This window comes from Podarcis muralis, chromosome Z, assembly GCF_964188315.1.
Source record: "Podarcis muralis chromosome Z, rPodMur119.hap1.1, whole genome shotgun sequence".
Taxonomy (NCBI): Eukaryota; Metazoa; Chordata; class Lepidosauria; order Squamata; family Lacertidae; genus Podarcis; species Podarcis muralis.
The window spans coordinates 22,069,863-22,130,810 of NC_135673.1; the positions used below are offsets into that span (position 1 = coordinate 22,069,863).

The 60,948-nt window shown below is 45.0% G+C and overlaps 1 protein-coding gene across 2 annotated transcripts; it reads left to right on the forward strand.

Annotated features, from left to right (window-relative positions):
* Nucleotides 1-21,288: 21,288 nt before the first annotated feature.
* ZDHHC15 (zDHHC palmitoyltransferase 15) lies at nt 21,289-57,071 on the forward strand. 2 transcript variants are annotated; one of them, XM_028716080.2, is made up of 12 exons: nt 21,289-21,471; nt 37,522-37,548; nt 37,879-37,973; nt 39,402-39,522; nt 40,809-40,878; nt 41,604-41,636; nt 42,725-42,845; nt 43,535-43,667; nt 44,793-44,919; nt 45,192-45,301; nt 48,969-49,052; nt 51,377-57,071. In XM_028716080.2, the coding sequence occupies exons 1-11, from the start codon at nt 21,354-21,356 to the stop codon at nt 49,010-49,012; spliced, it is 999 nt and encodes a 332-aa protein (XP_028571913.1). In that variant the 5' UTR covers nt 21,289-21,353; the 3' UTR covers nt 49,013-49,052; nt 51,377-57,071. The 2 variants fall into 2 exon arrangements, with proteins under 2 accessions (XP_028571913.1, XP_028571914.1); XM_028716081.2 differs by lacking the exon at nt 48,969-49,052.
* The last annotated feature ends 3,877 nt before the right edge of the window (nt 57,072-60,948 follow it).

Genomic DNA, 60,948 nt, shown 5'->3' on the forward strand with positions numbered 1-60,948 from the left:
TAACTTGGCTTCTCGCAGTGAGGGAACAGCCAGAAGGCCCTCAGCACTGGACCTCAGTGTACGGGCAGAGCCCAGGGGTCTGAACACTCATTCCCCCTCCCCACTTTCTGAACACAGCCCAGCAGGAAGGAGCGGAACCATTGTATAACAGTGGCCCCAGCTCCCAGCCCCTCTAGATGGTACAGAAGGATGTTATGGTCGATGGTGTGAAAAGCCGCTGAGAGATCGAGCAAAACTAGGAAACAGCTCTCACCTTTGTCCCTAGCCCGCAGGAGATCATCAACCAGTGCGACCAAGGCAGTTTCAGTCCCATGATGAGGCCTGAATCCCAACTGGAAGGGATCCAAATGATCCGCTTCTTCCAGGCGTGCCTGGAATTGTTCAGCAACCACTCTCTCAATCACCTTGCCCAAGAATGGAAGATTTGAGACTGGGTGATAGTTGGCCATATTGTCCGGGTCTAAAGATGTTTTTTTAAGAAGTGGTTTGATAACCGCCTCTTTCAGCAGGTCTCACAGAGAGAAGCATTCACCACCACGCAAAGCCCATCGCCCAGGCCTTCCCGGCTAGCTTTTATAAGCCAGGATGGGCAAGGATCAAGGAGACAGGTGGTTGGTTTCACTCGTCCAAGCAGCCTGTCCACATCCTCGGAGGTAACAGATAGGAATTGATCCCACACAACTTGACTAGACAGGACTCTAGCACTCTCCCACCCCAGCCCTGCTCCCACTGTGGAGTCTACCTCTTCCCAAATCTGAGCGACTTTATCTGCAAAAAACGCCTGGTGCAAACTAATGACTTCCTAAAAATCACTGCAACCCCCACTCCCTCCCCAGAAGGCCTGGGTTGCTGTGCATAAGAGAAACCTGGTGGACAAGCAGCGGCAAGAACAGGCCCATCTGCTTCATCCAACGAAGTCTCTGTTACACATGCCAGGTCAAGTCCTCCATCCATGATCAAGTCATGGATGGCAGTGGTCTTATGAATCATCAAGCTGGCATTGCACAGCAGCACCTTCAGGTCATGTGGGTATCCCTTGCTGATTCCAGTATCCATCGAGTCAGGACCAGACCCTCAAACAACGACTAAACCTGCCTCCTCCGTAATGACATGGTCTGCTCTTAGCGTAACTCCTCCTCCTACCCGTGATCACTGAGATTGGTTGTCCCAGTGCTTCCCCCACTGTGGAACTTGCCCCACCCATTCTGTTGGCTGGAACCCACTCCCAGGCAGCCCTGACTCCTCCCCTTAAGAACAAAATAAAACCTTTAAAAAAACAACACAAAACACAATAAAACAATACAATCCAAAAACAGTGAAAATTACAAACACACTGAAATTAAACAAATTCCTGAACCCAACTAAACATCCATCCCACCCACCCCCCACAAAAAAGAATTAAAAGGGAAAAATAAATTTTAAAAACATTTTAAAAAGAACTCTGCACTGTTCTGAGTCCTCCTGGGCAGCAACAGCAGCTGCGGCAACCGTCCTTTGAGGCCTGTCAGGCCCTGCCCTGGGCCAGGGGGTGAGTGGCAGGAACGGGGTCCTTAGGCACTCACGCAGAATAAAATATTCCTCCCATGCTCCACTCTGCAAGAGTATGGGGAGGCCACTGTAGATCACTGCTCTGATCTACAGTTAAGCGGTATAGAATTTTTCTGAAATAAATAACTACATGTATTTGACAGCAGCACATGAGAACATAAGAAGAGCCTGCTGGATCACGACATGTCCCGTCCCCCCCCGCCTAGCATCCTGGTCTCACAGTGGCCGATCAGATGCCCCCATGGGAAGCCACCAAGCAGGATGGGAGTACAAGAGCCCTTTTCCCTTCTGCGGCTTCCAGCCACTGGGATTCAGAAGCGCCCTTGCCTCCAGCTGTGAAGGCAGGACATAACCATCATGGCTAAGAGTCATCAACAGCTCCATGAATTTGTGTAATGCCCTTTTGAAAGTATCTAGGTTAGTGGCCATCGCTGCCTCCTGTGGGAGTGAGTTCCATAGTTTAACTGTGTGTTTCATCATGTCTCCCCACATTCAGCTTCACTGGATGTGCACAAGCACAGGCGTGGTAGAGAGAAACCTTTCTCTCTTCACTTTCTCCAGACATGCACAATAGTATAAACTTATATCATGTCACCTGTTACTCTCCTTTTCTCTAAACTAAAAGGTCCCAAATGCTGGAGCCATGCAATGCCTTAAGAGAGAATATTATGAAGATGATATACACGTGGTACATGACCCCAGTCAAGCTTGCAAAAATCTATCATTTGCCCGATAATAAATGTTGGAAATGTAAAGAAACTGAAGGTACATTCTTTCACCTCTGGTGGACATGCCCAAGGATTAAGGCTTTCTGGGAAATGATCTATAATGAAATGAAAAAGGTATTTAAATATAGCTTCCTGAAGAAACCAGAGGCCTTCCTTCTGGGCATTGTCGGCCAATTGGTGCCAAAGAAGGATAGAACTTTTTTATGTACGCTACAACAGCAGCAAGAATACTCATTGCAAAGTATTGGAAGACACAAGATCTACCCACTTTGGAAGAATGGCAGACGAAGGTGATGGACTATATGGGATTGGCAGAAATGTCTGGCAGAATCCGAGACCAGGGAGAAGTGTCGGTGGAAGAAGATTGGAAGAAATTTAAAGACTATCTACAGAAATATTGTAAAATTAATGAATGTTAGAATGATGTTGGATAGAAATTAAGTGGTTTCCAGCTGTAATGCTTTAAGAGAATATGAAAAAAGGGTTATAAATAGGTAAAAATCTAATGGTAAGGATTTGCTGAACCAACAACTTGAAGTGGAATACAAAAAAGGGAGGTATGAGGAGGTCCGGGAAACAAGCTAAAGGAAAATAAGTAATGGAAATTCTGTGTGTTTTTAACTATTTTTATTTTGTATTTTTGTTATTTTTTTCATTTTTATTGTAATACTTTTAAAAATCTTAATAAATATCTTATAAAAAAACAAATGCTGGAGCCTTTCTTCCCAGGGGAGGCAATCCATCTCCTTGCTAATTTTGGTTGAGGCAGAATCACTGAGTGGATTATCTGTTGCAGAACTGAAGGACAAACAAAGACCTCCTTGCCCCCTAGTTACGTTTGTTTAGGTTTTGTTATCAGGGCTAGTTCTTCAGAGTGTCAGAGGCTCTTGGGAAACACAAGGTTGTTGGGTTTTTCTCTTTTAAGGGGTATAGCTTTTTTATATTGTACAGCTTTTGTTATCAGGGCTAGTGCCTCAGAGCGTCAGAGGCTCTTGGGAAACACAAGTTTGGGGTTTTTTCCTCTGTTTTAAGGGGTATAGCTTTTTTATATTGTACATGCTGTGCACCAGGAGATAATTTCTTGAAATACTAAGCAGTTGAGGAATACTATTAAGCAAGCAAGCTAGGCTGTCTTAACTTTGCTCATCACTCCTGTTAACCAGTGGTTGAAACACAATTTCAAAAAAAAATCGTAAATAGATGCCACCTCAAACTGCTATACTGAAATGGCCTTTGCAACCTGGTGCCTTTCAGATGTTTTCGACTACGATTCCCATCATTTAGCCTCAACCACCTGGAAGGCACTATATTGGCGAAGCTGCCTTTGAAAGTTTAAGAGTGCTTCCAAGAAGAACAAATGTCATCCTTGCTTACTAATGGTCTTCTTTCAAAAAGAAGTTGTGCTAGTGACTGTGGGTTCTCCAGATTGTTGATGAATTTGTTTCAGACACCAGACTTTGTCTTTTTACAGGAGCCTCCTTCAGACAACCCTGTATATCACTTCAGTGGTGAAGCAGAGAATTCTCCTTTCTCTCCCCCCCCCCAACCACCCTTCCTGCTGCTTCTGCATCACTGACCTGCTGGAGCAAAATGGGAAGCAGGGGACCAAAAACCTGCCAATCCCAAAAGAAAAACAGTCTTAGCACACACAGCTTTGCGTATTAAAAACCCTCTTAAACCGCAGTACCATTATGACCACAGAAATAGCATGGAGTTTGCTTCCTCTGCCTGGTGCTTAACATATATACTTGGGATTCAACACCTCTTTGTTGTAGGAGAACAGGGCCCCTTTGCGGCAGTGTGGGGAGGGTGTTGGTGGGGCTGCAGGGATTGTGGAAGGTCACGCCTCTCCCCACACGCCTCTCCCACTGGAAGCCTCTGCTGCATCAGGGTCCCTTCCACAAACCACTTCTTGGCCTTTTGGCTAAGTAGTACCTTCCACAAATGAGTCTGGACTCAAGCCTTTAACACGGCACTTCCATGTGGGTTCTGTCAATGCTCAAGCACATGTCCTTCCTGTGGGGACATGCTTAAGAGTGATGGGCCTCCATTTTATAAGGGGGCTGCTCCCCCACGAAGGGGATCGGTTCAGGTGACAGTATATACAGTATTTTTCGCCCTTTAGGACGCACCTTTTCCCCTCCAAAAATTGAGGGGAAATGTGTGTGCGTCCTATGGAGCAAATGCAGGCTCCTTGGCTTCAGCGATAGCAACGCAAAGCCTCCGAAGCGCAGAGGGAGCACTCCCTCTGCGCTCTGGAGGCTTCGCGTTGCTTTCACTGAAGCCTGGAGAGCGAGAGGCGTCGGTGCGCACGACCCCTCTCATTCTCCAGGCTTCAGGGATAGCCGCGCACAGCCCCTCCGGCAGGGAGAGGCTGCACGGGGCTAAAGAGGAAGCCAAAACAACGAGCGGGATCCATCCCGCTCGCCGCCTTGGCTTGTGCCATAGCCGCATGCAACCCCTCCAGCAGGGAGAGGCTGCACGCTGGGAGAGGTTGCGCGGGGCTAAAGAGGAAGCCAAAACAGCCAGCGGGATGGATCCCGCTCGCTGCCTTGGCTTGTGCCATGGCCGCGCGCAACCCCTCTGGCAGGGAGAGGTTGGGCAGCCTGTACGCTGCTCTTTGGGGCTGGGGAAGAAATAATTTTTTTTTCTTGATTTCCCCCCCCCCTAAAAACTAGGTGCGCCCTATTGTCCGGTGCACCCTATGGAGCGAAAAATACGGTAATTCTCATATCCAGACCCTGTCTTCAGAACAGAGTGAGCACTGAAAAGACTAAAGTAACTTATTTCTGATCTGGGGGCTGTGCTCTCTGCCTCCTGCACTACTCTGGCTCTTGTTGGCTTGGAGGTGAGGCGGGTGGCAGAAAGGCCTACCCATTAGCCTGGAGAGCACTGTCACCTAACTCTTACAAGTGGAAGGAATTCAGGGTGTCATCCAGACTGACCCCACAAACCCACAACATCATGCATAGGTGCCGTGGTGACATGTGACCTGTTTAGGTCTGCCTCCATCATCTGCCACTCTCTGGGTGGCCATTTGGGGGCTCCCAGGGCTGTGGTCGAACCTAGCTGCAGCCTTGTCCAAACAGATGTCCATTTTCGCCCCCTTGAAAGGCCAGGTGGAGGGAACTAATGCTCCTGAGAAGCATATGGCAAAACCACTGCAGAAGACTAAGACACCAAGCAGTCCAAGGGGGATTTGGCTATTGAGTTACAAGATCCATCTCTTGCTTTGCCTTCCCCCCTTTTCACTTCTGTCAAAGATCTACCCAGTTCCTGCTTGCTCCCTCTCAACTCATATAAATCATTGCCCTTTACAAAATCCAAGCTGCTTGGGGATGCTTTGGCTAGAATGTCTGCAGTTTGATATACAACTTTCAAGATAGGCTTCCATGAATAGGACATTACAAGAAGCTGACCAGACAAAAACGAGTCATCCTGATATGTTAGTTTGGCCTTGACATTCTTGGTTCAGATCTGAGCGAGCAGCAGCAATGAGGCGAACATGCTGTTCTTCTTCTTCTGGAGCCTCATGTTTCTGGGGCCCAAACTCCTCTGGCTCACGTCCATGAGAAACTATGCAGCCAATTAAAGATTCTCACTAGCCCCCTACACCAAAAGTAAAAATGCCACACTGTGAACATAATTGACATTCTGGTTGGGAACAGAAGCAGCAAGAGCCACAGAGGTGGAGGATCATTTAACAGACATGGTGTCCAAGGAAAAGGGGGTGGGGAGGGAGGAGGAAAAGAGGAAACTCAGGTGCCAGTTTTTAAAATAACACTTATACAAATAAGCAGCTGGAAAGGAAACGTTAAGGGAGCCTGATGGAATTAGTGATATAGGACAGATGAGGGAACACCAAAGGCAACTAGTGGCTCAGCGGAATTGATGGAATAGTCCTGCTTTCCTTTTCTCCAAGTACAGTGGTACCTCGGGTTAAGTACTTAATTTGTTCTGGAGGTTCGTTCTTAACCTGAAACTGTTCTTACCCTGAAGCACCACTTTAGCTAATGGGGCCTCCTGCTGCCACCGCGCCGCCGGAGCACGATTTCTGTTCTCATCCTGAAGCAAAGTTCTTAACCTGAAGAACTATTTCTGGGTTAGCGGAGTCTGTAACCTGAAGCGTATGTAACCTGAAGCGTATGTAACCCAAGGTACCACTGTATTACATTTGAGCAGAACCCAAGAAGTTGCTCTGGGCCACACAGCAAATGGGTGGGCTTTTTCCTCACGTTTCTCACCTGGTTGCTAGGTAGGAGTTGTGGTGGTTTTCGTTACACTCTATCACCTCACCCTAACGTCCCAGGTGGGGTTACAATAATTAAATCAAAACATTAATTTTAAAGCACAGTATTAGATAATATCAAAAACGTTTTAAAACAATATGGTAGGTTGGTTGGCATCTGACTGTTTCAAGAGACAATGGAGTGCCCCTCTGGGGGTGAAGTGAAGCCTCTGTGTTAGCAGCACCAAAGTGACCTCCCCTGTATGCAAGCCATGGCAGTGTGTATGGAGGTCCTGGGTTGCCCAGATGACAAGACCTCCCTCTCAGCCTCACTGATCTGCCCCAAAGGAAAGCAGAGCAACACATTTGGAACCACCTTGGCTGCAGAGGTTGCCAGAAGTAGGCCTGCAAGGTGCCATCCAACCATCTTAGGCACTTCACTCCAGATATGTGGAGGGTTTATTCCTAAGCCATTATTTCTCCCAAAGATATCCTGCAAGGCAGCAGAGGTTTAGGATCAAAGTTTTCCTTCCCCTAGATGGACATCCTTCCCAGATTGTTGAGTCCAATCTACCTCACACTTCCCTCTACAGCATGTGCAGGAACCACCTTCTTGACCATTGGACCCACTATTATTCATGTCCCCTCAATCCACTAGAGCCTGTTTTCCCATGCAGGGGAAGTCCCTAACTCACCAAGGGTTTGAGACCCATCAGTTACCCTTACCTGGTTTAACTGACCACTTGAAGCCATTTCTCAGGGTGTGGCTGCTGTTGAATACTGACAGCTTCTAGGAGCTACAGGTGAGAGCTGAGTGCAGGGTGGGGACCCAAGGTGGACAAACTACCCCAGAAGGAGCACAATGTGTCCCCCACCAGTGGTACTACCCTCCCCTAACATCCCATATACCCAATTTACATTCACAGAAATAAGTGGTTCCTAGAAATACACATCCCAGGTGTCAAAAGCCTAGAGAGCATTCGCCAGAATCTGAATAATGATAGTGACAGGTGCTCTCTGGGAAAGGAGTTCCACAACTCAATGGCTACCACAGAGAAGGCCACTCCCAAGTTTCTGTGGGTGGAGGAACTACCAAGTGGGCTCCCTCTGGCAATCTCAGCGCCCAAGAAGGTCTGTAGGGGAAGAGGCAGTCTTTGAGATATTTGATCTGCCTGATCAGTTGCTTTTTACATGACTTAAATCTTCTGTAGTCCACAAACACAAGTCCTAATTCTGGGGGCTTTCAGATCTTGCCTAGCATGTGATAATTGCATACTCTCACTCACTGGATCATCACTTTGTCGTCGTGAGTGGGCTCCCTTTCCATGAAGGCGCAGGTTACAGCAACAGCCAAGGCAACATTTTTCCACCTTCGCCACATCAAGCAGTTGGTCCCTTACCTTTCCCACCCTGACCTGGCCACAGTGATCCATGCGACGGTCACCTCCAGGCTTGACTACTGTAATTTGCTCTACTCACGGCTGCCCTTGAAGCTGTCCTACAAACTCCAGCGGGTGCAGAATGCTGCAGCGAGGCTCCTTACGAGGTCTCTGTCCTGGGAGCATATTCACCCAGTGCTTTTCCAGCTACACAGCCTCCCGGTGGAGTACAGGGTCAGATTTAAGGTGATGGTTTTGACCTTTAAAGCCCTTCACGGCCCAGGACCCTTGTACCTACGGGACCGCCTCTCTCGATATGCTCCACAGAGGACCTTAAGGTCCATAAATAGCAACACCCTAGAGGTCCTGGGCCCTAAGGAAGTTAGATTAGCCTCAACCAGAGCCAGGGCCTTCTCAGCACTGGCTCCGGCCTGGTGGAACGCTCTGCCTCATGAGACCAGGGCCCTGCAGGATCTGATTTCTTTCCGCAGGGCCTGTAAGACAGAATTGTTCCGCCTGGCCTTGGGCTTGGAGCCAATTTGATTCCCTCTCCCTCTCCCTTTTTTATTTTTCCTTTCTCCTCCTGTGATGAGGCTGCATTTTAATATTTTAACGTTTTAATGTTGTATTTTAATCTTGTTTTTTAGTTGTATTTCAATCAACTTGTTTTTATTATTGGTTGTTAGCCAATAACCCGGTCTTGGCTGGGGAGGGCGGGGTATAAATAAAATTTATTATTATTTATTATTATTATGACCCTTGTGAGTGAAGCTGTCAGGAGTCTTGTACTCCCAGCAGGGTCACCCAAGGTGGTAACGTCAAAGGGAAGGAGCTGGACAAAGAATGATCCAAGAAGTCCTCAACAGCAGAACAGGCAGAAGATAACAAGTGGCATGTTACAATGGCTGTGAAGATGGATGAAGGTTGCAGCAGATAAGAATCTACCATTCGTTGTGATACTCATGCCATCGGAATAGAGCCTTACTGCAAAGACTGTGTCTTGGTCAGCACACACTGATCTACGCAGATAAAACAAATTCACACACATGCCAAACCCAAACCCAAAAAAGTCCTGTGGCGATCTGCAAATGGTAATGGTGGCAGGACCGTGAAATCTGGAAGCCCCTAGTCATGAACCGGCACATGGGCAGTGGATATAGATTCAGTTGCTATGATTCAAGGAATGAGGCAGTTGAGCAGCTCGACAGCTGTATCCATGACTGAGCAGCCCGATTTAGGATCCACTCTGCTCACCCCAAAAAGAGGGAGGGGCAAGAAAAGGTTCCCTAAACATAGTCTGCCTCCCTTTTTCCCTAACTGGATTATCGCGCCCAGTGGGGTCACCACCCAGCAGTCATAAAAGACATTTGAACTTTGGAACATGAAATATACAGACTTTGTTGGATAACACAGATAATGGGTATCCCAAATGCAGAACTGCCATCATTGCAAGTGAGCTGTGACGTTTTAACGTGGATATTGCAGTGTTTCAAGAAACTCAAAGAGCAGGAGGAGGACAACTGAAGCAAGAAAAAGGAGGCCACACATTCTTCTGGAAAGGTCTACCGGGACAAGAACGTTTAATACACACTATCAAAAATGATATTGTGAAGCTCTTGTCCGAAGTCCCTACCAGCATTAATGAGCGACTTTCAACCCTTTGAATAAAACTTACCAAAACCCAACAGGCTACTATTCTCAGCACTTATGCACCAACACTGAATGCCAATGAAGATATTAAAGAATTTTTTTACTCTCAGCTGGATGCCATCCTAACAGAGACGCCTAAGGAGGATAAAATTATCCGCCTGAGTGATTTTAATGCAAGAGTTAGGCGAGATTTCAATCTGTGGCTGGGACTATTGGGAAAGAAGGAGTTGGCAACAGCAACCAGAACGGAATCTTACTTTTGACTCTATGTGTAACACACAACCTTGTTATTACCAACACACTCTTTCGACAAAAATAAATAAATTTTAAACATCATGGAGGCACCCTTGGTCGAACCACTGGCACCTCTTAGACTATGTAATTGTCCCAGCTGAAGACTGCCATGATGTGCTCCTTCCCAGAGCTATGACGTGTTCTGACAACTGCTGGACAGATCACCAATTAATACACTCCACGGTGGCTATCAAGATTATACCTCAACGCAGCCTTCAAGGAAGGAAACCAAGGCGCAAAATGAACACTCAAGCCCTTCAAGATCCCATTAAGTGGGATTACTTCCAAACGGCTTTTAAGGACCACCTGCTTTCGGAGTTCCCTGATAACACTGAGGAACACTGGACCAAGCTAAAAACATCCATTATTGCAGCCTGTGAACAAACTCTTGGATACCAAACCAAGAAACACCAGGACTGGTTTGATGAGTATGAAAGTGAGGTTGAACGCATTATTGACAAGAAAAGGGAGGCCTTTCAGATCTGGCAAAGAGATAGAAACTGCGCAACTAAGAAAAAACCTATACCAATGCTAAGGCTGAGATTCACAGAGGAACCAGAAAACTAAATAACACCTGGTGGATAAAAAAATCTCAAGAGATCCAGCACTTAGCTGACACTCATGATGCACAAAGTTTCTTTAAACCCACAAAGACCATCTATGTGCCAATAAATCATGGCATGTGCCCCCTAACCTCAACGGACAGTACCACACTTCTAAAAGATAAAAAGCTATTGCACTGCTCTGGAAAGAACATTAACAGCATCTCCTTACCTGCAACTCACTCGTAGCTGCTGAGGTCCTCTCACAAATTGTGCAAAAACAAATTAGAGATGAGCTTGCAGAATCTGCAAATCTGGGAGAGTTGTGTGTAGCTACTAACTAATGAAAAACAACGAAGCCAGCGGACCTGATGGGATACCTGCCAAAGTCTTCAAAGTGGGAGGAATTGAACTTACACAACTTCACAAGCTCATCAAAAAACTCCGAGAGAGAGGGGAGATCCTAGCAGACTTTAGGAATGCCAAAATTACCAATCTCTGTTAACAAGGTGATAGAACGGATTGCAGAAGCTATTGAGGCATCTAATTATTAGCTGCAGCTAGCAAAATTCTTGCAAGGATCTTAGCACTGTCTCCTAACAATATCCAAGGCTGCCCTTCCTGAATCCCAAAATGGTTTTCGACCTTCTAGGGGGACAGTGGACATGATTTTCACCTCTCGACAGCTTCAAGAAAAATGCAAAGAGCAAAACCAGCCCCTGTACTGTAGATGGTGTTTACTGACCTAAGGCCTTTGACACTGCAAATTGTAATGCCCTGTGGACTGTCCTTCTGAAAATGGGCTGCCCAGATAAATTTGCGAACATCATTTGACTCCTCCGTGATAATATGACAGCAACAATCGCAGTTAACAATGGCTCTCAAAGTGGGAGAGTAGGATCAGGTGTTAAATAGGGTTGTGTTACTGCCCCAACTCTATTTATTATTCTCATTGCCATGATCCTATACTTTGTCGAAGGGAAACTCCTCACTGGAGTAGAAATCATATATTGAACACATGGAAAGCTCTTTAATCTGAATAGGCTGAAACCACAGTAAGGTTACCATAACTTCTGTCATAGTATGCTGATGAAAACGTAGTGTGTGCACGCTCAGAGGATGACCTCCAAATCATACTAAATATATTTGCAGAAGCTTACAAAAAGCTTGGCTTATTGCTCAACATCCAAAAAACCAAAGTGCTGCACCAAAAAGCAAAAAAAACAGCCCCTTTGCAGCGCCACAAATCCAATTCAATGGTGTAATGTTGGAAAGTGTCAGTTACTTCTCCTACCTAAGCAGTTGTCTTTCCACAAGGGCAGACATTGATGCTGAAATCCAGCATCGCCTGAGCTCTGAGAATGCAGCCTTCTCTCGATTGAAGTGCAGAGTGTTTGAGGACCAGAACTTTCACAGGGAAACCAAAATGCTTGCTTACAAAGCTAATGTATTACCAACCTTACTGTATGCTTGTGAAACATGGACCACTTATAAACGCCATCTCCAACTCCTTAAAAGATTCCATCAACGGTGTCTCTGAAAATTTTTACACATCACTTGGGAAGACAGGCAAACTAATACTAGTGTACTGGAAGAAGCAAAGACCACCAGCGTTGAAGCAATGATTCTTCAACATCAACTTTGTTGGACTGGTCATGTTGTTCAGGTGCCTGATCATCATCTTCCAAAGCAACTACTCTATTCCGAACTTTAAAATAGAAAGCATAATGCTGGTGGTCAACCAAAGAGGTTTAAAGACTTTCTCAAGGCAAATCTTTAAAAATGTAGTGTAAACATTGACAACTGGGAAACACTGGCCTGTGAGCGCTCCAGTTGGAGAACAGCCTTTGCCAAAGGTGTGATGGACTTTGAAGATGCTCGAACTCAGGACAAAAGAGAGAAATGTGCTAGGAGGAAGGCACGCTTGGCAAACCCTTACAGTGATCAACTACCACCCAGAAACTTATGTCCCCACTGTGAAAGGACATGTGGATCCAGAATTGGCCTCCACAGTCACTTGCGGACTCACTGTTAAAACTGTGTTTATGGAAAAGAATCTTACTCGGCTATGAGTGATCACCAAAGAAGAATTACATACGCTAGAGAAGACAATGAGAGCTTAGGTAGCAATCATGTATATACTTACCTGGGAGTAACCTCTACTGAACATAATGGGATTTCTGAATAGACTTGTATAGGGGTGTGGTGCTAATTTTAAATTAAAGATCCTTATTATGCAGGCTCCGTCGCCCTCTTGTGGTGCGCTTGCAATATTGCCTCTGTTTCATTTTCCTAGCAAAAATCACCTCTCCCTCAATAATTGCTGTGTAGACCAACTATCCAGCAGAGGCAGATTTATGCATCCCCGCCCCCCCTTTTTTTTTTTACATAGCAAGCACTTTTATGTGGGAACTAGCCTTTCCTTTGTGTAGATTTCAACATTTATGCAGCTGCATGCAAGTGAGAAAATCCCTTGAACTTCTGTCTGGCCCAGAGACTTAGTCTCAGGAACAAAGGTGACTACTGCAGTAATTTCTAAAACGGAACATTTTTAGAGGTTTGGAAACACTATTGCTACATTTAGCCCAAATGTATTGTTATGAGTTTTTTTTGGGGGGGGGGGGGCCGAATCAATCAGTCTGAATGGTATCCTGGGTCCCTTCCAATTCTTGGGATCCTTTATCTGTCCGCTCATAATGTTTTTCTTACTACCATATTCTTCCATGTATAACATGCCCCCATGTATAAGACAACCCCTATTTTTCAAACCCCAAATTAAGAAATCAATATTTTGGGGGAGGGGAGATCGCCCTGAGTTATGAGGGTTTTCTGGGAGGGGGGAGGTCACCCTTCAGTTGTTGAGGAGGTCACTGCCACCAATCGCTCAAACACCTGCCCGCTCGCTGCCAATTGCCCGTCTGCCTTGCCTCTGCCAATTGCCTGCACACCCACCCGCCTTGCCAAAGCTGCCAATTGTACGCCCACACACCTCGCTGTAGCTGCAAATTGCCTGCCCGCTCACCACAATCACAGCCAATTGCCCGGCGCACTACTCCCCATACATTCACTATCCATGTATAAGACGACCCCCAATTTTTGCCTCTTTTTATAGTAAAAAGCATTGTCTTAACATGGGAAAATACCGTATCTTTTTCTTCTATGTATTGAAAATATTTATGTGTCATCACACTAAATAGGACCCTTGTACCTATGGGACCGCCTCTCCCGGTATGCCCCACGGAGAGCCTCAAGGTCCATAAATAGCAACACCCTAGTGGTCCCGGGCCCTAAGGAAGTTAGATTAGCCTCAACCAGAGCCAGGGCCTTTTCAACTCTGGCTCCGGCCTGGTGGAACGCTCTGCCTCATGAGACCAGGGTCCTGCGGGATCTGATTTCTTTCCGCAGGGCCTGTAAGACAGAGTTGTTCCGCCTGGCCTTTGGCTTGGAGCCAATTTGATTCCCTCCCCCTCTTTCTTTTTTCTTTTCTTTTCTCCTCTTACGATGATGCTGCATTTTATTGTTTTAATGTTTTATTTAACCTTGTTTTTTAAGTTGTATTTCCATCAACTTGTTTTTATTATTGGTTGTTAGCTGCCCTGAGCCCGGCCTTGGCTGGGGAGGGCGGGGCATAAATAAAAATTATTATTATTATTATTATTATTATTAAATCTCTCTTGGGCATAGACAGGTGGCACTGCAAACTGCATCATGACCGCAGCTTTCAGAGAAATGCCAGGTAACTGCAGCAAGTTCTGAGGTGAGTGGCAGTGGCAGCAGGCAAGCCACAGAGGAAGAATTATGGCAGGCCAAGGAAGCTTCTCAGAACCTGAGGTCATGGCAGGCCTACCCATGAGGCAAGGTGAGGCAACCAGCTCAGGCAGCAGGATTCACAAGGGCAGGACATTTGGCCTCCAGGGAATCCATCACCCACTGCTGTTGCCACAGTAGCACTGAAGGCTGCTCCTTGAAAACCATTTCCTCTTTGACAGCCCTCCTACCCCATGTCACCTCTCTGGTGGCCCCTTGGCGAGTAGGAGATGCTGATGGTCTCCTCCCACCCCTAGGGAGGAAATGGCAGGAGCTGCCCTCTGGGGTCTCCTGGGCTTGGCACCCACCCAGAGTGGGCTATTTTTCTGGCTTCCGTCACAGTGTCCCGTTGTGCCAGAAGCAGTTTTGTCATGCTGGCCATATGACCCGGAAGCTGTCTGTGGACAAATGCCGGCTCCCTCAGCCTGAAGCGAGATGAGCGCCACAACCCCAGAGTCACCTTTGACTGGACTTAACTATCCAAGGGTCCTTTACCTTTTACCTTACTTCCCTTCCCACAATGGCCTTCAATTCCCACTTCAACTATCCTGAATCTTGATTTTATTTCCCCCCTTGTTCACAATGTAGATCTGCCCACTGGTGGAGGAAGAGGAGTGCGGGGGGAGCGCACTGCCCCTGGCAGTGCGATCCCAGTGGGGTGCCATCGTGGCTGCACCCCTGCCCACGCTGGGTGCCACGCCCCCAAGGTGTCACACCATGCCCCGAGGATGCACGCCATGCCCCCAGGATGCATGCCTGCTCTCCACACCCTGGTGCCAGAGCATGAAGCTCCGCCACTGGATCGGCCTTCCCCTTTTTTTCTGGGTGGCGGGCATCACTTCGTGGTTTGCCCCAGGTGCCAAAATACCTTGGGCAAGCCCTGCCTGAGCTGTTGCATAATTGCTATTGCTATCTATTGGATTTAACACATTTTATGTTACAAGGCGCGTTCTAACCAATCGTATAAGCGTTGGTAGACGAACATTCTAATGGCAAGTAAGCGCATGCACTTTCAACTGTCAACAACGGTCAGTTAATACTCGGCTTTATTATTGCGTTGTCCAGTCAGTTTGGTTCTTGTTTTCCTATGAGTGAGCTGTTGTCACTCCCAATTGTTGAATAAACATAGTTGAGGAACTTATATTGCCTTGGGCTTCTGACTTTTTCCGAACATTTAACATTGGCAACGAAGGTGGGATTGATGAGCTCCCGCCGGCTGCCAGAGGCCCAAGACCGCACCACAGCACTGCCACCTGCCGCCTCGCACTAAGCGCGACCTCACCACCACGCTGGACTCAGCAAATAGTCCCAGAAACGAGACCGCGCCTGCTGCGTCTTCGCAACCACCCACAATTGCACAAGCGACTGCCCCAGGTCCGAGGATGGCCACCAGTCATAGTCGGCCGCCACCGGACTTCAATTATTATTAATAATAATAATAATAATAATAATAATAATAATAATAATAATATTTATACCCCGCCCATCTGGCTGAGTTTCCCCAGCCACGCTGGGCAGCTCCCAATCTAGTGTTAAAAACAATACAGCATTAAATATTAAAAACTTCCCTAAACAGGGCTGCCTTCAGATGTCTTTTAACGATAGGATAGCTGCTTATTTCCTTCACATCTGAAGGGAGGCTGTTCCACAGGGTGGGTGCCGCTACCGAGAAGGCCCTCTGTCTGTTTCCCTGTATCCTCACTTCTCACAATGAGGGAACCACCAGAAAGCCCTCAGCACTGGATTTCAGTGTCTGGGCTGAACGATGGGGGTGGAGACGCTCTTTCAGGTATACTGGACCGAGGCCATTTAGGGCTTTAAAGGTCAGCACCAACACTTTGAATTGTGCTCGGAAACGTACTGGGAGCCAATGCAGATCTCTCAGGACCAGTGTTATGTGGCCCCAGCAGCCACTCCTAGTCACCAGTCTAGCTGCCACATTCTGGATTAATTGCAGTTTCCGAGTCACCTTCAAAGGTAGCCCCACGTAGAGCGTATTGCAGTAGTCCAAGCGGGAGATAACTAGAGCATGCACCACTCTGGCAAGACAGTCTGCGGGCAGGTAGAGTCTTAGCCTACGTACCAGGTGGAGCTGGTAGACAGCCTCCCTGGACAGCTTTTAACCTGCGCCTCCATGGACAGCTGTGAGTCCAAAATGACTCCCAGGCTGCGCACCTGGTCCTTCAGGGGCACAGTTACCCCATTCAGGACCAGGGAATCCCCCACACCCGCCCGCCCCTGTCCCCAAAAAACAATACTTCTGTCTTCTCAGGATTCAACCTCAATCTGTTAGCCACTATCCATCCTCCAACCGCCTCCAGCCACTCACACAGGACCTTCACCGCCTTCACTGGTTCTGATTTAAAAGAGAGGTAGAGCTGGGTGTCATCTGCATACTGATGAAGACCCAGCCCAAACCCCCTGATGATCTCTCCCAGCGGCTTCATATAGATATTAAAAAGCATGGGGGAGAGGACAGAACCCTGAGGCACCCCACAAGTGAGAGCCCTGGGGTCTGAACACTCATCCCCCAACATCACTTTCTGGACACAGCCCAGGAGAAAGGAGCAGAACCACTGTATAACAGTGCCCCAGCTCCCAGCCCCTCTAGGCGGTCCAGAAGGATGTTATGGTTGATGGTGTCAAAGGCCGCTGAGAGATCCAGCAGAACTAGGAAACAGCTCTCACCTTTGTCCCTAGCCCTCCGAAGATCATCAACCAGCACGACCAAGGCAGTTTTAGTCCCATGAAGAGGCCTGAACCCCGACTGGAATGGATCCAAATGGTCCGCATTCTCCAGGCGTGCTTGGAGTTGTTCAGCAACCACCTTGCCCAAGAATGGTAGATTTGAGACTGGGTGATAGTTGCCCATATTGGCCAGATCTAAAGATGTTTTTTTAAGCAGTGGTTTAATGATCACCTCTTTCAGGGGGTCTGGGAAGGCTCCTCCACAGAGGGAAGCATTCACCACCCCGCAGAGCCCATCACCCAGCCCTTCCCGGCTCGATTTTATCAGCCAGGATGGGCAAGAATAAAGGAGACAAGTGGTCGGTTTCACTTGTCCAAGCAGCCTGTCCACATCCTCGGAGGTAACAGATTGGAATTGATCCCATGTAACAAAACTAGACAGGACTCTAGCACTCTCCCGCCCCGGCCCTGCTCCCACGGTGGAGTCTACCTCCTTCTGAATCTGAGCAACTTTATCTGCAAAAAACTTTGCAAAAGCATTGCAGGAGATCTTGGGGTCCCAACCAGACCCTGGTGATACAGGTGGTTCCAATAGATTGCGAACCACCTGAAAGTGTCTCCTGCTGCTATTTTCTGCAGATGCAATAGAGGCGGTGAAGAAGGTCCTCTTCGCCATCGCCATTGCCACTTGGCAGGCTCGACGTTGAGCTCCAGCCTGTGTCCGGTCTGATTCAGAATGAGTTTTCCGCCACCGGCGCTCTAGCCGTCTCAACGATTGTTTCATCGCCCCCAGCTCCAGGGAAAACCACGGGGCTGTCCGGGCTCCATGCAATTGGAGAGGGAGCTTCGGAGCCAGACAGTCAATAGCCCTGGTTAACTCCGCATTCCAGCGGGCCACCAGGGAATCAACTGAAAGGCCATCAACTTGGGATAAGACATCCCCTACCACTCTCTGGTTGCCAATTGGATCCATTAAGTGGTGGGGGCAGACCATCTGAATCGGTCCCACCTCCCTGCAGAGGGGAAGGGTCGCGGAGAAGTCCAGTTGCACCAGGAAGTGATCTGACCATGGCACTTCTTTTGTTTTGCTTTTAGTTAGTGTCAGATCACCAACATCCGTAGAGGTAAACACCAGGTCTAAGGCATGTCCGTGGCTATGAGTTGGGCCAAACTTATTCAGGGACAGGAGGCCCATGGAGGCCATGCTTTCCATGAAGTCCTGAGCCATGCTGCAGAATGGCCGCAGTGGCTCCACCGAATAAGGAGCTACGTCCGACTACAAGGCTTCACTAGGGAGGCAGACAGTGGATGTGCTACCGATAGTGCTGGAAGGTCTACTGGAAGGTCTGATGGCACCCAGGGACATAGAGGCATGCACTTTCCATGAGCTGACACAGGCTATGACAAGACACCTCACGACTCAGCCAACTAAGAACCACCACCCTTGCAACTTTTCACACAGAGAGCAACAAGCACAAGAGTCAGTGATTGAATACATCACAGCGCTCTGGGCGATTGCAATGTATTGCCAATTCACTGACATCAAGGGACTTCTCGAAAGGTTCAACAGACAGCCGTCTCTGCCGCAAGCTACTGGCAAAAGACATTATCACGATGATGGAAGCAATGAATATGGCCACAGCCTTTGAGAAGGATAACGCCCACGAGGCGGCCCACAACCCACATAAGGAGAACTCACCACATCCAGCAAGACCGGTCGCCTTCCGTAGATTCCCACAATGAGGATGTCCACCAAGCTTTGGACCGATCCAACCGACACCACCGCTCCCAAGCTACGAGAGCATCGTCGAACCAGCGATCATCTGACGCACCTTGAGGAACCTGCGCCAGCTTCGGAGAAAACCAAGAGCGTCGGACATGCAGATCCTGCGGCTGAAAGACTTACCAGACCAGCCCTTGCATGTGAAGGACATTGCCTCCGCGACTGTGAAGGATAGGCTGTTGTCCCGCGTCTCAGACTGGGTGGGGAGGGGGTGGCCTGGGAAGCTGGGTCCAGAATTTTCATGCTACACATCCCGCAAGGATGAGCTGTCTACTCGCCAAGGATATGTGTTATGGGGTAGCCATGTCATAGTCCGTCCCTCCCGTTAAGGAAAAAAGTCTTAGAAGGGCTGCATGTGTCTCACCCAGGGATTGCCCGGATGAAGGCATTGGCCCATAGCTATGTGTGGTGGCCAGGCATAGATGCGGAGATAGAGGGCTGGGTGAAACGTTGTGAGCCCTGCCAGGTCTCCCGGCCGGATCCACCCAAGGCACCAGTACAGTCCTGGGAGTCCACACAGTCCCCATGGTCTCGGGTGCATGTGGATTTTGCGGGGCCTTTTCAGGGCCAACACTTCCTAATAGCAGTCGACTCTCAGTCCAAGTGGCTCGAGGTGGTGCCGACCTCAACCATGTCCGCTAGAGCGACTATAAACATGTTCAGGAAGCTATTTGCGACACACGGCTTGCTAGACATACTGGTGAGTAATAATGAGACCACTTTTACTTCGGCGGAATTCAAAGAATTTGTAACCAATAATGGAACCCACATTCGTTCTGCTCCTTTTCACCTGGCCACTAACAGCCAAGCTGAACGCATGGTCCATACTACAAAAGATGCACTTAGGCGCATGGTGCATGGAGACTGGACTCTCTGGTCAGCGGAGTTCTTATTGGCCCAACACATCACCCCAAGTGCAGTGACCGGCTGGAACCTGGCGGAGTTGCTTATGGGGAGGAGGCTCACTATCCTCCTTGATCATATGCACCTCGACCGGGCTCTTCAGCAACGGCCACCCACTGTGGTGCGGGGGGCTCCAAGAGGGTTCTCCCCGGGGACACTGTGTACCTCCGAAACTATGGGCCCGGACAGGGTTGGGTCCCTGGTATCATTGCCCGCTGTACAGGTCCGGTTTCCTACAAGGTAGGGTTGGAGGGGGGACTGGTTTGGAAGAGACACATCAACCATATCAGAGCCAGAGCACCTCCGAACACGGAACTTCAAGCAGAACCAGAGGACAGAGAAATGGGTACTTCAAGAGATTCTGTGCCCAGGCCAGGGTGGGAACCAGACGGGTTGCTGGTGACTGAGTTACCCCAGCAGGGCGATTTCAGGCTGGAATCCTCAGTGGCTCCATTGGCAGTGACCCCTTCGGAGCCGGCCTCGCTGACTGCCCCACTCAGACCGCGGGTACCGGAGGAACCTCCTGGGTCATCCACTCGGGCACAGGAACCACGATGGTCCCAACGGGAGCGGAAAAGGCTGGCATACCTTGATGACTATGTTTGTTCCTTTTGTTAGGAAGTTGGGGGACAGGAGGAGTGTTATGTATTGGGTTTAACACATTTTATGTTAGAAGGTGCGATCTAACCAATCCTATAAGTGTTGGTAGACAAACATTCTAATGGCAAGTAAGCGCATGCTCTTTCAACTGTCAACGGTCAGTTCATGCTTGGCATTATTTTTGCGTTGTCCAGTCAGTTCGGTTGTTGTTTTCCTATGAGTGAGCTGTTGTCACTCCCAATTGTTGAATAAATGTAGTTGAGGAACTTATCCTGCCTTGGGTTTCTTACTTTTTCTGAACATTTAACAGCTATCACGTGCTGTTATCTCCTAACCTCAGGCAAGGCGTGATGCCTCTCTGCCCCCTTTCCCAGTATGTTCAACCAGTATAGCAAGTAGTTTTCACTAGATGAAGTCTGGAGAGGCTTGCCTGTCTTCCCAGGCCTGGTGCTGTAAGGTAAAGGTAATCTCGCTTTCAGGCTGAGGGAGACGGCATTTGTCCACAGACAGCTTTTCGGGTCATGTAAGCAGAGTTCGTCCAATGGGTCACTGGCGCTTCTGCCAAGCGGTTTGCAGTTCCTGAAAAAGTCCTCACTAGATGGCGCTGCAGAACAGCTGAATGAAAAGTGCTGCAAGCCCAGCCTTCCCCGCCCCGCCTTACCGCTGACTCTGCCACCAAAGAGATAGAGAAATTAGAACGCTACAAGCAGCCCTCCGCTTCAGGTTTCCATTTCACCTCCAATTTAGGTGGGGGAACTGATCGACCCTATGTCCTATGTCCTTTGCGTTGGTGCCCCCCCCAGGCTTGGTTCCAGGCTGAGGATGCCAAGGTCCCGTATGGGCTTATTTGGCTGCAGCGGCAGCATTAAGTGACCTAATTATTAATTAATACAACAATCCCATTGACCTCTCGGCAGCTTTAATACAGCAGAGGGCTCCAAAGCCTCGCGAGTCCAGCTTACATGCTCGAGGCAGCCCCGCGAATGGCGCCTGGTGAGCAAAAGGCGCCTTCGACGGGGAACCCCGAAGTGTGGCACCGAAGTGTCGCCTCCTCCCTCTCTGGGTCCCGCCCCACCCAGGCGCTGGAGTCGAGTTCCGAGCGGGCTCCTTGCCCGCCCCGCCCCGCCCCTGCCTTCCAGCCTCGCTAAATGGACCGCCGATGTGCCTCCGCCGCCTCGCCAGGCCGGGCCGGGCGGGGAGAAGATGGCACTGTCCAGGGGCCTGCGGTGCTGCCAGCGGGTCTTCGGCTGGGTTCCCGTCGCCATCATCACCCTGGTGGTGCTCTGGTCCTACTACGCCTACGTCTTCGAGCTCTGCTTGGGTGAGGCTGGGCGTGGAGCGCGAGGGGCACGGATTCTCCCTGGGCGTCAAGCCCCACTGGAAACAGGCGGGCTTCCTCATGAGTTGTAACCGGGAGGGAAAGGCAAGGGGAGGACGCGCAGACCCCGAGCGCACTTTGCCCCCGCCCGCAGGGAGGCAGGTGGGCTTCCTCGTGGGTAAACGCCTTGCCTGGGAGTGAGCCCCTCTGAACGTACAGGGGTTTCCCTCTGAGCAAAGGCAGGAAGGGGGCTGCGCGGATCCTGGGCGCACTTTGTGCCCCAGGGAGTAAGCCCCCCTAGGGCACAGGTGGGCTTCCTCCCGGGTAAATGCGACGCCGCCGAGCTCCGCATCAACTTCTGAAGGGGTGGCTGAAAACCTCCCTGCGTGCCCTTGCTGGGGTGCAGGCAAGAGCCCACTGCGCGTAATCGAGGGAGTTTGCGAGGTGAGGCGACCCCCTCAGGCAGGAGGGTCCGCCTGGGGCAGCAGATCCCAATGTCGGTCTCTCCCTCCCCCCCCCCCCCCGCGCGCCACCTCCCATGTTGTGGGTTTTCCCCGACCCCCTTCTTGCCTGATGGGGAAAGGGAAGCCACAATTTTTGGGTCCTCAGGTGCCGAAATGTCTTGGGCTGGCCCTGAGTCCTTATGCTATACTGCACTGCAAGCCCTAACAGAGGTTTCGTAGTCCAGCGTTGCCCACTCAAGACACTGAGAGGGTTGTGAGCTCTCAGCAGGAGCGAGGTTGGGACAAGGGACTTCCTGGTTCTCATTCTTCAGTGGGAAGAATTCAAACCCAATGCTTCTCTCTCTCAAGCCTGACCTCTTCCTTTCCTGTTTTTGCTGCGATCCTGCCACCCTCTTGAGCCAGCCTTGATTGTGTTGCACAAAAACCTGAGGCAGTTGTATGGGGGGGGGGGGGGAGAGATAGAGCCTGCTGTGAGGCAGGAGAACAAAGCTGCCTAGCTCTGCTAGAGAAGCTGTGGTGTTTCTGTATAAAAATAACAGTGGGTTTTCTATAGAAATGATAATCATGATTTTTTAAAAAATAAACATTACCTTGGTTTGTAACTGGCCAAACCATCGGTTTCTGTCAATGGTCAACATGCTTATTTATCACTGATCCAAAACAGATCAACCATATTTACCATCAAGTTAGAATACTGAAGATTATACTTCAGCTTGCATTCTGTTGACTTGGTTTTTATCATCCCTTCAGATTATGTTGTAGTAATTGATTTGTGAATGAAATGGTTGGCATTATAATTATTATAATATGATAGGGATAATAATAAATCAGATTTGGAAATGGTTTGTCATTGGGAATGGGGAGGGGAAACGAGCCTGCTTAGAGGGAGGCTTGTGTTGGAATTGGGTGAAAGCAAAGCTAGTGATTTGATGCTAAATGGAGAAGAAATAACTGGTAAGCTTCAAGGCCAAGAATTTGACTCCAGGTCTCCCTGGGCAAAGTCCAACACTGTGGCTGTGCTGTACCACTCTGATAACATGCCTGCCTGCCACACCAGTTTAAAGTACAGAGCTAGTAGTTTGCAAGAATCCAAGGTGAGAGAAGGGAGAAGATATTGATGCTCATTCCCTCTCCTACCGACATGAACTAGCCGGCCTTTGGCCTAATACAGCAGTGATTTTCTTACATTATTAGGGTGGAAAGGATGATGTTTGGGAGGGTTGGTGCTCTTTTTGTGGTGAGGAGGGGAGGGAAAACTTATATATTTCCTTCCAAGATTATGCATATAGCATAGGAAATAACATACAGAAATGATATGCACTCAGGAATTCACTGTAATGCAAAGCCTTCATCAGGGCTTTCTTGGTTGTGGTCATTTCCCTGTGGAAGAGCCTTCACAGAGAAGCCCCCAATGCCTCTTATTGGGGTACCTCGGGTTACGTACTTAATTCGTTCCATAGGTCCGTTCTTAACCAGAAACTGTTCTTAACCAGAAACACCACTTTAGCTAATGGGGCCGCCGCGCTGCCGGAGCACAATTTCTGTTCTCATCCTGAAGCAAAGTTCTTAACCTGAGGTACTATTTCTGGGTTAGCAGAGTCTGTAACCTGAAGCATATGTAAACCTGAAGCATATGTAACCTGAGGTACCACCGTATAGGTCTTTTGGTTGACATTTGGGTAAATTGGCATGATTGCTGTACTGATTTTACTGACTCTCAGTATGGTTTTATCACATTTTTGTCAGCCGGACAGGGGAGACATCAGATACATTTCAAAATAAATAAAACACATGCCTTTTAAAGCAGAAGTAGTTTCACATGACCAGTCAAGGCAGCTTCTTAAGGCCCAAACTACTGCCAGTCACCTGTAGTTCTTTCCTGTGCCCACCCTTTCCCCAAAGCATTCAGGCCAGATGCTGTCTTGAGCAAGGAGATGTGGGAGGCTGCTTTTGCTTCTGGAGATCATGCTGCTTGGTATTGCCCCCTCCCCAGCACACATGTTTACTTGTAGAAGAAACGTCCTGGTTTTCCCCAGTCTAGTCCTCACAGCTCTCCCACAGCTGCATATGTTACATATTTTGTTGTTTATGTTGCTTTTCGAAGGAAGATAAAATTTGAGTAAATATATGTGCAACTGAGCATCAGGTATAGGTTGAGCCTCCATCTTATTGAATCAGCTCACATTCCCTCCACTTGTGAATTCTTGTTTAAGAATAAACAGATCAGCATTTTTAGCACAGATTGTCCTTTAGCCTGTGTCAATGCATTCACAAAATCAGTATATACATCACTGAGGACTTGTCCATGATGAAGCTGGCACATGCAGAGGGGAAATTCACATCTTTTCCCCCCTCTGGAGCTAATAAAGCAGGCGGAAGTAAAAATTTAAATCCTGATAGCTGATTTATCAACAACAGTACAGTGGTACTGTTAAGAACAGTTTCAGGTTAAGTATGGACCTCCAGAACGAATTAAGTACTTAACCTGAGGTACCACTGTACTGTACTGGTCTTTGATCTGCCTTGCTGGTAATACTGCCCACTGAAGTGTCTTCTTGGATCCTTTTCTGAAGTGGGTGAGAAATAGGCGTGGCACAGGCACAAACCTTGCTAGACCATTGTTGACTTGGTGAAGGTATGTGGATTTTCCGGGGGGGGGGGGAGTTGTGTGTGTGTCAAACATCTCAAAGTGAGATTATTCCAGGTGCTTACCCAGGTTCTGTTTTCTTGGAATGAAGGTCAGCAAAGACTGGTGTCTTTCAGATATATTTATTTACAGATGTATACAACCTGAATATAGGACAGAGGGCATCACAGGATTAACACCCCAACAGATCTTGCTTCTCCACTAGTCGTAGTCGCAGACCCATGTGTCTGTGTCTCCTTCCAGTTCTGCCCTCAACATAATACAGTGGTACCTCGGGATGCGAACGGGATCCGTTCCGGAGCCCCATCCGCATCCTGAATAGAACGTAAGACGTGACTGCTGGGGTCGCGTTTCGCCGCTTCCGCACATTCGCGTGACGTCATTTTGATCGGCTGCGCATGCGCGAGCGGCGAAACCTGGAAGTAATGTGCTGAGTTACTTCCAGGTCGCCACGGAGTGCAACCCGAAAATACTTATCCTGAAGTGTATTTATCCTGAGGTATGACTGTACTCTAGCTATTGTTCTCCTATCTAACAGTTAGGGGGGGGGTGGAGGAAAGGCCCCACCCATTACATTATTGTCTTACAGAGAAACTTGTCTGGCCAACCTCCTCCATTAGATTCTAACCCTCACTGGATATTGTACCCCACGAATTGGAAGGGACTCAGTGCATTATCCAGACTGAGCTCCCCAAACCTACAACATAATTAAGAAGAGGCAAGCACACCAGTAGGTAATTATGGAAATGTGCAGAAATCCTTCCTCTCCACTATTTTCTGAGCCTCTAGCAGAGTCTGCTTAGACATTGTCAAGATTTTCTCCACAGTTGTAAGAGCTAGCAGTCTTCTTCAACAGAGCATAGGGTTTTCTGAGCTGGGGTTCATGCATAGATTTGGAGCCATTTGGTCGCTGTGAGTCAAGACTTGGGCTGGTTAACCCTTGCTGGAACTAGTGATTACCAAGGATGTATAGCTGCAGCCCAAATCACCTGCCTGGCTTGTGAATAAAAATGTGTGTGCTGTGATATTGTGCTGCTGTGAGTGTCCCCAACCCACACCAGCTTCAGTTCTTAGGCTGCCATTTGCAAGGCTGAGAAACTAGAAGCACAGTACAGTGGTACCTCGGGTTAAGAACTTAATTCATTCTGGAGGTCCATTCTTAACCTGAAACTGTTCTTAACCTGAAGCACCACTTTAGCTAATGGGGCCTCCCGCCGCCGCCGCACGATTTCTGTTCTCATCCTCAAGCAAAGTTCTTAACCCGAGGTACTATTTCTGGGTTAGCGGAGTCTGTAACCTGATGCATCTGTAACCTGAAGCGTCTGTAATCCGAGGTACCACTGTAATGACTCTGAAGGGGAAGGAAGGCACGGGGTGGCAGTTTTTGGCAGCAGCCATACATTCTCTTTGTTTACTAGTACAGTGGTGCCTCGCAAGACTAAATTAATTCGTTCCGCGAGTTTTGTTGTCTTGCGATTTTTTTCGTCTTGCAAAGCACGGTGTCGGGAAAGTTTTGGAAAAGCTTCAAAAATCACCAAAGTCTTCAAAAACCTCAAAAAAGGCTACCACACAGCGTTCTATGAGTTGCTCCTCGAAGTCAAGTCGCAACTGTATTAACGGTGTTAAGAAAAAGGAAACAAACTTGCAAGACGTTTCCGTCTTGCGAAGCAAGCCCATAGGGAAAATTGTCTTGCGAAGCAGCTCAAAAAACAAAAAACCCTTTCGTCTTGCGAGTTTTCCGTCTTGCGAGGCATTCGTCTTGCGAGGTACCACTGTAATAATTGTTCCATTTGTGGTGTTGTGGAAATTGAGGGCTGCCTATAGGATAGCTTCCTTCAACCTGGTGCCCTCTAGATGTTTTGGATTACAACTTCCATAAACTGCAGCCAGGATAGTGGAGGTCACCAAATTGGTGAAGGCTTTCGTCAAGAAAATCAGTAGGGCTCAACAAGTACATAGCATGGTGTGCTTGTTGACCTCTGTTGATGGAATTTGTTTCAGTTGTTCATGTAGTGCATAGTTAAACTCACTCATGTGTGTGTGTGTGTGTGTGTGTGTGTGTGTGTGTAGCTACATGTCTGTTACTTTTGAGTGGATTTGATACCATGGATGGTATCACGTAGAACCTAATGTCACAATTACCATATGATAGTCTGTAAGATATCTCAGGGCTCCCTGATTTTTTTAAAACATAAATGATTAAAATTTACAGTGAGACCTGCTTGGCGGTGACATTATTGTTTCTGCTGCTGCGTTAAAATGTTTCTGTGCACTCAGGCATTTTACAGTATGTGATGGACTGTTTTTCTGATCCTTAGCTCTTGTTGTGTTTGGTTAATTGCATATTCTGCCAGTTTTGATCTTGTAATTTTTGAGAGATGGGGTTGTTTTGAGTAAAATATTCATTCATTCATTCATTCATTTGGCTTTAAGCTTTGTATATTGTATATGTTTTGTATTTCTGTGAGTTGCCTTGGGTTGATTTGAGAAAGGTAACTAAGAAATTTAAATGATCATGACAATAATACATTTGTGGAATTTGTCTCACCAAAGCAGAAGATCAGATGCTTTGTATTCTGGATGTGCCATCTACTTCTGTGCTATAGAGAGGCATTCTTCATTGTGATATGGGGATATGGAAGTTACAGATAATTCACTCCTAGCAATGCTTTGTGGTTTTGCTTCAGTTACTTAACACCTCCAGTAGACCTACACCTTCAACAATGTCTGTAGCTAGGATGCCATTGAAATTCAGATCCACATTAGTAAATTGCTGCTTACTTTCTGCAACCACCCCTTCTTTCTGGGTGCCTTGCAGTTTGTAACTCTATCAAAGCAGGTCACTTTCAAATCCCTGTAGCATCTCATCAGGCAGGGCTCCCATCTCCCATAGTCACACTCGTTTCACTCACTCTGCTTGCAGCTACTTCATTTCATTAAATCAGTAGTTAGAATAATAGATTCATAAAATTGTTGAGTTGTAAGGGACACTGGGGGGCATCTAGTCCAACCCCCTGCAATGCAGGAATCTCAACTAGATCATACATGAGAGACGGCCATCCAACCTCTGCTTAGAAACCTCGAAGGATGGAGAGTTCACCACCACCTCTCCTGGGAACCAGTACCACTGTCAAACAGCTTTTACTTTCAGAAAGTTCCTCCTGGTGTTTAGTCAGAATCTCCTTTCTTGTAACTCGAAGCCATTGGTTCAGGTCCTACCCTCTGGAGCAAGAAAAAACAAGCTTGTGACAGCCCTTTATATATTTGAAGATGGCTATTCTATCTTCTTCATTCTCTTTTCCAGGCTAAACATACCCATTTCCCTCAAATATTCCTCATATGACTTCATTTCCAGACCCTTGATAATCCAGGTCACCCTGCTCTGCACACATTGCATCTTGCCAATATCCTTCTTAAATGATGGTGCCCAGAACTGGACCCAGGACTCCAGGTGTGGTCTGATCAAGTCATAATAGAGTGGTACTATTACTTCTCTTGATCAGGATACTATACTTCTATTGATGCAGCCTAGAATGGCATTAGCTTTTTTTGCTGCTGCATCACACTGTTGACTCATAGAATCATAGAATTGTAGAGTTGGAAGGGACCCAGAGGATCATCTAGTCCAACCCCCTGCAATGCAGTAATATGCAGCTGTCCCATACATTAAGCTTGTGGTCTACTAAGACCCCAAGAAGCTTTTCACATATACTACTGGCAAGCCAGGTGTCACCCATTTTATACTTGTGCAACTGCTTCTTCCTGCCTTTGTGTAGAACCTGACATAAATTCCTATTTAAATTCATAATGTTATTTTGGACCCAGTTCTCTAATCTGTTACGGTCATGGAATCCTGATTCTGTGTTCTGCATCATTACCTACCCCTCCCAGTTTGGTGTCATCTGCAGATTTGATTAGCATTCTCTCAATACCTTCATCCAAGTCATTTATAAATATGTTGAACAACAATGGGCCCAGGACAGAACCCAGCAGCACCCCACTTGTCGCTTTTTTTCCAGGATGAGAAGGAACCACTAGTGAGCACTCTTTGGGTTTGGTCGTTCAGTTCACAGTTTGCCAGCTTTTATGGAAGAATATAATGGAGGGCTTTTTAAAAGCCTTACAGAAATCAGGATACACTATGTTCACAGCATTCCCCTGATCCACCAAGTTTGTAACTCTGTCAAAAGAAAAAAGAGATGAGATTGGTCTGGCATGACTTGTTTATAAGAAACCCATGCTTGAGCTTAGTAATCACAGCATCTTTTTCTAAATACTCACAGACCAATTGTTTAATTATCTATACTAGGAGCTTTCCTGGTATCAATCTTAAGCTGATCAGTTGATAGTTTCCTGGGTCATCTTGTTTCCTTTTTTGAAGATGTAGACAATATTTGCCCACTTCCAGTCTGCAGGGACCTCACTTTTTCTCCATGAATTCTCAAAAATTATAGACAGAGGCTCTGAGATTACATCTGCAGGCTCCTTTAGTACCCTTAGGTGCAGCTCATAAGGTTCTGCTGCTCCATCTGTTACTGGCATTGCTATTGGAGCATATTGTCAAACAGCTGACCTTGCTGCTCCAGTTGCTGCTGCTGGTGGTGCCGGAGCATCAACCTGAACTGCTGCAAGAATGTTGCTGTTCCTCCATTTCCACTTAGACACACCTTGCTCACGGGACCTCTTCCAGGAAACATGAACCCCACTATTGACACCAGTGTTGCATGACACCCCAATCTCTAAGTGGTGCAAGATTTCAGGGGTTCCAAGCACTTACCCAGAATTCATGTTTCCTTTTGGAAATAAGGCACAGTGGATTCTGGTGTCTTTATGATACGTGGTTTATTTACACATACATACAACTTGAGCCTACAATGGAAGAGTTTGCAGGATTAACACCCCAAGAAGATACTGCTTCTCCCATAGCCACAGCCTTGGGATTCCAACAGAAATCAGACTTGGCACTCTCTCTCTGCCTTTCCAGCCTGCAGCTTTTGCATCCAGCTTCTAGCTCACATCACTCAACTCTCAACTGTGGCCTTTTGTCTTTCTAACTGATAGGCAGTTGAAGGTGGGAGGCCCACCCATTTGTACTCTGGCACAGAGCCACTTCCTTTGTTCCTTTAATGACCCATGCTTAGTGGGTCTCACATGCAGCCTGCTTCCTCCCCTCCAAAAAAACATAAATGAACCTAAGTAGAAGATGAGAACGTGAAATTTCCTGTGGAGAAAAACACATGCAACTGATTAAAACTAGGATTTGGTTATTTTCTCCTTGCAGATGGGTGCAGAATACAGCTTCTTCTGTAGTACAGGGTTGATTATTCGGCCAGTGAGGTGAGGTTATTCAGAGAGTTCATTTGTACTGTAAGTAAGTAAATCCTGAGTAGCTGCACCCAATGTGAAAAGCAAACAGGCTGCATGCAGAGGCCTGCCAGGTGTTTAAAGACACATCTTAAAACATACACATCTGTACAATGTAAAGTATTTATAGCAATTGATTCCTCTGCCTCCCACATCCCCAGTTTTTGTACAATTTAGTTTGCTCTGAATGTCACACATTTCTCTAGATTAGGGTAAATTATTTTAATTAAATTGCCTGAATTGACTGAACGGACCAGGATGATCTTGGCTCATCTCCTGCCGCAGCAGCGTGTGATCAGTTTCAGACATGTCAACAGTGTGGGATCCTCTCTGACTCATCCCCCTTTGTCTTCCACTCCCTAGTAGACAGACAGGAGCTGGAAATCAATGTGGCATCGATGCTCTCTATTCCAGGGGGAATATAGCATCGCATTAATATTGCAACCCCTGCTGGAGAATTTGGATAAGAATCCAGGCTCCAGAGGGGCTTTGTTCGAGCGGCCAGCTTGCGGATGCTGCCACAGCATGAGAATGAGAGCGGGCGGATGTGTTGCCGGCTGGAGTATTATGCCATGTCAGGAAGGAGGGGAAAGAACAAGCATTCTCACTCAAGCCGACTTTTGGGGTTGATGGCGCCAAGGGAGGTCCTGCTGGGAAAGTCAGCATGAGGCTCAGGAAGACTCTAATCAGCCCTCTAGTAAGGCAGGAGCTACCTCAGCTGCCCAGATTTCTCAAAGGAAGGACAAAGCTTTCCTACAGCACACCCTGAGAGTGGCCAGAATTAAAACAGCTTGGAAACATAGTTCTGCATCTGTTCTTGTTTTTTGTTTTTTTTTAAGAAAAAAGAAAAACGAGGAAACAGTGTGAACTAAAACAGGTTTTGGATCATAGGAACACAGCACTTCCTCCTCACACCCACTTTATGGCAGGGCTCAGGCTTACGCAGAAATAATTCAGGTTTGCCTAGAGACAGGAATATCCATTTAATCTAGCTGCCAGCAATGTTTATACAGAGATAATGTAAAAGGGTGATGTTTTCCATATGGAGAAAGAGACATGTGCAAGTACCTGAGCATAAGGACATCAGAAGAGCCCTCCTGGATCAGACCAAAGGCCCATCTAGTCCAGGATGCTGTTCTTGTGGTGGCCAATCAGGTTACCTGAGAATCCTGTAAGAGGGACCTTGGCACAACTCTCTCCACTTTCAGTTCCCAGGAACTGATATTCAGAGGCATATTACCTCCAATACTAAAGACATTACACAGCCCTCACAACTATCAGCCACTGATAGCCTCATTCCCCATGAACCTGTCCAACCCACTCTTAAAGTCATCTAAGTTGCTGTCCATCACTATGCCCTGTGACAGTGAGTTCCACAGTTTAAGTATACACTATGTGAAGAAGTCCTCCTTTTAGTCTCTCTTTAATCTTCCCAAATTCAGCTTTGTTGAATGACCCTTTATTCTAGTGTAATGCAAGAAGGACAAAAGCTTTTTCCTCTCTACTTTCTCCATACCATGCACCATTTTCTGTGCCCTCCCCTCTCCTCCCCACCATTAGTTGCCTTTTCTGAACTCAGCCGCCAGATCCCTCTCCTCCAGCAGCTCAACAGGGTGCAAAAAAGCCCTCTTCGCCAGGAACCCCACTTGACAACATAAGCTTGAAAAGCCATCAGGAATGGCATTTTAAAATGACATATAACCTGCTTGACTTCCTGCCTGACCCTTGCAGCATCTTTTATTGAATCCTGCCATCTTTCATTAAGAGCTTCTGAGAAGTGTAACTCTGACCAACAGGGCCTAAAATTATTTCAGGGAAAGAATGAATGTGCTTTAAAGGTAAAGTTCATACGCAGTACTGTTTACTGTGCTTCAGTTATGAAAGCAACCCTAGGAGCAAAAGATGTGTGCAGCTATAACCTGAAAAGAAGGATGTGCACACTTCCAGTTGTGATTGCTGCTGTGTAAAGAGTGCATTGAGATCTCCTTCAGACATGTATATGCATATATTCTAACATGGCATGAGAACATCCTTAAAGCACAGTATAACATCCATGCCAGATTTCATGGTAGTTCCAAATTCTTTATCTGTGTGTCTATGTAATCACAGAAAAGTACCTTCCTTGCTGATAGCAAAGTCTTAAGAGTATAAGTTTAAAACTAGAAGTCGTGGACATCCAGTGAAGCTGAAAGTTTGAAGATTCAGGTACAGATAAAATGAAGAACTTATTCACACAACACATAGTTAAACTATAGAACTTGCTCCCACAAGAGGCAGTTTCCCACAGGCATTTGGGTGGTCACTGTGAGACTGGACTGGGCTACATGGGCTATTGGCTTGATCCTGTAGGCTTTTTTATGCTCTTAAGTTGACCTGTGGTGGATGAATATTGCCTCATTGTTCACAGTTCGGGGCAGTTGTGGAAGGAAGACAAAACCAGCAGTTGTGTGTATGGCGCTGAGGGCAGGAATACATGTCTGGGCCTGTATGTGGGATCCTCATTCCCTGGTGAGTGGTTATAGTGGTAGCGGGAGTATGTGATTTGAATGGGAGAAGACACACCTAAGGACAGGTGGCTCAGCAAAGAATCTTGTGACACCTAAAAGAATTATGGTAGCATAAGTGTTAGTGAGCTTTAGTCCGCCTCATCATATGCATGAAGTATTATCCTGAATTGCAGTTATGTATTTTTGCATGAATCCAGATTTCCAAGTGGTGAGAGACTCATGGGATTCCAGCACTAACCCAGACACTGGTTTCCTTGGAATGAGTCAATAAAGATGGTGATGTCTTTAGAATACAGTCATACCTCGGGTTGAATGTGCTTCGGGATGAGCTCGTTCGAGTTGCACTCCGCGGCAACCCGGAAGTAACGGAGCGCGTTACTTCTGGGTTTCGCCGCTTGCGCATGCGCAGACGCTCAAAATGGCGTCATGCGCAGAAGCGGTGAAAAGCGACACGCGCAGACATGCAATCACTGGTTACATTTGCTTCTAGATGTGAACGTGGCTCCAGAATGGATCCCGTTCACATCTAGAGGTACCACTGTATATGGTTTTATTTACCCATATATGCCACCTGCACATAGGATGGAAGGGCTCACAGCATTAACAGCCCAACAGATCTTGCTTCCCCATTCTGGTCCCAGGGAGATTCTCAAGCTCATAATTTGGATCCAGCACAAAGCAGATATGTCTCTCTGTGTCCAGCTTGTTAGAATCAGCCAGATCTTACCCTCAAAACCTCTTGTTCTTCCACTTTACAAAGTGATGCTGCTTCCAACTATGTATGCGGGGTTAGCCTCATTTGTCTCTGTGACAATGTGGCAGCCTCTTCCTAATGTAAATGCCAGTACAGAACTGGCTGAAAGGTTTGGCTGGTTTCCGCTCATACAGTGGTACCTTGGTTTTTTAACATCTTGGAAGTCAAACGTTTCGGTTTCCAACACCGAAAACCCGAAAGTAAATGCTTCTGTTTTCAAATGTGCCTTGGAAGTCGAACAGCTTCTGCTGAGCTTTATTTCAATTTTCTCCATTGACTTTGCAGCCAGCCCTTTGCACCTCGGTTTTCGAATGTTTCAGAAGTCGAACGGTCTTCAGAATGGATTACGTTCGAAAACTGAGGTACCACTGTAGAGTCTGCCATCACCTACACAGCATCACAGGTTTTGAAGGAACCAATGGGTATCACCCATACTGACCCCCCCAAACTATAACAATATATATATATACATGTGGGGGTGGAATTAGAAGGAAATGAAGTCAGAAGGAAGTGAAAAGCAAAAAAGCTACATATGGTGATCACTACACAAGAAAACAATCATCAAAAGCATATATATTCTGACACATATATTCTGGCATTTGTAAGCCAATTTGAGAGCAACCATTTCATCCTCTTTCCCAATTAACATATGTAGCATGATAATAAAAAAAATCAATCCACAAATGATAGGTGTGGGTAAGGGCAGTGCTTCTTTAAAAAAAGAAAGAAAAGGTGCCAGAACTCACCATGAAGTTGTTACAGTAAGTGCCACTCTTTAAACATGGGGGGGGGGGGGAGAGAGATGTTGGTACTGTGTACCCTTGAGTACCCCTGGAAAAAGCACTGTAAATGGTTTAATCCACATCCTTATTTGCAACCCTCCAATTCAGAAAGAAGTGAGAACCATCACTGGTTCACCTGTCACAGTAAATCCCCCCCCAGTTCAAGCATTATTTTTGTAAGAATGGGATTATAAAGGCAGGTTTTACTGGAGTGTTTTTTGTGGTGCAGCACCTGAAACTTGATAAACTGGATGGGGTGCAATTTCACCGTTCTACCTAAGCTTCCTTTCCTGACGTACTTACTTGGAAATAAGTACTCTTGAAACAAATCAAATGTGCTTGTGTTAACAGCTGCTGTTGTCTTTGCTTTCACCTCTATGTGGAACAATATCATCCAGATAAATATGAGTGTGATTTGGCTGGGTGGTGAATCTTTCCATCACCAGCAAGTTTTTGAGAGCAGTATTGGCAACCATTTGGTCATTTGGTTGGTTTTTTTAATTTTGAGTTTATGTGATATTTGTATGCTGTTTTGCCAACAGCAACGTTGAGTGCAAAATAATAAAGCGTTAAAATGAGCAAATAACATTTTCATTAGTATAATCAGCAATACACAATAGCATATAAGTATAGTAAAAATAAACAATTCAGTAAGCAATTAATGGTTGTATTGACGCCAATACCAACTCACAAAATTCAAAAGAATTAATCAGAAGAGGTTGCTGAGCAGCAGCCCCCTCCCAGTTGATAGATAGATAGATAAACTTTATTCGCATTAGCCAACGGCCATAGCAACATAAAACAAGCAATATATACAAATAAAATATATACAAATAAAAAAAGACAGCAGTGGGTAAAAAGGGCAATCAAATGACCAAGATTATCGTTCAGATAGTGGCCCTTAATCTCATTGCACCCTCGTCCCTCCCAGTTGGCAGCATCCTCAAGAACATAAAAGAGCTTGCTAGATCTGGCTATTGGCCCATCTAGTCCTGCATGTTGTTCTCGCATTGGCCAACCAGATGCCTGTAGGAAACCAGCAAGCAGAACATGAGTACAAGAGAACTCTCCCCTCCTGTGGTTTCCAGCAACTGGTATTCAGAAGAATTACTGACTCCACATAGCCATTGTGACTGGTAGCCATTGAGAGCCCTCTCCTCCATGAATTTGTCTAATCCTCTTTTAAATCCATCCAAGTTTATGACCATCACTGACTCCTGTGTGCACAAGTTCCATAGTTTAACTATGCACCAGGGAGGAACTTCTTCACTCTCAGTCCCAGGCAGAAGGTTTTTCCATAAGTCTAACCACAGGCCAGGTGGAGCCCTAGATGGAGCACGTACAATCCCTTGCAAACAGAAGCACTACATTAGGATGTTCCATAGTTTAAGCCATAGTGGCAGCAGAGCTGCTCTCACAGCTCTGTCTTGATTCATTTGAACCTTATTGATTGAAATTGGGAGCGTGGGGATCAAGGTTAAGGGCTTAGGTGTGAGATCTTTTGACCTTGGTGAATGTGGTCTGGTGTTAAAGTGGAACTGATGTTAAAAATGAATAGTAGATCATGTTCATCTACTATCACATACCCTTTCATGCTTCCGCAGATATTTATTAGCTCATCATTCACACAGTCAGGCAGGAACTGACTTCTTTCAGAACATACTTTCTATTTAGTGGTGAGAAATAGGACTGGACTGTAGTCGCTGCATTTGGAAATAGCCAAAGATTAATTCCTATTTTGTTCATTTGAGGAAACATGGCATCCCGATAAGGTCAACTTTATTACCATTCAGCTAGCAAATGTCAACACTACTTCATGTAAGTTTATCTCAGGGGGGAGGCAGTTTTTTGAGAAGTCATGGGGGCTGTAGGGATAATCATAAATGGAGGGTTCAAGCTGGGTAATCCTCAGTGAATCACAACCCTTGGATTTAACAGTATTTTAATTTCCAGAAGGGTAACAGTGTTTGTCTCTTGCAGCAAAAATTAACTAGAATCTTGTGGTGTCTTATAGATTAACAAGTGCATTAGGACATAAGTGCATTAGGACATCATGGGCATAAGCTTTCAGCCACATTCAACCTGAGCCTATTATATGTATATATGTGTGTATATATTATTTATTAGCTAACCTTCACCCCAAAGTCCCAGGGCGGGTTACAACATAAATAAATGTTGTAAATACAAATAAAACACAATATTAAAAACAGTTTAAAACAACTTACAATCACAAAATAAGGTAGGCCCTAAAAAGATGCCTCTTGAGTGTCAAATGCCCAGAATAAAGAGTAAATATAGAAAAATATATTCAGAAGCAATTCAGCAAAGGAGATCGGTGCAAACACTGTGAGGCATGCAAAGATTTCTTGATAAGATACCTACTATTTAAGAACGGAAAGACTATATATATAAAATATAATTTAGCATCCTAAGCAGCACAGGACTTCTCATTCATGGAGAATAATTGTAATCCCCATTATGTATGGGATTTCTAAAAGGTGCATGAAATGTTAGGAACCACCTCAGAATGTTCTGCATATTGTGTAAAACATGTCTTTCTCTTCCTTTCTTTTTTTTACGTTACGTTAATGTTAATTATTGTGGTACAGGTTTGCATGCACACCACTATGTACATTCCCTTGTTATAATTGTTCTCTCTGTTTTATATGCATTATAAAATGAAATACAGTGGTACCTCGGTTTAAGTACTTAATTCATTCCAGAGGTCTGTTCTTAACCTGAAACTGTTCTTAACCTGAAACACCACTTTAGCTAATGGGGCCTCCAGCTACCGCCGCGCCGCCGGAGCACAATTTCTGTTCTCATCCTGAAGCAAAGTTCTTAACCTGAAGCACTATTTCTGGGTTAGCGGAGTCTGTAACCTGAAGCTATATAACCCAAGGTACCACTGTAATTAAAAGCTTTACAGAGAATAGAATAAAACTAAGTCTATTCCCTGCGCTAGAGGTGATATTTATTTATTTATAATTTCATTTATGACAAATAAACATTTCAAACAGAATCATCTTTACATATCATATTTTGACTTTCCTCCCCCTCTTTCTGTGGTTCCTTATATTTATTTTCCTGCATATCCCAATATAAATCTATCTTATATTTTATTTCCATCCATTTCATGTATGTTTTCAGTACTGCACATTTTTACATTAATCCTGCTAATGTCTTAATTTGTTTATGATGGGTTTATAAATATTCAATAAATGATTTCCATTCCCCCTTCAAGACTTTGTTATCTTGATTTCTTATTCTTCCAGTAAGTTTCACCATTTCTGAATATTCTGTTAGTTTCTGTAGCCATTCTTCTTTTGATGGGACATCTTCCTCCTTCCATCTTTGGGCAAATATCATTCTTTCAGCAGTGGTTGCATACATAAATGAATATTTATATTGTTTAGGTAACTCCAATCCTATAATTCCGAAAAGAAAAGCTTCTGGTTTTTTTAAAAACAAAAGTTACCTTAAACATCTTTTTCATTTCATTGTATATCATTTCCGTCTTCCTCTTCTCTTTCAGTGACTGTGACCAGTTCCATAGAAAAAGGTATGTGGCTGTTTACGCATTTTCAGTTGAGGGGTGAAGGAAGCTTCATGCAGCGTTAAGCCATGTTGTTTAACACCATCATGTGTACTTTGACCTTTAGCATCCTTTGTCATTTGCACAGGCCAATATCTCCACTAGGTATATCTTGCTTTCTTGTAGAACAGATAAATATTTCCCTGTCAGTCACCTAACTTGAGGGAGAGTTCATGCTTTTTCATTTATTCATCTCCCTGAAGACTAGGCTGTCTTGGAAGCCAAGCATTAAAACAAAGAGGATGGGGGGAATCAGTGCCCCTTTATGTCTTCCTGATTGCTCTTTTTCTCCTTTAGTGGCCTACCTCACCATATTCCATGTGATCTTCCTGTTCTTCATATGGACGTATTGGAAGTCTATATTTACTCTTCCACAGCAACCGGACAAAAAGGTAAAAAAAAAGCAGGGATGCTCTGGAGCAGCAAAGGAAACACTTGAATCAAGAGTTAGTTCTGCTGCCTCACCCTCTTCAGCCTTAAGAATGACTAGCCAAACTCAGGCAACACCCCTGGCCAGAGCCACCTGCTGTCCCCACAGTAGCCTGAGAGCAAACAGATCAACCGTGGGTGGGGGTGTGAGAGTGGGGGGGGGGGGAGAGGTGCAGCATGAGATGATTAGGTATGTTACAAGATCCTATAAAAAAACCCATCAGAACAGGAAGAGACAAAAATCTAACAAGTGCTGGAATCACATTTATTGATACTAATTGTAATCATCCCAGTGTGATTCGGTCAAATGACTCTTTGTCTGTAGTAGCTTACGTTGCTATCACATAACTAACTACAGTGGTACCTCTGGATGCGAATGGGATCCGTTCCGGAGCCACATTCACATCCAGAGCAGAATGCGTCTGCACATGCGCAAACGGCAAAACCCAGAAGTAACGCATTCCGTTACTTCCGGGTTGCCACGGAGCACAACCTGAAAATGCTCAACCTGAAGCAATTTCAACCCGAGGTATGACTGTATATTATAGTAGCATGCCTCTATAAAGTTAGTTATAGTTGTGTTATTATAACAAGTTGGTTGAAACCTGTGTGGACTCCATGGCGACCATGTAAGTGTGCTAGACACAGGGCATACCCTTGGTTTAGTCTTTGTCCTTAGTGGAGAGAGGGGTGGCCATAACCCTGTTGTCACAGTCTGACTTTTTCCTGGCAAAGTTTAGACTTCTGACAACAGCCAAACCATTAGTGGTTGGGAACGACTCTGGATGGTCTGTCTCCAAAGACTAATGGAGCCAGATAGGTTCCTGGCTGTTCTGGGGGATTTCCCTGTGGACAGAGCCAGTGACCCAGTCAAGGCCTTGGTCTGTCAATACCATCACTCCAGTGCTGCAGGGCCCGCACTGCACCATGGTTTACTGAGTTGTGGCAGATGGTGGAAAACTTGCTCCAAAGATGACCAAACGCTTACTCGTTCATACAACTCTGCCTGAGAAGTGGTGCTGAAGGCAGTGGAGAAGAACTACTTTGCTGCCGGCATCACCTTCTCGGTGAATTGTCCAGCAGTTATTTCAGGTGGCCCCAAGGCTAACTGTACCAGAAGTGCTGAATGACACCCCCCACACACACACCACCCCTGAAGCATTTGGTAGCATGCTGTGAGTGTGTTGCACTGCATTTTGGGGATAAAGTCACTCAGCTCTGTAGCGCTTTAGATGTAGCAATTGTGCAAGCCCAGTGTTCAATTTAGCACCTTCCCATATTTTATGCAATCTCTTTGGGGGCTTTGTCTCTTGTTTACCACTTAGAAATGCAAATGACTAAGTGGTATATAAATGTCTTAAATAAATATAATCCTCTTCTTCTTCTTCCAGTTCCACATGTCTTATGCTGACAAGGAGCGCTATGAGAATGAAGAGAGACCAGAGGGACAGAGGCAGATCCTTGCTGAAATGGCACGGAAATTGCCTGTGTACACGAGAGCAGGGAATGGAGGTCAGCTGCACACAGCCTTTGAAATGTCCACCTCATCACTCTTAAGCGGCACACACCAGCAACCCACCTCATGAAACATGTCCTTGCCCTTTTGACCTTAAGAACCTTAATGCGGAGGGAATCATATTAGTTTAAAAGGATTTCCTTTTAACTTTCTCTGTCAGTCTTTGGAGTAGAGAGGAAATCCCTTAAAGATGTTCTTGATTTGTAAGAAAGTGGCTCAATGCTTTGTTACCATATGCTGCTTCAGTCTCCAGCTGCTGTATACATTCAGAGATCTAACTGGATTTCAGACCTGAATTGTGCTCTTAAAACATCAGAAGTCCAATGGTAGAGTATGCACTACACTTTCTTCAGGAAGGCCCCATGGTTTTGTTTCTTTATATATATATATATTTATATCCCAACTTTTTTCTCCGAGGAGCACAATGTGGCATACACATTTCTCCCTCTCTCTATTTTATCGTTACGTGTGAGGTAGGCTGAAAAGTTGTGACTGGCCTAAGGTTCACCCAGTGAGCTTCATGACCGAGTGGGGATTCGAACCACCACTGGTCACAAGTAGACAATGGATCCATATTATGATCAATTAAGAAGTAGCTTGATTCCATAGATAGTCACCCCCAGATGTTTTGGACTACAACTCCCATCAACGCCAGCCAGTATGGCCATGCTGACTGGGGCTGATGGGAGTTGTATTCTAAAACCTCTGGAGGGCACCAGGTTGACAAGTGCTCCTGTTAAACTTGAAAAAAAATTAATTGCATCCAGCACAGTGTGGGACATCATGGCCATATACATGGCTAATTTTAGCCTACTCACATCAGAATTTTATACTTCTCTGTTCCTAGAAGCTAACAAGAACTGCCAGCTCAGAACTGGTTGCTTTTAATAGTAGGACATTGATTTGCAGTAAGCGAAAAGAAGTCATTCATGAAGTCTAGTTCAACCAGGTGGTCTAAAGCCAAATGTGGTTTACGCTTGTGAAACATGCAAAGCCCCATCGCAAACATATTTTGTATCTAATGTTTGCTCTTTACTGAAGTGTTTAAATCTTTCAAGCTATTGTTAATGCCTTGATTGTCTTCATATTCATGCTTCCAATTTCATAGGACTGTTAATAACAAATAGCATTTATTTTATGCATTTCAAAGCAACGATCAAGCTTGTAAAATCAGGCAGTATTATCAGAGGAAATGGTCTTGCTTAAAGCTGCCTATTGAGAGTGAGATTTGCTCACTCCCATTATGGCTAATGAAAGTGTTATGGGGTGTGCTTCTTTGCAGCTATTCGATTCTGTGATAGATGCCAGCTCATCAAACCTGACCGCTGCCATCACTGTTCGGTTTGTGCCATGTAAGTTTACCAGAATGATTTACATCACTATAACTCCACTCGTGAAGAAGAAAGCCAACTCTTGATGCTTCAAGGAGAAAGATAGGGCAGTCATGGGCTTGTCTACATTTGGGCATCATTTTACTATTAATCCACTTTCCTCCCATTTGACCAGAGTAGTCCACACTCACACATATTTGAATTTGTGTATGAGGAAGAACTTCAGTCTTTTCTGTTGATACCAGCAAGTGTTCCCTTTTGTGTTTGTCCCCACCTTCTATTTTGTTGAGTCTATTTTGCCAGTTAAGTACTGACAGAGCATGCATATCCCTGCACCCACACCTGTTTGTTTTTGAATGAATGAATGAATGAATATTTGCATCAGCCATCAGCCATAAAACAACAATACGATATACAAAAAATGAAAATAAAAAGTCAATAACAGTATATAAAATAAATCTTGATCTTCCAAGAGAGAGGACACTGTGGCGGTGACTGGGTGGCCCAGAATGGACGATAAAAGAGGGGTGATAACCTCATTCCTCAAGTCTTTATAAATAGTTTGTTTTTTGTTTAAACCCTGCCCCCCAGGAAGTGCACAAAACCACACACAGTCAGGCAGTTATAAATTCTCAGTATACAGTTTTCAATTTAAAAAGATAACATGAAAAAACCAAAGATAGTATTATTTCTGTTCTTTTGGTGTTTCCCTTCATGGTGTCCTGATCTTTTTTTCCTTTTTACAGGTGTGTATTAAAAATGGATCATCATTGCCCATGGTGAGTGGCACCCCTTGAATTCTATCTTTCTCATGTCCTCCAGATGTTTTGGACTACAACTCTCTTCAGCCACAGTCAGCATGGATGCTGGGGCTAATGGTTGTTGTAGTTCTAAACATCTGTGGTGCACCAGGTTACAGGAGGCTACTGTAGAAAAGCCTTTGGCAATAGCTGGGATCCTTTGAGGACAGATGTTCTAACGACTAGCAAAGACCAAGTGTTACCTGTGTGTCTTAGTGCTTCAAACTGACCAACTGTTATTATCTGAATACATAAATGCCATAGACTCCTGTACCAAGTATAGTGGGATATGACAGCCAGTGGGGAACAGTATTTGAAATTACTATTCAGTGGAAATTCATGTCTCCTGTGCACCAGAATAAAAGGTTTCCCAGTGTTATTAACTATGGGAAATTGCTAACCCAGTTTTTTGTTTGTTTATTTGTTTTAATAGGAAAGCAGGATCTTTTGGTTGAACACTCCCCAGTCTGGAGCACATTTTAAACCAAATTTGAATTGAGTGTCTGTGGCACCCTGGGAATGAAAAAATCAAGTTGTGTTGTTTCTTAGGTCTTTCAGCCTTAATAAATAGATGGCTTGTGTTTTCTGTGGAATATAAAAGTTGGAATATGAAAGTAAATGAGACTGAGATTATGCCCACGTGCTGAGATGGAACTTACTTCCCCAGAAGGCAGTGATGACCACCAACTTGGATGGCTTTAAAAGAGAATGAGACAAATTCATGGAGGAGGCTATGCTCTGGCTCCACAGTTGAAGGCAGCAATGTTTCCAAAATACCAGTTGCTGGAAACCACAGGAGGGCAGAGTGCTCTTGCGCTCTGGTCCTGCTTGTGGGTTTCCTTTGGGGCACCTGGTTGTCCACTATGAGAACGGGATGCGGAACCAGAAGGGCCATCAGCCTCACCCTGCAGACTCTTCTTATGTTCCTTCTTATAGCTGGTCATGACGTTGATGGCACTCTGCAGTTTTTCTCCATCAAGGAAATAAGAGTGCTTTTAACTGCTTTCACTTTGCTCCCAGCCCCATTGTGCTTAACGTGGCTTTTTTCCTCCTCCTTTGCTCTCTAGGGTAAACAACTGCATTGGATTTTCTAACTACAAATTCTTCCTGCTATTTTTAGCATATTCTCTTTTGTACTGCTTGTACATAGCTGCAACAGTCTTCAAGTATTTCATCAAGTATTGGACAGTAAGTTTTTGAACCTGACTGCTTTCTATGTATTGGTTTTTTTAAAACACTCTGGGTTCTAATATTAAAGCAGTGACCATAGCTCAGCTGGAAACACACGTTTGTTTCCATGCAAAAGGATCCATGTTCCATCCTTAGCATCTCCAGGTGGTAAAACCACTTTCTGAAATCCCTGGAGAGAGCCTCTTCCTTTAGAGCAAACAACCCTGTGTTCAGTGGTCTGACTCCAATATATGAAGCCCAAATCAAGTGGTCTTCTAATTAGGCACAAGTAAGAAATTTTGGAAATTTTGTTTTTCTTTCTTAAATTCTTCTTTACTGGAGAATAACTGAGAATATATCTCATTGCAATAACAGGCTGTCTTCCTTGAGTCAGACCACTGGTGCATCTAGCTCAGCTCTAACTGGCAGCAGCTGATGTGCGCTGTATGTGTGTGTGGCGCTTTGTGGCCATTTTGGGGTTGATTATTTTTGTGGTGATCAGGCTGAGGTTGTTGGGGCTGGTAGGGGTTCTAATTGCTTTGAATTTAGTGCCTGGTCAGTTTTAGTCTTGTTCTTTGCTGTTTGTTTCATAAGAAGAATAAGAATAGTATTATCATCATCTCTCCATGGCTCTTCCACAGCCGGAACTGCAAGATTGGTAAGAAAGATGTGTGAATCTGCTCACTTTCCTTTGCTTTCCTTTGCAGGAGGAGCTGACCAATGGGCGTGCCAAGTTCCATATCCTTTTCCTCCTTTTTGTGGCAATCATGTTTTTTGTTAGCCTCCTCTTCCTCTTTGGCTACCATTGCTGGCTCGTCAGCCAAAACAGGTCTACGTTGGGTAAGCTATTTATTGCACCTGCTCTGCAGAGTTCTTTGGTTAGGAGCAGAGGGTGTTGGCAGTAATGGGTTTTGAAAGGACTGTTTTTTTCCAGAAAATGTTCTGCAGCTGCTCAGGCAGATTTGAGAAATGGAGGGTGTGGAACAAAACCACACCTTTTCTCTTGACAGATGTGCATCATTCAAATCCCTACTCTGACATCTTCTCACATGAGATCCTCAGCTGAGACTTTACATTAGGTGCTACGACTGCTTGAAGTATATCAGGTGGCCATACATTAGAGCAAGGGTGAGCTGGCCTCCAGTTTGTCAGTACTGCTTCATTTTTTACTGGAACTTCAAGATTTACCAAGTGTAAAGGCATACAGTTAGAATTTAAGGAGCAGGGTGTTTCTGAACTCATGCTCAGCCCTAGAAACTGAGTTGGGCTCACAGTCCTTTCACACAAACATCTGCTCCTGGTTAACACAAACTTTCTTCATTTCAAGTAGTTTATAATATACATATGAAAAACCTTGTTGTTGTTGCTATTTTTAAACAATTGCAAGTCAGAAACTGTTACTGAACTACTGCAGATCATCCAGAGATCTATCAGTAGATTCCAGTCTATCTTCCGTTCACCTCTTCATTAGTGGACCTTTGTGACAGTGAAACCCAGTCTTTATTTTTTATTTTATTTTAAAAGTGTAATCCTGCTCTTCATGATTTTTTTTAAACTCAAGGCTACTGGAGTGGCTTACAGATCATTACAGATGTGACAGAACCTGCCTCCAGGTTTTACTGTCTAAAAATGCATGGCACAAAAGGGAAATGACGTGAGGGGAAGAGGAAATAAGAAAACTTATGTACAGGTTCTTAGGTACAAGTTATTCTGCTGAGAAACTGTGGTGGAATGGTTCAAGGGGTTAATAATCCCAAAGTTGCTCGTCTCTACAATCTGTCACTCAAGGAGACACACCTGGTGCCCTCAGGTGCAGGAAGGATGCGTCTGAGTATGCAGAAACCACTACTGTTTTTCAGTGGCCACTTTTCACTTCCAAAACGATAGGCATTCAGCTATCAAGTTCAGTAAAGGAGAGTATGGTAATAAACAAATCACTTTTTTTTTTTTTTTTTTGGTCTGCAGAGGCCTTTTCAGCTCCTGTGTTTCCTACTGGCCCTGATAAAAACGGATTTAATCTTGGCATTAAAAAAAATCTTCAACAAGTGTTTGGAGAGAAAAAAAGACTTTGGTTCCTCCCTGTGATATCCAGGTAAGCAGACAGGAAGCTGCTGTCAGCCTAAGAGTAGTAGAGCACAAGATCTCTACAGTAAACTACAGAACAAGACAGGAGAGGCTGTCAGACTTTCCTTTGGTGCAGGGGACAGCAGCAGCCTAGATCAAGTCTGTGTTTTGTGAATAGTTTTGTAGTTAAAAGTAGAAACAGAATCTGCTTTCTCCTCCTCCTCCTCCCCTCTCTCCCTTCCTCCTTCTTCTGGATGGAGCCCGGGTGCCTTTACCAATTTGTTGCCTTTGTCTCCACAGTCAAGGCGATGGACATTTTTTTCCAACAAGAACTCTGAGTGAAGCAAGGAATCCACTGCTAGCAAGTGAAGAGCAATGGGAGGAAGATGGGTTGGACGATGATAACCTCGGTAAGGATGGGAAATGCATCTGGAACTTACTGTTTTGGGGAGAGTCACTGTGTTGCAACAGTAAGGTCTTGTGGCACGTTAATGACTGACACAAATATTGCAGCAGGAGTCTCTATTTCATAAGGTGCAAAAACTGGACCGTGAAAAGGATGGATGTAGATATCCATGGATAAAGTAGGGTAGGGTGGTATGGTGGCCTCTGATGCAAAGTGGGATTTTGAAAATGAGTAAGATTTGCTTCAAACAGAAACCACTCATCATCATTGTTATTTATCACTATTGCTTTTTCAACATCAGTGAGCCCAAAGTGACCCACAGCACAATAGCAGAAGTACATAGTAAAAGTGCATTCATACAGTACAAAAATCAATACCATTTCATTTCAAAACATAATATGGCAATACAAATAATTCATTTCAATTTCAGATTGAAAATCTGAACATTATACCATTTTTAATTAATTATAAAATGGGCAATACAGTTCATTAAAGCATGTATCAATTGATTAGATATAATAAGCTTTCCAATGCAGTCAGGTATCAACAAATAATATAACTAGTAGCTGGTTCCTCAGACCTGCCAAGTGCAGGAAATAGCAATCAGACATTCTAGAGTCTGCAACAGCAGCAGGTGACCACTCATAATACTCTGATGCAGTTCTTAAAAGCTCCATCAGCAACAGAGACATGGGGTTGGATGGTTGATGTTCAGTCTCTATTCCTGCACTCTAGATGTTCCTGCTGCTTCTGAATGAGGTTTGGTTACTATGGCTAACCATCCCATTTATTGCTCCTGGAATCAAGAGCAACTATGAGTCACACCCTCTGACTTCATTGGCCGCAACAGCAGCTGAGAGGAACTAGCCAGGCATGAATTTAGAGCAGCCAAACAACAGGAGCCACTTCCATGAGCTGCAGAGAATCCCAGCTGACAAAGTGTCAGGGAGAGCTAAGCAGCTGAGCAAATCTAACAGCAGGGCAACGGGGCCAGAGCACACTCCTTTGCCCCTCCTTTCTATGACCTAAAAAAACCCTGCGCTTCCAATAAACAACTTGATAAACTACAAACTTTATGCAGTGCGTAGTTAAACTATGGCACCCACTATAGGCACCAACTTGGAGGGCTTAAAAAAGGATTTGACAATTTTATGGAGATAAAGGCTGTAAGTGACCACAAGCCATGGTGGCAATGCTCTGCCTCTGTAGTCAGAGGCTGTGTGCTTCTGAGTACCAGTTGCTGGAAACCGCAGGAGTGGACAGAGTGCTTTTGCTCTCCAGTCCTGTGTGAGTGCTTTCCACAGGCTACTGGACTAGATGGGCCATTGGCCTGATCCAGCAGGCTCTTCTTACTTTATGTTCTCCCCACATCCTTAAAAGCAGCTGTCTGGGAAGATTTGGGCAATCTAATTCTCACCACTGAGGGCCCAGATTTCCTGTTTCTCCATTTAAGCAGGAGAAGCAGCGGCTCTCCCACGGCTAGCGGACCGTGGCTCTCCCACGGCTAGCGGACCGCTGCGCTAATCCCGAAGCTTGGGGCGTGCGGAGCTCAGCGCGCCCCAAGCTTCTAGGTGCCAGCAAGGTCTCCGCTAGCCGTGGGAGAGCCGCGCAACTTCGTGCGGCTCTCCCACGGCTAGCGGACCGCTGAGCTAATCCCGAAGCTTGGGGCGTGCGGAGCTTAGCGCACCCCAAGCTTCTGGGTGCTGGCAAGGTCTCCGCTAGCCGTGGGAGAGCCGCGCAACTTCGTGCGCCCCATAGGACGCACACACATTTCCCCTTCATTTTTGGAGGGGGAAAAGTGCGTCTTATAGGGCAAAAAATACGGTAATAAGCTGCCGTCAATTCTTCTGGTACCAGATTAATTTCTTATTACTGACTTTGTACAAATCTGGTCACATAGCTAGGGAAGGCCTGTCACTTTCTCCTTTGCTGCAGATTGAACCAACGGACTCTCAGAAGAAGTGCACACAATAATAGATAAATAGGCTCACCCCAGCAAGGCTTCTCCTTTAGGCAAAAACAGTTAATCTAAAGAGTATCTGAATGCTCCCACCCTTGTTCCTCTACTAGCATATCCAGCAAAGCCAATCAGTGGAGCTGCAGAACTGGTCAAGTTGTCTTCCCAAGTCTCAGTGTCCTGGAAGCACTTGAAAGGGACTGTGGTAAAACTCCCCCCTCCCTTTCTGGCAAGGCACTCCTTCAACTCCATGTTTGTCGGCTTTCACATTGACATTATTCTGTGCTAGAAAATGCTCTGAAGGATGCTTCATTGCAAAATTTAATAATCTCATCTTCTCTGAGGCTCGCACTTCGAACTCCAGTGCTGCTGGAGAAATGTACTCTCCTAGGATCTTGGAAGAATTGTTGAAGTGGCTGCGTTAGCATTGTCTCTGATGAGTGACTAAGATTGTCATTAGTGCACCTGGATTGGGGCAACATCTTCTCCTGATGCTACACCACTTAGATTGCAGGAAAGGGAACTCATTACATGCTGTGCATGTGTGTAAGAGAGAGTGGGGGATGGGGAGAGGATGTTGCTAGATTGTGGTGCAGTGCACACACGCCTGTTCAGTAGAAAGTCTCACTCAGTTCCATGGGGCTTAGTCTCATGGTGAGAGGATGTGAAATTACAGCTTTAGTAACTTTATTATTATTTATTTAAAAGTGTTATAGTCCACATTTATGAGTAAAGCTCACTCAAAGCATATTACACAGTGACAGTAAAGGGGGGGAAATCTGACAATAATGAAGTAGAATAGAATGCAAAACCTCCTATAAAGCTCATATCTTTAATAAAACCAGCAATTATAAACACACACCCAGTCCAAATATAAAATTATGCCCAAAGATAAAAGTTGCTGTCATGCTACTGATAAACAATCCATGATTTGGCTTAACATAATGTCTTAACCTGGATTTGTGGTTTGTTTTCCCCAAACTAACCATGTGCAGTGAGCCAATAACAAACTTTGGTTTCTCCTCCTCTGAACATCCTTTAGTGCCACATTTTCTTCTATTTGGACAATAACTTCTAGGCAGAAAACCCAATTGATGTTTACTCCCGATTTAGCGCTAAACAGTGGGTTTCCCCGGGGAAAACGGTGGGACCAAGCAGAGGTGTGGATGTGTCCATGGTTTGTTTGGAGAGAAACCAACCAGGAGCCCAGGTTCAGATGTAATGCTAGGCCAAACTGTGAGTTTATTCCAGGCAACATACCAGCAGCGGGAGGGAGGGAGGGAGCAAAGTGCAAAGAATTTCAGTATACTACAGGTTCACTTTCAACCAAAGTTTATTTTAAACTATGGTTTAATGTGATGTTTGAACCAGGGCAATGTCTGCCTTCTCCCACATTTCAAGTCTGTGCAGCTAAATGCAGGCCCCATCCATGGTTCCAACATCAGCCATTTTCGTACAATATTGTGCCTTATTGTGGATTTTGTAGCTTCCCGACTTTGCTTTCATAATTGTGGTAGTCATGGAAACCCATTCTTGGGTAGAGTAGTGCCAAGAAACAAAGTGGTCTTAGATTGGAAATCAGGAGGGTAACCCCAGACTTGAATGATAGCATGCAATTACTTTTCACCCTAGTGGTGTTTTGCAACATTCAGATTTCTGACGCTGTGTTTATTAATGTTTTATTTGGTGCAAATGTTTTTGTTTTACCAACTAGATTACAACCAAGGTTCTTCAATTTCTGTGGAAATGGAGACGTAATATTTTTGAAAGGCTGTTGGTACAAAAATCACACTCCCAGGTAATCATCCTATCCTCAGGTTAACCCCCACCCCACCCATAGTACCAGCTCCTTTGATCAGTATTTATTTCATGCATGTACATTTGACCTGGATCTGTTGGGGGGGCGTGTTTGCACAGTTTGATGTCCTCAGTCTGCCACTAACAGACCCAGAACCGTCCTCTTAGGATAGGATAGACATGAAAATAAGTTTTGATAAGAGTTTTGGTGGTTCAGATAAAGCTTGGTCAGTCAAAGTGAATTGTTAGCACAGAAGGCCTTGTAGCCGGAGGTTCCTTCTGCTCTTAGGAAGGCTGTTTTACATCTTTCATTTGAGCAGGGGTGGCTAATTCTCAGTTTTGGGGGCCTGATCTGTTCCTCCAAGCAATTTTTCCTACCTTCCCAAGACCCAGTGGGAAAGTGGCAAAAAGGGGAAGGGGAAAAGTAAAATGGGCACAGGACTGTGGTGGCAGTGTCCTGCACAGTGATGGGGATGGGGATGTGAATCACCTCCTCCATGGACATCAGATTGATCTTGGACTAGTCAAGGAGAAGGGTCTGTGTGTGCACATGAGAGCCTGTGCGTGCCAGAGTGGATTCTTTTGACTGCAACCATTGCTAGCACGTGGCTCTACTAGAGGGTTGGGGAAGGGCCAGAAAAAATGTTACCTACCCCTGCACTGGAGCATTCTATGAAAAATATGCAGCGACATCCAAAGAGCTTGAGCCACATCTTGTGATGCATGAGAACTGCCACAGAACTTGTTGCAGTACTGTGTGAACTCCTGCATAAGTGTATGCTGGAACAGCTAGTGCTGGTGTTCTGTATCCACCCTGAGGAATAATTTCCTATATTTTTTCATCAGTTTATATGCTGGTCTGGAATAATAGGTTACATAATAAATGTATGTATGTGAGCTTGAAGGAAACAAACCATCCAGCCTGACAGCAATGAATGCTTAATGGCTATTGTTGATTGATTAGCCTGCTCTTGAGCAAGAACAACCCATGCCGACCAAATAATCTTTAAATGCCCCAAAGTTATAAAGCTTATTTCTAACCTCCTTAATCCTGATTGATCATTTCAATAGGAACTGTGCAACTTTCAGTGGCTTTCCAGATAAACCAGTGGATTTCTCAACCCATAACCAGGACAGTTGTGTTCTTGGAAGTTACGGGGTAATGGTCTATTTTAGGAAACTGTGCCTCCAGTTGAAAGCATGCATTGACTCAACAGACAATTAAGATCTCATTTGGAAAACCTTCCAGCAAACTAAACTAGAAATCTTTTGCTTTGGAACTGGAGAAACTGAACAGTTGGGGATGTGTTACTTGTGAACGTCCTTTGGATAGTTTTATATAATAACTGCACTGTAACGTATATAAGAACACAGAGAAATTCTAGTCAATGTTGGGGTTTTTTGTGTTTGCTTTTGTGGGCAGAGGAAATTCAATCTCTGATTTTCAGCATCATTTGCAGGAATGGCCTTTCTATGATTCACTTCAGGAGGAGCCTTTCCCGGCATGCCACAAGGATTCAGTGTTCCTGTCATCAGGCTGTGACAACCTAAAAGCAGCACTAGATAATAAAGAGAAAGTGTGGCTTACACCAAAGCCAGTAACCGAATGCCTGCTTGCTCCCTCTCCCCCCAGTATCATATAATAATTCTCAATGCATGATGGGATGCAGTTGCATCAAGGTTCCCCATCCCTGCCAGCAGAACTCAATGACGTAGGGAAGAGTTCAGGAAACAGATTGTGTCAGATGTTTGCTCAATGCTGTGGGTTGGGCACAGGAAGAAATGTGCCTCTTTTGACAGCAGCCAGATATTCCCTATGTCTTGTCTGTCTCTGTCCATTTCACAAAGTCCTGCATGCTAAGGGGGCACCTTGTTCCTGCCATATTCCTCTCCCCAACTAATTGTTTGGCTCTGCAGTACCAATCATAGAATTGTAGAGTTGGAAAGGACCACGAGGGTCATCTAGTCCAACGCCCTGCAGTGCTGGAATCTTTTGCGCAATGTGGGTCTCAGATTCATGACCCTGGGAATAAGAGTCTCATGCTGTACTATGTGCAATGAAGCTTTCCTCTCAGTGTAGCGTAGCAGCTTTTGAGAAGCAATTTTCATTTGGGCTGTAATGGGGAAGAAAAGGGTTAAACTTCTCTCCCTGCCTGTCATGTTACTGATAATCCGTCCTTCATAGGCACAGCTACTATTTGCATTTTTTAATGCAAAGGTGCATCTGATGTCATACCTAGTTTTGAGGTTAAGAGGAGAGAGAAAATGCTTTCAACCAGACTCATCCTTATGCCTTTCTCTCTCCCCCCCACCCCCTTTCCCCAGTGAATTTCAGCTTCCTTCTATGATGGACATTCATAGGGAACAAAAAGAAAGGAAGCACTTGGATTACCTGCAGAAGGGCCATCGTCTGATGCCAATCCTGGCTGTCTGAAATGGTTCTTCAGGATACTGGTGTGGTGATGGCTCCAAGGGTTCCTACTGATTATTGACTCTTGAGCAAGGGCAGCTTTGGTGGATTAAGGCCATTCAAGACCTTTTACTTTTTTATTTCTTACCCAGAATAAGTGAGAACTCTTTGTGCAAATGCTTTTCCAAATGCCTTAATGGCAGTTATCTAAGACCCTGGATTTCACAATGTTTTTCATTTTGCCAACTTACAAGAATGGCTCTGTAACAAGGAGTAGATGGCTGGTCAACTGGACTACTTGTACAAGTGCTTTCAAGCAGGAATCATGGTTGCCAAATCAGGTCTTATTGTTAGAAACCCTGGCAAGTATGCACTGCACGTTTAAGGCTATACGTCTCCTTTCCCTGCCCACAATACCTCCTCTTACTTTTTGAAATCCTTTTCTTTGATTCTGTTGAGAATGTTGGCCCTTTTGGTCTAAGAAACACACCCTTTTTGGTGTGGTGTAAAAAAAAAAAGCCTTCAAGCACAATCCCTGTTGCAGATGCATACAATTTTAAAGGGACGTTTTCTTTTCTAAAATATTGGGCAGGATCCTGACACGGAACACCTCCCTTTGACCTGCGGCCCAGTACTCCTTGAAGTGGTCAGCCTGTGCCTGAACTGCACCACTTCGGACTGTGGGGGGGGGGACCAACTCTGGTTCCCTCCAGATCTTTTGGACCATGACTCCCATCAGTCGCACCTAGCATTGGCCAATGAGTGTTGTGGTCCAAAACATCTGGAGGATTCCAGGTTGGTGAAGGCTTCTAAGTCTCTCTCCACATAGAAAAGTGCCATGCTGGGGATCAGTTGTCTAGACTTCTTTATGTTAGAGGGAAACATTTTGCACAGAGAACCCTTCAATCATGTGAGGCTCCAGCAGGCACCACTCAGGCACAAACCAATATTGCTTATTTTTCAATACTTAGTAGAAAGAAGGGGAGTGGGGAATGATTATTTTTCAGTGAGCAAATGGGACTGAGACTCTTCGTTGAAAAAATAAAACCAAGATTTTTTTTTTCATAACGTTTGACAGATGTGCTATTAGGTGTGCTGGATTGAGCTGACTGTCTTCCTTTTCTAATTATATCTGATATAAGAACCATTTTTAGTCTGAAGGTCCAGCCAACACAAGACATTTTCCTGAGACTTTGTTGCTGCATAAGTGGTGAAAATACAAGCATTGTTTGGGCGGGGGGGCTGTGTGGTTGATGCAGGACATCCAAAGGATATCATGGTATACACTTTGGAGTCTCAAGCATGTGTACCACAGAGGAGTTTGCACAGCTGTCTCCCTCAAGAGCAAGGCATTCTTTTTTACACATCCTTGCTAAGAAGCTGGGAAAAGAAATACTTCACCATTTCTTAAGTGTTGTCTCAGTATTTCTTCCATTGTTCTTCCTTTTTCAATGGTCATGTTTACGGGATCTCACATTCCCCACTGCTCCAGAAGGTTAATGTGCAATTCCTCAACCTCGCCCCAAAAAGTGAAGACCAACACAGAAGATGACGTATACCTCAATCCCACTGAAATAATTTAAGCTTGTGTGTTTAAACCTTAATTGATTTCAACAGCTGTGCTTTTCACACAGCTCATAGTTAACCTACGCAATTCACCACCGTAAGGCGTAGCAACTGTAATTTAGACAAATGCATGGACAATAAGGCAAGCAGTAGCTACTGGTCATGATGGCAGTGTGCCACTTCCAGTATCAACGTCATCATGCCTCTGAATGCCAGGTGCTGGGAATCACAAGCGGGACAAGTACAGTTGTGCTTCTGTCCTGCTTGTAGGTTTTGCATAGGTACCTGATTGGCCATTGGGACAACAGGATGCTAGACTCAATAGGCCCTTTGGTCTGATCCAGCAGGGCTTTCTTATGGGCTCCCTTGGGGATGAAGGGCAGGGTATAAATACACATAAATAATATCCTTGTGTGTGGTTGGGGATAGATTGAATCACAACCCACATCCTGCATTGTAAATTCACTGCCAAAAGCCAGGTCTGAATAGGGATAGGTGAGGATGTCACTTCCAGCTGGCCAAAAGCCTGGGCCCATCTTTCTCTTTTGTGTTCACAGCTATAGAATGCTTTGGTTTCTTGCCAGGGCTGGCAATACAGGGCCAGGGCGTTAATGCTGCACTTACTACCTTCTCTTGGCAGACACTATCATACTGTTGTTCTAATTGTCATTTCTATTACTGTGCCAGATCCCTGGGGGCTGTTCAGCTGTTCAGCTTGTAATAGCACAAATGGAATAAATGTAAATTATACTGCTAAACAATTTTTTTTGGAGGGGGGGAAGCTGTGCTTAATTTCATAATTTGCCTAAATAAAACTTCCCATTATGAAGTAACCAAAAATAACCTAAGTTTATCTCTGAAAACACCTTAGCAACCTGTTTTTATTGCAATCAGGCTTCTTAAATGAACAATTTTTATTCTAAACAATCATCAGTTTAGAAGGGCTCTGGTCCAGAGAACTTTATAGAGGAAAAATATCTGCTAATGCACAATCCAGAAATGCCTGGTCCCCACCAAACATTTTAGACTATAACCCCCATCTACTCCTTTCAGGCACAGCAGTTATCGTCCAAAACATCTGGAAGACACCAAGTTGGGAAAGGCTGCAGCATAAATTTTGTGCACTCATGAACAACAGGGATCTGATACCCAATTTACTAACAATGCAATATCTGTGTAATACTGCCAACATTATGCCTACAGATATAAACCCAAGTATAGAAAACTATTTAAAATTGTTTATGTAGCTTGTGTCCCTTGTCTTCTTAACCTTTTTTTCAAGGATCTGTGTTGAAGAGCATCTATACATGCTGAGTAAACAAAGAAACTTGCAAAATATTCCATCAGTTGTTATCACCTGTTCTAAGGAGCAGGTCATTGATGATTCTCTGGATGGCAGATGACAGGATGTTCTGCATGCCAAAACACCCTCCTGGTATATTCAAATATGAACATATTATTGCATACTGTTGCTGCTTTAAGCAGGGGAGTTGTGGGCCGGGGGCTCAAGCCCCAGGCCTGTGTGATAGGCCTCTTGATTGCTGGCGTTTTTTAAACTTAATTTTATTTTTACTTTTCTTACAAGGCAGCTGAGCACACTGCAAAGTACACTGCTGGTGCCCCTTGAGTTCTTTTAGTAACTAGCATCACTCCTGAGTTTCAAGCATTCATCCATTTCTTGCATTTCATTCAGGTTTTCCTACATTTTCACTGCAAATGGAGACCGATGTTAGCCCTAAGGACTAAGCAAATGTCCTGAAAAGGGGGGGGGGGGCAGTATTTCCTTTCTTGCTGTAGTTCTGTGCTTTTGAACAAAGCAGGAAACACAAGAATGTTGTGCAGGGTGCAGAGGAAAATCCATTCCATTGTTGCTCCTTGAAGGAGGCTGACATTGTGGGTTGTCCCTAGAGTGATGCTGTTTCTTTGTTGGGCTTGACACAGGGGACTTGTGGCTTACAGCTATCCTGTACTTCCAGTCTCTAAGGGAGTAAACATATGCTTTTGGATATTTTATGCATAACTGCAAAAAATGCAAAATGTCTCAATGGCTGCTTGAATAATTTGATATCCAATTAAATGATGTGCTGTGCTAATAATAATGTCTAGATACATGATCAACTATCAGATAGCTTCTGTAGTTGCAGTCACTCAGGATGCAAGTCATTTAAACTACCCTAAAGCATTAAGTATTTTTATGGAAATGTTAAGCACTCCTTATGTTTTCACTAATTTAAACAAAACAGAATAATCCAACCCTTCTTTTACCACCACCCCTTAATGTATTAATTCATTATTAGTATTAGACCAAAATTCTTTTTGGCCTCTGTGTACTGCAAAAAGTTGAGCTAGCATTATGTTGGAGATGCAAGATCTGTTCTTTCCCCTGTGTACAAATATATATACATATATATCCGAGTGCAGTGTGGACGCAATGAGTAGGCTGTGTATGTGCTATTGTTCCATATCATAACATTCCAGTTTGAAGAACCTTCTGTATGACTGCTTGAACCATGAAGGATATGAGATGCAGTGTGGACACAGCCCAGAATTATTCTGGGCGTGAAACTGCAGTCATGAAAGGGGAAGATTGAACAGGTGTGCACCATCCACTCAACTATCTTCCATAAAAAATGTTACACATACTTAACATTCCAGGTGTTTCTCTGGTTAGCAAGCTTAAGGCATCACACTGGTGTCTACAAAAGTGGGATAGTAAATACTATTTAAAGAATATGGACTTTGCAAAACTTGGGACTTTTTGCAAGAACTGCTATGCTACAGTGGTTTATTTTGTAAATTAGGGCACTACTGAGTCCTTGCTGTTAAATATTTATGGAGCAAAGAACAGTAACTTTGGGAGAGAACACGGGCTGATCAATAGTGTACTGCCTGATGATGTAACAGATATTTATTGCCCAGAATCATAGGGCATTGTCAGATGTGGCATAATCTGAAAGCACAATTTTGGTGCACATTACAATACCAGGAACACTAATTTTTTGTATAGAATACAGTCTTTTGAAATTACTTGTATTGATTTTATTTAGGTACAGTACCTTGTTGGGGAAGACATTTTTGGGAGAAAATGCTGATGTGGGAATGGTGTACTTCATCAGCAAAATGGTTGTGCTTACCAATAACAAAGTTTTACTTACATAAGAGCATACTGTCAATCACTATGCTTCCCTTAAGTGACTTGTTAATTTTTTAGGATACACTCTGCATTTAATTTTATGGATTTCTAAAACACTAGATTCTAGTTTAATCCAAAGAATTGAAGTGGGTGACAACAGGCTTCATATTAAGGGGATGGAAAGTTGCAGGGTCCTACATGCCCATTTAATACTGCATTCATTTATCCAGAAAAAAACAAACAGAAGACCTGCAATGAGTATTCTTCCAACCAAGAGAGATCCTCAGCAGTTTGCATGTACATGTACCTGATGTTAATCAACTGGAGAGCTCAGTATACCTGCAAAATATCTTGCTGTGCCTGCCACAGTTCAAATAACCAAGGCATTTGTGCTACCATGTTTTGTACTGTTTTACCTTTGAAGTGGCAGCTTACTGCTTGGTCCTTTTCCTGACCAGGTGTCTTGCCTTTTTCACAGAATTTTTTTGGTACCACTTTTCTGGTAACCACTGAATCAAGCTTCATTCTAACTATCTGTATTGGTCATATTGCAATTGCTTTTGTGTTCCAGTTTACTATACTTCCATATGTGTAATTAAGGCCTAATTATTTCATTGATTGTATTTTCAAAAAGGTACCATTTCACCATCTTGTTTTACAGTAGGGAGCATAAGAAATGGACTTCTGTTAGGTTTCACAGAACAGAACTGTTTCCCCTCCAAACCTCCATGTAATCATCTTTGTACAAATTCCAAATTCAGCTTTTTGATTATTGCAGGTTTTATTTTGTTGACCCTTTTGAATGTTTTGACTTCATTATCTCAGGTTTGTTCATTAAAAAATGTGTATGTTCATGCTTGTTGCAGCCTTAAGCATGGAAATGTTTTACAATAAAAAAATATTTTATAGAATGAAGTTTAAAGACTTTATTTCAAATATTTTAAAATTCTATTAAGAAGTCTGTATCTACTGCATTCAAACTCCACCAAGAAGAGTTGCAAGAATGGTACCATTTATGTATCAGTGCTTTTTTGTAGACTTCAGCTTGGTGTTTTCCAGTTATCTCAAGGCACTTTCAACTCCTATAATGTTGTCTAAGGGCACTGACATGGAAGCCCAGCATTCTGAAACAGTTACCCTTTTGAGTACTGAGATAGAAAGAGTTTCCAGTTAAAATTTACAAGTGTCAATGAATAATTGGACAGTTTAACATTTACACATGCCAAAAATGTTTTAAATAACCTCCAGCTTGCTTATTCTACTACCAATCATCAAGACACGTTGCCCTTAAATAACACCAAGTGCAAAGACCATTTCACATGGACTGGCTCAGCCAGACTCAACCAAGTATCCTTTTGAAACATGGTGCTTGGCTTTATGAAGCTATGGGTTTTCCCCATCTTGGCAATGGAGTAGTTGTGACAGTACTGATTAGTCACCACTGAGCATAACCACTATCTAGCAACTGAAGACTAATTGTTAAGGATATAAGAGTTATTGCCAATATAAATATTCTTAATTCAATCCTTAGGACCAGCCCTCAGGCAGATATAGCACAGTAAAAGTATAAAAGGCTTGCAGTCTACACTACTAATGAAAGCAGGGGTGCAGCATTTCAGTTTCCCTATGAGCTTGAAAATATACAGGAATGATGTACAACAGCTGTGCTCGCCAACCTGGTACCCTCTTTATGTCGTGAATTCCCATCAGCCCCCAGCCCACCATGGCCACAGGCCAGGAGCAATGGGAGTTGGGAGTCCACAACTAATAGGGGGCACCACCACTGTAGTAATAAATAATAATAAATAATAATAATAATAAATATTAATAATATTTATACCCTGCCCATCTGCTGGGTTTCCTCAGCCACTATCTTGAGTGAATTATCAATACTACTGATATCTTTAAATGAAGAACATTTGCTTTGGGGTAGCAAACCTTGATTGTTGATATATAAGAAATCCTGGTCTCATCCCCCCCCCCCACCAACTCACCAGGGAGTGAAGAGGGACAGTAGCCTTCCCCTGCTCCCAATGGTGAGGAGCATTTAATATGCTGTACTGGTCATGGGCATGGAAAAGCTGGTGCTTTGGCTTCCTGGGGAAGGACCCTGTGAGTGGACCCAAGTGAAGACGTCCCTTTTCAGGTTTGCTCTCAGAGTTTAAAAAGGGAGGCCCACAACCCTTTACCCTCAGGCTGCTCGATCACCAGATCCATGCCCTAGCCTAGGCCTAACCTATTCGCTGTAAACCATTATGATTGTTCTGCATTCCTTTTCTTGCCTTGCTCATCTGGCTGGGTTTCCCCAGCCACTCTGAGTGGCTTCCAACAAAATATTAAAATACAGTGGTCTGTTAAACATTAAAAGCTTCCCTAAACAGGGCTGCCTTCAGATGTCTTCTAAATGTCTGGTAGTTGTTCTCTTTGACATCTGGTGGGAGGGCGTTCCACAGGGTGGGTGCCACTACTGAGAAGGCCCTCTGCCTGGTTCCCTGTAACTTGGTATCTCGCAATGAGGGAACTGCCAGAAGGCCCTCAGCACTGGACCTCAGTGTCCGAGCAGAACAATGGAGGTGGAGACGCTCCTTCAGGTATACTGGACCAAGGCCGTTTAGGGCTTTAAAGGTCAGCACCAACACTTTGAATTGTGCTCGGAAACGTACTGGGAGCCAATGTAGGTCTTTCAAGACCGGTGTTATATGGTCTCGGCAGCCGCTCCCAGTCACCAGTCTAGCTGCCGCATTCTGGATTAGTTGTAGTTTCCGGTTCACCTTCAAAGGTAGCCCCACGTAGAGCGCATTGCAGTAGTCCAAGCGGGAGATAACCAGAGCATGTACCACTCTGGTGAGACAGTCTGCAGGCAGATAGGGTCTCGGCCTACGTACCAGATGGAGCTGGTAAACAGCTGCCCTGGATACAGATTTGACCTGTGCCTCCATGGACAGCTGTGAGTCCAAAATGACTCCCAGGCTGTGCACCTGGTCCTTCAGGGGCACACTTACACCATTCAGGACCAGGGAATCCTCCACACCTGCTCACCTCCTGTCCCCCAAAAACAGTACTTCTGTCTTGTCAGGATTCAAGCTCAATCTGTTAGCCGCCATCCATCCTCCAACCGCTTCCAGACACTCACACAGGACCTTCACCGCCTTCACTGGTTCTGATTTAAAAGAGAGGTAGAGCTGGGTATCATCTGCATACTGATGAACACCCAGCCCAAACCCCCTGATGATCTCTCTCAGCGGCTGCATGTAAATGTTGAAAAGCATGGGGGAGAGGACAGAACCCTGAGGCACCCCACAAGTGAGAGCCCAGGGGTCTGAACACTCATCCCCCACCACCACTTCCTGAACACGGCCCAGGAGGAAGGAGCGGAACCACTGTATGACAGTGTCCCCAGCTCCCAGCCCCTCAAGACGGTCCAGAAGGATGTTATGGTCGATGGTATCAAAGGCCGCTGAGAGATCCAGCAGAACTGGGAAACAGCTCTCACCTTTGTCCCTAGCCCGCCGGAGATCATCAACCAGTGCGACCAAGGCAGTTTCAGTCCCATGATGAGGCCTGAATCCCGACTGGAAGGGATCCAAATGCTCCGCTTCTTCCAGGCGTGCCTGGAGTTGTTCAGCAACCACTCGCTCAATCACCTTGCCCAATAATGGAAGATTTGAGACTGGGCGATAATTGGCCATCGTGGCCGCATCTAAAGATGGTTTTTTAAGAAGTGGTTTAATAACCGCCTCTTTCAGCGGGTCTGGGAAGGCTCCCTCACGGAGGGAAGCATTCACCACCCCACGAAGCCCATCGCCCAGCCCTTCCCGGCTAGCTTTTATAAGCCAGGATGGGCAAGGATCAAGGAGACAGGTGGTTGGTTTCACTCGTCCAAGCAGCCTGTCCACATCCTCGGAGGTAACAGATTGGAATTGATCCCATGCAACTTGACTAGACAGGACTTTAGCACTCTCCCACCCCGGCCCTGCTCCCATGGTGGAGTCTACCTCTTCCCAAATCTGAGCAATTTTATCTGCAAAAAACTTTGCAAAATCATTGTGGACTTATGCACTGTATCACTGGAAAACAGCACTCCCTTTTCTACTCTGTATCTTTTCAAAGAATAAAGACTACATTGTTCAAGAGGTTGCATTAAAAAACATTCTAAAGTATTTTGGTCAATGGAAGACTTTACAGGACTGACTTGTTTGTTTACAATGCAGGAGTTTAACAGAGCAGTGCATAGGTTTCGGCTTCGAGATACACCAAGGAAGATTTCTTTGGGAGCACAAATTCTGCGCAGCCTTGGGAAGGAGCATTATACCTTTGGTTTTTTTTTAACAAAGCTAGACTGGCCTTCCAAACACAAAGAAAGGCAAAGGTGGGAAATTCCATACATCCAGGACAGTTTCTCCACTGTCATTTATAGCAGGCCAAAACAAGAAAGTATTCAAGGATTAGACATAAGGCCCTAAATCATGTATTTGTTTTGAACAAGTAGATAAAGACGTACCACTGCGACGGGAAAGTAAATTGCGTTTCCGTGCGCTCTGGCACTCGTCACAGTGTTTGGTGCGTCAGAAGCGGTTTAGTCATGCTGGTCACATGATGCAGAAAAGCTGTCTGCGGACAAAATGCCAGCTCCCTTGGCCTAAAAGCAGAGATGAGTGCCATACTCTATAGTTCTATTCGACTGGACTTAACTGTCCAGGGCTCCTTTACCTTTTGCATAATTTGTTCTATATTATTATTATTATTATTATTATTATTATTATTATTATTATTAATTACATTTTGTCT

Excerpts from the sequence above, each read along its gene's own strand:
- ZDHHC15 (XM_028716080.2), top strand. The coding sequence starts at position 21,354 with ATGGCACTGTCCAGGGGCCTGCGGTGCTGCCAGCGGGTCTTCGGCTGG. Across the intron at positions 42,846-43,534 it reads ATTTCATCAAGTATTGGACA|GAGGAGCTGACCAATGGGCG; the intron begins GTAAGTTTTTGA and ends TTTCCTTTGCAG. Across the intron at positions 45,302-48,968 it reads GTTGGACGATGATAACCTCG|ATTACAACCAAGGTTCTTCA; the intron begins GTAAGGATGGGA and ends TTTACCAACTAG.